The 52210-nt window shown below is 41.2% G+C and overlaps 4 protein-coding genes and 1 pseudogene across 4 annotated transcripts; all 5 read left to right on the top strand.

The window, feature by feature from the left end:
- The first annotated feature begins 304 nt into the window (after positions 1–304).
- On the top strand, positions 305–1240 carry LOC129517199 (olfactory receptor 8S1-like). The gene has a single exon (XM_055336851.1). It carries the CDS (start codon positions 305–307, stop codon positions 1238–1240), a length of 936 nt encoding a protein of 311 aa, XP_055192826.1.
- Positions 1241–9576: 8336 nt separating this feature from the next.
- LOC129517198 (olfactory receptor 8S1-like) lies at positions 9577–10500 on the top strand. The gene has a single exon (XM_055336850.1). The coding sequence runs from the start codon at positions 9577–9579 to the stop codon at positions 10498–10500; it is 924 nt and encodes a 307-aa protein (XP_055192825.1).
- Positions 10501–17467: 6967 nt separating this feature from the next.
- On the top strand, positions 17468–43058 carry LOC129517384 (26S proteasome regulatory subunit 4-like; annotated as a pseudogene).
- LOC129517387 (olfactory receptor 8S1-like) lies at positions 27471–28394 on the top strand. Its single transcript, XM_055337173.1, has one exon. The coding sequence runs from the start codon at positions 27471–27473 to the stop codon at positions 28392–28394; it is 924 nt and encodes a 307-aa protein (XP_055193148.1).
- A 6034-nt stretch (positions 43059–49092) lies between the features above and the next one.
- Positions 49093–50097, top strand: LOC129517241 (olfactory receptor 8S1-like). Its single transcript, XM_055336913.1, has one exon. It carries the CDS (start codon positions 49093–49095, stop codon positions 50095–50097), a length of 1005 nt encoding a protein of 334 aa, XP_055192888.1.
- The last annotated feature ends 2113 nt before the right edge of the window (positions 50098–52210 follow it).

The following is a 52210-nucleotide window of genomic DNA, read 5'->3' on the forward strand; positions in this document are numbered from 1 at the left end:
GACAAAGCAGTGCTCAGCTGAAGAACATAGAATAGATTAGTCATGGACTAGGTCTGTCCAAATTCACAAATTTCCTCAGCAGTCTTTAAAGTAGAATTAACAACTATATGGCAATATCATAGAGACTTTGAAACCAAATACTAGACAGGGAAGAGGGGATTCTAGATAGTTGATAAGGGCATATGTGAAACCTATATAATTAAGAGTGGGAACATAAAAGGAGGTCCCTAATTCTGTAATTGGGTGTAATCAAGACAAGTTTTGAGTCCATCCTATATTTATTTCTAGGAAACGTGCTCTCTAAATGGCCTTGAGAAACCACAGCACCAGCACTGAGTTCATCCTCCTCGGGCTGTCTGCTGACCCCAAAGTCCAGGCTCTGCTCTTTGTGCTCTTCCTGGGGATTTATCTCCTGACTGTGATGGGGAACCTGGCAATGCTGCTGGTGATCAGTGCTGATTTCCACCTCCACACACCCATGTATTTCTTTCTGAGTAATCTGTCCTTCCTAGACCTCTGCTTTTCTTCGGTCACTGTGCCCAAGATGCTGGAGAACCTCCTATCTAAAAGGAAAACCATTTCAATAGAAGGATGCCTGACTCAAGCCTTCTTTGTGTTTGACGTTGGAGGAACAGAAATTTTCCTGCTCTCTGCCATGGCCTATGACCGCTATGCAGCCATCTGCCACCCTCTGCTCTACAGCCGTATCATGAGCAACCAGCTGTGTGTGAGGCTGGTATGGGCTTCATGGAGCCTAGGTTTCCTGGATGCAGTTATCAACATCCCCCTGGCTATGAACTTGAACTTCTGTGAAGCCCATACCATCCCCCACTACAGCTGTGAGCTGCCCTCCCTCTTCCCTTTGTCCTGCTCTGATGTCTCTACCAACCTCACTATCCTGCTCTGTTCCACACTCCTGCATGGCTTTGGTACATTCTTCCTGATATTCTTCTCCTATGCACGCATTGTCTCCACCATCCTGAGCATCAGCTCCTCCTTGGGCAGAAGCAAGGCCTTCTCCACCTGCTCCTCCCACCTCACTGCAGTGAGCTTCTTCTATGGCTCAGCTTTCCTCCGTCATCTCATGCCAACGTCAGGCTCACCTCTGGAGCTGATCTTCTCCATACAGTATGGTGTGATCACTCCCCTAGTGAATCCCCTCATTTACAGCCTGAAAAACAAAGAAGTAAAGGCAGCTCTAAGAAGAACCTTGGGAAAGTGTTTGCAATGGCACAGGTAGCAAACTACAAAGAGATGACCAATTAGGAAACAACTACAGGCTTCAGGATATCTGCTGAATTGATACTACAATCTTCCTGATGGTTTACTGTTTTAGATGCTAAAATATACCAGAGAAGAGCTTATGAAAGAGGCACAGAGGGGCACCCAGGTGGCTCAGTCAGTTAAGCATCTACCTTCAGCTCAGGTCATGATCTCAGGGTCCTGAGATTGAGCCCCCCTTCCAGCTTTCTGCTCTGTGATGAGTCTACTTCTCCCTCCCCTCTGCCTGCTGCTTTACCTGCTTGTTCTCTCTCTCTCTCTCTCTCTCCCCCCCTTTCTCTGTCTTTCTGTCAAATAAATAAAATCTTTAAAAAAGAGAGAAAAGAGGCACATAGGTACCTTGAGCGTGGGGTCAGGGTAGGGGAATGTGGTTCAGATTAAATCATGCTCAAAGGCAGATCATGGAATATATAGTCATGTTGATTAAAAGTTTTCATCATAATTCATTCTTCTGTTGTTTCATTGATACTGAGTAAAACAATGTGTGTGTATTGGATTATTTTTTAGGATTAAATGTACAGAAAGGCACTGAACATTGTAAGATTTCACCAAAAAGTGTTGAATGTCAGGGAAAGAAAGTTAGACTTGAGGTCTGTGAAGGCAACTGAAGAGGAAGCTTTGCAGTTAGACAAAAGTGCTAAAATTCTGGACAGCACAATTAGCAGGTCATTGATTTGGGTGATACCAAGAACTCTATTGTTCTGTTACTTGGAAGTTGGAACATGAGGGAAGATGTCGCTCATTCTAGGTAAGACAGGAAAATGTAGCCTTCTGCAACAATTCACCTCCTTCAAGCTTTTATTGTCCATTTAGTCCATTTGGGGAAGGCAAGGGTTTTGAGTCAATTGTTTTGAAGTAATTTCCTTTTCGTATATTCTAGCATGGGTTTATGAAATATGCAATATATATATATATATTTATGTCACCAAATCTGTATCTTCTGAGAAAATTTTCTTTTTTTTTTCTGAGAAAATTTTCTATACCATTTATGACTTTCCTCAAAATAGATTGTTTTAAAATGTGGTAGCTTATACTCATTCAATGTTATTTATTAACATAATTAATGAGACCCCAATAATACATGCTATTGATGAGGGACAGAAGCAGGAAAATGTTTACCCTTAGCCAGGAAAGCTGATTTACAGCCTGCATAGTTTCAATAAGTATCAGGCATGTGCTGGTTACTCCATTCTTTTAGGGTCTCACTACTGCTTATATATCTCACAGATAGTTAATATTGAACTGATGATCAGAAGAATGTCACAAAAGTAGTTGTATGAGTAGGAATTTAAACAAATTTGAAAAAACTTTTGTAACCTGATACTCCCTGCAGGCCCTCTTCCCTTTGGTTACTAAATAGATAACCACCAGCCTCACACACCAGAAGTACAATTCTTTCTGTCCATGGGTCCTGTCGCAGTGCCACTTAAATAAACTCACTAAGTTACACCATACGATGTCTCAAGAATTCCTTGACTCACGTTAGATGACCCCACATCATTTTGATTAATAGGTTAAAATACTGTAGTTTTATTTTACTTCATTTTTTCATAAACATATGTTATCATAAAGCATATCAGGTACTGAATCATGCACTAATTAATAACACAACTGCATTTCCAATTTTTTAAAAAATTTAATTTATTTATTCATGAGAGACACAGAGAGAGAGAGGCAGAGACAGAGGCTCCATGCAAGGAGCCTGACGTGGGACTCGATTCCGGGTCTCCAGGATCACACACTGGGCTGAAGGCGGCGCTAAACCGCTGAGCCACCTGGGCTGCCCCAATTTTTTAAGTTATAATAAAGAAGCAGATAGGTTAAAGAAAAGATGGTAATTATCAAAAATAATTCCATCACCCATATTTGGGTATACTTTCTTCTACTGTCCTTTGCACACGAAGATTTTAATGTAATCCATTTACCAAGTAGTCCCAACTCCATGGCAAATACACATGAAACTGATTTTTTTCTAGTTACTTAATTCAACTGGGATCTATAATCTCCATTTCCTTACATTTAAAGATATATCAGCAGATCCTTAATGTTCTGATCACTTTGTTTAATATATGTACATTCTAATATAAGACATATATCTCATTAAAGTCTCACTCCTCTCCTTCCCCAAATGCAGGTTTGAGCTGGGATCTCACAATTCTGAAGAGGCTTAATCTGGCCCATACACATCCCCTCTACCACTTCCTCAAGGTCAGTTCTCCCAATCTGGAGGACAAAAAAGGCAGAGGGAACAAAAAAAAATTCCTGTAATTTGCCCTATTGTTATTTTCTCACTGTTGATTGTCACTTATTTTCTAGTTATCAATGGCTGACCCCCCAAAAAAAATAAAAAATAAAAACGACCTCAGGACAGCCTTTATACAAACTGGCTTTGGTGGAGGCACATGGGAATTCTTTGTAAGATCCTGCTAATCCTTCTCAGTGCCTCACTTCTTGGCCTTTTAGCTAAGATCAAGTGTGATCCGCCTCTGCAAGTTCCCTGACTCAGAAGACTTGACTCCTGCTCACTCTCCTCTCTCCTGCCTATTCTCCTATACCTGCAGCACCCCACAGCTTCTTGCTGTCAAGGGAAACTCCCTAACAACCATCCTGGATGTGACAATTAGAGTCCAAAATCAGCTTTCTACCAAGATGACCAATTGACTCCCCCTGCCAAGGAAATTCATGTATCCTTGCCATGCTAAACAGTGGATAGGCTGGCTGCTGTGTATCTACACACACACACCTTTCACACCCATCCCACTCCCACCCCCATCTGTCAGCTTTTCCAATTCTTCTCTCTCTGGGTCATAGAGGCATAGCAGAAAGATCAGCAAGTCTACTTCTGAAACATGTATAACGGGACTGAGATCTCAGTCTATTCCGCCTTGCAGGCATTATCTGTTTTTGTGAGCATTTCTCTTAGGACCCCATTCATTTGGATTCTACAAAAGAAAAGCAATCCTTCCTTCCCTCATGAGAAAAGAAGGAAATGGCTTCTCACCAAAACACTAAACTTCTTGGAAAGGCCAATGAAATTAACACCCTCCCCAATTTGTTCCAATCCCAAACTTTGTATATAAGCAGGGAAGGAGAGGGTTTATTATAACTAGTAGTAACAACATAGGTTCTGCTATCTCTTACTAAGCCTTGAAAACGGTGTCTGATGCCATTATTGGTAGATATTACCAAATGTAGGGTATTTATGTTGTGGGAATATAAACTTTTCAGCCACTATGGAAAACATCATGGAGGTTCCTCAAAAAAAGTAAGAAGAGATCTACCATATAATCCAGCAATCCCACTCCTTGGTAGATACCCAAAGGAAATGAAAATAGGATATCAAAGAGATATATGCAATTCTGTGTATACTTTAAGATTATTCATAATAGCTAAGATATGGAAGCAATCTAAGTGCCCATCAAGAAATAAATTGATAAGGAAGATGTGGTATATGTATACAATTGAATGTTATTCAGCCGTAAGAAAGAAGGGCATCCTGCCATTTGTAACAACATAAATGAATCCTGACCACTTTGTGTTAAGTGAGATAAGTCAGACAGAGAAAGACAAATACTGTATGATATCACTTATATATGGGATCTAAAAAAGCCAAAGTCATAAAAACAGAGAATAAATGATGGTTCCTAGAAGATGGGAGCTTGGGAAATAGGACAGATGTTATTTAAAGATACAACCCTGTGGGGTACCTGGCTGGCTCAGTTGATAGAACATGTGACTCTTGATCTCAGGGTCATGAGTTCAAGCCCCAGGTTGAGTATGGAGCCTACTTAAAAAAAAAATTAAAGATACAACCTTGGGGCGCCTGAGTGTTTCAGTCGGTTAAGAGTCTACCTTCAGCTCAGGTCATGGTCCTGGGGTCCTGGGATTGAGCCCCACATCGGGCTTCCTGCTCAGCACAGAGCCTGCTTCTCCCCCTCCCTGTCCCTCTGCCCCTCCCCATTGCTGTGTTCTTTCTTTTTTTTTTCTCTCCTGTCAAATGAATAAATAAAATATTTTTAAATAAATAAAGATACAACCTTGCAACAAGTAGTAAGTAAATCCTAGAGATCTCCACACAGTATAGTGAATATAATCAACAATATGGTACTATAATGTAACATGACAAAGGTGCAAATTATCACTACAATGGCAATAATATTATATAAATGTATCAAAGTAATATGTTGTACACTTTAAATTTATATAATGTTATATGTCAAATATATTTCAATTAAAAAAATAACTCCTAAAGAGCAGATTGGTGGTTGCTGGAAGCCAGAGGGTAGAGGGTAGAGGGTGGGCAAAACGGGTATAGGTGGTCAAAAGGTACAAATTTCCAGTTATAAAATAAATAAGTCTTTGGGATGTAATGTACAGCCTGGTGACTATAAGAATACTATATTGTAAGGGAGCCTGGGTGGCTCAGTGAGTTAAGCATCTTCCTTTGGCTCAGGTCATGATCCCCGTGTCCTGGGATCAGCTTGCATCAGGCTTCCTGCTCAGTAGGGAGTCTGCTTCTCTGTCTTTCTCTCCCTCTGCCCCTCCTCAGTGCTCATTCTCTCTCTGTCTCAAATAAATAGGTAAAATCTTAAAAAAAAAAAACAGAATACTGTATTATATATTCAAAAGTTATCAAGACTAGACTTTAAAAGTTCTCAAGGAAAAACATTTTTTGTAACTATATATAGTGGGATGTTAACTACACTTATTGTGGTGATCATGTTATAATATATACGAATATTGAATCATGTTGTACACCTGAAAAAATGTTACATGTCAATTATATATCAAGTAAAAAGGGCATGTTGTTTAAATTCCAAATGTTTAAGCTAGCCACAAGAAACATGAGTCAACAACAACAAAAAAATACAATACCAGATGGCTTCACTGGTGAATTCTACCAAACATTTAAGGAACTAATGACAATTCTTTTCAAATTCTTCCCAAAAAATAGAAAAGGAGTGAATACTTCCAAGTTCATTTTACAAAGCCAGCATTATCTGATTCTAAAACCAGATAAAGACACTATAATAAAAGAAAATTATATAGATGCAAAAATCCTCAACAAATATTACCCAAAAAATAGTACATATATTCATCTACACACACACATATATATACATATATCACACACACACACTACAGAGAGAGAGAGAGATTTAAAAATGCTTTTCTTATTCTCCAGTTTCTACTAGCCTAATAAAATTCTCTTTTAGGCTTTAAATAATTACTTTAATTCAGAAATGTCAAATAGTCCCCTGTGCCTCTTAGTGTTTACCTTTCTAGTTAACTGCAAACTGTGTTAATTAGTGAGTCCAGAACTTGGTTTCAGACTAGACTTCAGAGAATACAAAGCATTGGCCCAGCTTCCCCTGGGTGCCAAACCCAGCCTATGGCTGTATAAGCACAGATGGCCTCTGATTGGTTCTGTTAGATAGTTCTTTCTTTATGTATTATTCTTAAGACAGTATTTAGAATTTCAGAGGAAATAAATGAAGAGATGGCAGGTTACTAAATCTGATGATGTGAGGAAGTTTTAATGAAGTATATGCCAGTTGGAAATAGGAACTTCTTTAAAGATATTCTTCTTGTCCTTCCATATAGTGGCCTGCATTGCAGAATGACACTACTCTAGGCTAAGGTATTCAATAAATAATCTTGATATCCTGGCATCCTCAATGTTTCTAAAGTTTGAACTATTCTGATGCCTATTATCCACTGACAGCAAGAAGAAATCGCTATCTGTTCTGTCAAGGGTCAGACATAGGTTCTCTTATGGGGAGACTTTACCTATGATGTGTCTATTTGAATGGGAAATCCAGAACACACAAGAGCTGCCTCCTCCAGGAAAAGCCAAGAGCATGGTAATACCCTCCAACATATTGGATATCCCCCATTTTTTCCTAGAAAGTTCTATATGTGTTTTAATTTTGCTCACCATGCTCCACCTTTACTCCATCTGCAGAACTTCCAGATACATCCTACTAGTACTAGATCCTGAGATTCCTGTTCAACCCATTCTTCTTTCCCAGCTTATGATGGAAACTTCTCACCCTTTCATAGGCCACCTCCTTCTCTGGATTGGCCCCTGATGTCTCTGTTAGTGTTCATTTGTCTCAGCTGCTTTGGAAAGATCTTAGAAAGACCTGTCTTCACTCCCTTATAACATTGGTGACATGGACATCTCAAGCATAGACATAAATCCTCTTATTTGTCAGGATCCCCAAAGACTGCAGAAAGCTGACACCTGGAATGAAATATCAGAAATAGATGTTGACTTGTTGAAGCTACTTATTTCCTTGCTTGCACAGACTTCTATTTGTATTTTTTCTATTATTAGAACAATCTTTCTCCATCTAGTCACCACTATGACAGTGTGAATAGTGTGAGAGATACTGGAGAGGACAGCAATGAGAATAGTTTCAAGTGGATTAAATTGACTTTTGGTTTCCTCCCGCTTCCAGCACTGATATCCTTCTCCCCTTTCAAATTCTTCCTCATGAATATAAGGTCAGAACATGGCATGCAGCCCCAGTAAGCCTCAAGTTGCTTGGAAACTGACCTTCCAAACCACCCTTCATTCACTTCTTTCCAAATATATCCAAAAACCAGTGTGGTTTTTGGATGTGTCTAGAACACTTCTGATATCCTCTTATTTACATAATAAGCTACCCCTTGTTTAATTTTAGTCCTTTGTTCTCGTCTACATGTAAATCTGGCATCAGTCTCTCTTATGTCAGTATGAAATAAAGTCAATGTCTTTCATTCTAAATAGTAAATGAAAGCTGATGTTCATTTTCCTGGTTGAAACTGATTTATTTTCATGCTTGTAATGTAATGTAAAATTAAATGGAAGACTTTGTCCTTGGTCATTAAAGAAATGCCTGGACTCAGTTTGAGTTTCTCTTTAGGATGAGGAGGAGGATGATATTCCAAGATCATATGATACAAACAGCTGATGCCTTCATCTACACAAAATGCAGATGTTAGCACACCACTGAAAAATAGTTTTTCAAAAATGCTACAGTCTTCTTAGATGAGACCCTGAACTCTCCAAAGATCCCGTGGTCAAATACCCCCTTACAAGTAAAAGTAGAAAAGTAGAAACCATTTTCAATATAGCCCTACCTACAAATACTTGGTGTTCTCTAATCTTTGAAAAGCACAGAACAAACTTTCATTCCACTTCACTTGAGTAGATTCCAAGTAAAATGTTTGCTTTCAACCATGTTTACATTTTTATCCATGCAGGGTTCTCAAAAGTAAATTCTCCAGCTGTTTATGCTTCACCACCACTGGATCTAGCTGAAGTCACCCCAAGGAACAGAGTCCACTGTTTGCACAGGGACACAGGTAACCTAGACTTGGGTCTAAGATGAGCTTGAGCCCGGGATGATAGAGTTATTAATAGAATCAGGCTTTTAACTGTACTTGACAAGGAAATACTCGGATTTGAGAGGAAGCTAGAAAGCATATGAAAATTTGGGTCAGTGGATTAAAGAAGGAGAACATCTGAAAGGAGAAAAAATGTAATCAAAGACATACAAATAAATAGGCCTTTCTAGTATCAAAAGGGGCCAAAAAAGCTAAAAAAAATAGGTTAAGGACAAATGAGAAAAATCTGAATGTCAAGGCAAGAAAGGTGTTCTTTATTCCTGGAACCAAGCCTAGCCACTGGGATGAGAATTTGGAAAAGTTTATTTCCTGGCTTTCTAGTGGTTCTCAATGGAGCTCAATAGCATATTCCTCAGGGGTAAAATGGGATAAATTTCTGTTCATAAAATACACCAAAAATTGCTGTAAGAACAAATAACATTTTTGGAAACACTCTATATACAAATAAAAACTATTAAAGTTTAATGTGCTGTTTAGGAAGTAAGTAACTTGATATTTTGAATAAGAAGAATGACAAGAAGAGAAAAGGTTTAGTACATTCACTGTGGATATGTCATATAGGTTTTGGACACATGATTGTAAGGATTTTCTGAATTTTGGAGCATGAAGTGAAAAGTCAATAAGACTAATGTGTAAGTGAGCCAACAATGTTATTTATCAAGTAAATCCCTATGAAACAGGAATAGAATTCTCTAAAGAATATGGATATACTGAATGAGGAAGGATAAAAACTCTTCCTGATATACAGCAAGGGCAGCCTTGAGAGGTCTGAGCACAAGGTCAGACTAAGCAGTGGGGAGGGATGTATAAGAAGACATGATTATCCCCTAAAAAAATGGGAACAATCATAAGTGATATCACTCCTTTTTCTATCTTATTCCAAGGAAACCCCCTCCACAAATGGCCTGGAGGAACCACAGCACCATCACAGAGTTCATTCTCATTGGGCTGTCCGACGACCCCTACATCGAAGCTCTGCTCTTTGTGTTCTTCCTGGGGATCTACCTCCTGACTGTGATGGGGAACCTGATGATGCTCCTGGTGATCAGGGCTGATTCCCGCCTCCACACTCCCATGTACTTCTTCCTGAGTAACCTGTCCTTCATGGACCTCTGCTTCTCTTCTGTCACTCTGCCCAAGCTACTGAAGGACCTTCTGTCTGAGAAGAAAACCATCTCAGTGGAGGGCTGCCTCACACAGGTGTTCTTTGTGTTTTTCTCTTCAGGGACTGAAGCTTGTCTGCTCTCAGTGATGGCCTATGACCGCTATGCTGCCATCTGCCACCCACTGCTCTATGGCCAGGTGATGAGCGGCCAGTTCTGTGTGAAGCTCGTGTTGATCTCATGGGGTCTGGCCTGTCTCAATGCATTTGTCATTGTGCTCTTGGCTATTAACCTGGACTTCTGTGAGGCCCAAACCATACACCACTACACCTGTGAGCTGCCTGCCCTTTTCCCTCTGTCTTGTTCAGATATCTCCATCACTACCGATATCCTGCTGTCCTCCAGTTTGTTGCATGGGCTTGGGACCTTCCTCCCAATCTTCTTCTCCTATGCTCGCATCATCTCCACCATCCTGAGCATCAGCTCCACCTCAGGCAGAAGCAAGACCTTCTCCACCTGTTCCTCCCACCTCATTGCAGTGACCTTGTTCTTTGGCTCAGGTTTTCTTTGTTATCTCATGCCTCCCTCAGGTTCCTCCCTGGATTTTCTCATCTCCTTGCAGTACAGTGCAGTCACACCCTTGCTGAATCCCCTCATCTACAGCCTAAAGAATAAAGAGGTGAAGGCGGCTGTGAGAAGGACACTGGGGAAATATCTCTAAGTAGTGAACAAAGACACAGTTACAAAGACTGTGTTCCTTTGCATTTCTTTTTTTGTTCCCACCTTCTCCTACACACCGTGTCACATCATTTGGAGAAAGATTCCAGAGCTTGTCTAAGTAGAGCTTGACTATTATTCTAAGGCATTAGTTCTTGATTAGGGCTCCTTATTTGGAAAGTCTGTGATCCATTGGTTGGAAGGGAATGTGAAGACAATTTTCCACAAAACAAATGGATAAGATAACAAAATAATTAGGTTGAAAAGATACGATGATCATTTCAGGCGATTCAGCATCTGACTAGGAGGAGTTGTGGAAAGAACTAAAAACAAAGGAGGCATTTATTAAATTGAAGGTAACTTTTGCAAATCCAACTTCTGGTAAGTTTTTAAATAAAACATTGGTAAATAGAAAAAATCCCATGTCAACAAAATATTCAAAACTCTATATAGAGTATTACGAACATGAGAACATTATATACTAAAGTTACAAAACATTGCCAGTATAACCATTATCTTATTTAATCTCTCCTTACTCATTAGTAAACAAGAAACAAATTGAAGTTTCTAAAAGCTCAAGTCCAAGCATTAGAAAGACAACAAAAGCTAACATACTAAAAGAGGGATAAAGGAACTAATACCACAAATTAAGAAGTCAAAAAAACAGAATTGAGAAATAAATGAAAGATGTAGTCACTCAAAAACATCTAGAAAAAAATGATATAATTCTGTAGAATATATTCAAAAGAAAGAAAACCAATAATGCAACACTGATATAAAAAATAAAAAATTGGGGCACCCGGGTGGCTCAGTGGTTGAGCATCTGCCTTTGGCTCAGGTCATGATCCTCCCTTCCTGGGATCAAGTCCCTCATCAGGCTCCCCATAGGGAGCCTGCTTCTCCTTCCACCTGTGTCTCTGCCTCTCTCTGTGTCTTTTATGAATAAATAAATAAATAAAATATTTTAATAAATAAATATTTTAAGGAAATACAAAGATTCATCTCTTATGAATTCCCACTCTTGTGTTAAAATTCACCATCACAGAGAGAACCCAAGAAACTTCAGGCTGCCACCCTTCACCCTAAAATAAAAGGGAAACCAGGCAATCTCTCCCTCTCCCTACCCCAAAGACCTCACCATGCGGGCCCAGGGATCTATGTAATTTCTAGATCCTGTAAGTAATAAATCTTTATTTTTCCCAAGTTTCCTGATGACTGTTTCTGAAGGGCATCTCCAGTCATAATAAGAACCACAAGGGCCACCCAGTCATAAAATTGGTTTGGAAAGGGAAGACTGTGGGAAGCTCATGGGGCCTAGACATTTCTAGCCAACAGTTTAAACTATCCATAGGCTGAGACTGGCACAAAACACTTGTCCGAGCACCTTCAGATCTAGGGATCATGGTCTTATATAACAAAAAACAAAGCTAGAAGAAGGACAACTATTACCTTAGCCTGTTCTTGAACTTTACATAAATGAAATTATTCAAAATGCCAAAAACTTAAAATATTCCATCTTAAAGTCTTTTTTTTTTTTTAATTCAATTTAGTTAACATATAGTGTATTATTAGTTCCAAGTATAGAATTTAGCAATTCATCAGTTGCATATAATACCCCATGCTCATTACATCAAGTGCCCTCCTTAATACCATCACTCAATTACCTATCTCCCCACCCACCTCCCCTCTAGCAACCCTCAATTTGTGTCCTAAAGTTAAGAGTCTTTTATGGTTTGCCTCCCTTTCTGTTTTTATCTTCATTTATTTTTTCTTCCCTTCCCCTATGTTCATCTGTTTTGTTTCTTAAATTCCACATATGAGTGAAATTATATGGTATTTGTCTTTCTCTGACTGACTTATTTTGCTTATTGTAATACCCTCTAGTTCCATCCATGTCACTACAAGTGGCAAGATTTCTTTCTTTTTGATGGCTGAGTTATATTCGTGTGTGGGGTGTGTGTGTGTGTGAGTACCAGATGTTCTTTATCCATTCATCTGTTGGTGGACATCTGGGCTCTTTTCCATATTTTGGCTATCATGGACATTGCTGCAATAAACATTGGCGTACATGTACCACTTTGAATCACTATGTTTACATACCTAGTAATGCAATTGCTGAGTTACATTATAGTTCTATTTTTAACTTTTTGAGAACCTCCATACTGTTTTCCAAAGGGCTTACACCAGTTTGCATTCCCACCAACAAGGTAAAAGGGTTCCCCTTTCTCCATGTCCTTGTCAGCATCTGCTGTTTCCTGAGTTGTTAATTTTGGGTGTTTTGACCAGTGTGAGGTGGTATCTCATTTGGTTTTGATTTGTATTTCCCTAATGCTGAGTGATGTTGAGCATTTTTCATGTGTTTGTTGGCCATTTATATGTTTTCTTTAGAAGAAATGTCTGTTTACGTCTTCTTCCCATTTCTTAACTGGATTTTTTTTTTGTTTTTTGAGTGTTGAGCTTGATAAACTCTTTATACATGTTGGATACTAGCCCTTTATGATATGTCACTTGGGAATATCCTTTCCCATTCCATAGGTTGCCTTTTAGTTTTGTTATTATTTCCTTTGCTTTCTTGATGAACTCCCAATAGCTCATTTTTTGGTTTTGTTTCCTTCACCTCTGAGACATGTCTAGCAAGAAATTTCTGTGGCTGAGGTCAAAGAGTTTGCTGCCTGTTTTTCCTCTAGGATTTTGATGGATTCCTGTGTTGCATTTAGGTCTTTCACCCATTTTGAATTTACTTTTTGTGTACGGCTTAAGAGAGTGGCTCAGTTTCATTCTTCTGCATGTGGCTGTCCAGTTTTCTCAACACCATTTGCTGAAGAGACTGTCTATTTTTCATTGGATATTATTTCCTGCTTTGTTGAAGATCATTTGACCATAAAGTTGAGGGTCCATTTCTGGGTTCTCTATTCTTTTCCATTGATCTGTGTATCTATTTTTGTGCCAGCAATCTACTGTCTGGATTACAGCTCTATTTGCATGTTCTTAAGGAATCTATTTGCATGGCGTTGCTGCTTAAAATAATCTACAATATTTGTTGTTCTATTGCATTAGAGGTGTCAGATTTTAAAATCCTGAAAATGCTAAAAGGAAAAAAAATGAAAAATAAAAACAGTGTTAAGAACTGGTCCAGTCCCCAGAGCAATTGAACCTACCCTTCATATGTGAAAGTACATTTATATAAATGAGTTTTTCAGTGATTAGACTTGAGAACTGGTTTGGGCCGATTTAAACCTGGGCAGTATATACCTACTGATTGGCTTCTCACGCCCTGAAATATTCTCTTCCATAAATGTATAAAATCAGTAACAGTAGCAGTGGTGGTGGTTGGAAGCCAGACTGCAAAATGTTGAGTAAATAGGACACATAAAGGAAGGCAGTAAGTTCATACAACACTCTCAAGGTGTTCAGATTTAGAATGAGAAAGAGGAAAGTAAAAAGGAGTGCAGAGGTTGAGGACTTTTTTAAAAGATTTATTTTTTAACTTATTTTTTTTAGAGAGAGAGAACAGAGAGAAAGCAGGGGGAGGGGCAGAGGGAGAGGAACAAGCAGACTCCCCACTGAAAATGGCACCCAGTATGGGGCTTTATCTCATCATTCCAAGATCATGGCCTTATCCCAAATCAAAAGTCAGATGCTTAATCAACTGAGCCACATAGGCACCTGTATATTTTCTCATTAAAAATAAAGAGCTACAAAGACATTTAAAATAAAGAGCTATAAAGACTACAAATATATTAATTCAAAGGGGTCCATGCACCCAAATATTTATAACAGCATTATCTACAATAGCCAAAATAGGGAAATAGCCCAAGTGTCCATTGACTGGTGGGTGGATAAGGAAGATGTGGTATATATGTACAGTGGAATAGTACTGTGCCATAAAAAAGGATGAAATCCTGCCACTTGCAAGGACATGGATGGAGCTGGAGAGAATGTTAAGTGAAATAATCAGAGAACAACAAATACCATATGATTTCACTCGTATGTTGAATTTAAGAAACAGAGCACTTGGCCTGAAGAGCACTGAGTGATGTAAGTGTTAAATCACTGTTACATACCAGAAATTAATATTACATTATATGTTAACTAACTGGAATTTAAATAAAAACTTAAAAAAATAAAATTAGATAAATAGCTAAACCAGATCAAACATTTTCAATTCAATTTTAACTCTGATTTTCATTCTTCTGCATGTGGATGTCCAATTTTCCCAGCACCATTTATTGAAGAGACTGTCTTTCTTCCAGTGGATAGTCTTTCCTGCTTCGTCGAATATTAGTTGACCATAAAGTTGAGGGTCCACTTCTGGATTCTCTATTCTGTTCCATTGATCTATGTGTCTGTTTTTGTGCCAGTACCACACTGTCTTGATAACCACAGCTTTGTAGTACAACCTGAAATCTGGCATTGTGATGCCCCCAGCTATGGTTTTCTTGTTTAAAATTCCCCTGGCTATTCGGGGTCTTTTCTGATTCCACATAAATCTTAAAATAATTTGTTCTAACTCTCTGAAGAAAGTCCATGTTATTTTGATAGGGATTGCATTAAACGTGTAAATTGCCCTGAGTAACATTTACATTTTCACAATATTAATTCTTCCAATCCATGAGCATGGAATATTTTTCCATCTCTTTGTGTCTTCCATCCACATGCAGAAGAATGAAACTAGACCACTCTCTTACACCATACACAAAGATAAACTCAAAATGGATGAAAGATCTAAAAGTGAGACAAGATTCCATCAAAATCCTAGAGGAGAACACAGGCAACACCCTTTTTGAACTCGGCCACAGTAACTTCTTGCAAGATACATCCACGAAAGCAAAAGAAACAAAAGCAAAAATGAACTATTGGGACTTCATCAAGATAAGAAGCTTTTGCACAGCAAAGGATACAGTCAACAAAACTAAAAGACAACCTACAGAATGGGAGAAGATATTTGCAAATGACGTATCAGATAAAGGGCTAGTTTCCAAGATCTAGAAAGAACTTCTTAAACTCAACACCAAAGAAACAAACAATCCAGTCATGAAATGGGCAAAAGACATGAACAGAAATCTCACAGAGGAAGACATAGACATGGCCAATACGCACATGAGAAAATGCTCTGCGTCACTTGCCATCAGGGAAATACAGATCAAAACCACAATGAGGTACCACCTCACACCGGTGAGAATGGGGAAAATTAACAAGGCAGGAAACAACAAATGTTGGAGAGGATGCGGAGAAAAGGGAACCCTCTTGCAGTGTTGGTGGGAATGTGAACTGGTGCAGCCACCTGGAAAACTGTGTGGAGGTTCCTCAAAGAGTTAAAAATAGACCTGCCCTACAACCCAGCAATTGCACTGTTAGGGATTTACCTCAAAGATACAGATGCAATGAAACGCCGGGACACCTGCACCCCGATGTTTCTAGCAGCAATGTCCACAATAGCCAAACTGTGGAAGGAGCCTCGGTGTCCATCGAAAGATGAATGGATAAAGAAGATGTGGTTTGTGTATAAAATGGAATATTACTCAGCCATTAGAAATGACAAATACCCACCATTTGCTTTGATGGGGATGGAACTGGAGGGTATTATGCTGAGTGAAGTAAGTCAATCGGAGAAGGACAAACATTATATGTTCTCATTCATTTGGGGAATATAAATAATAGTGAAAAGGAATAAAGGGGACACATGAGGAAAAATAAGTGGGAAATATCAGAAAGGGAGACAGAACATAAAGACTCCTAACTCTGGGAAACGAACTAGGAGTGGTGGAAGGGGAGGAGGGCGGGGGGGGGGGTGGAGGTGAATGGGTGATGGGCACTGAGGGGGGCACTTGACGGGATGAGCACTGGGTGTTATTCTGTATGTCGGCAAATTGATCACAATGTGATCCCTGGGTGGCCCAGCGGTTTGGCGCCTGCCTTTGGCCCAGGGCGCGATCCGGGAGACCCTGGATCGAATCCCATGTCGGGCTCCCGGTGCATGGAGCCTGCTTCTCCCTCTGCCTGTGTCTCTGCCTCTCTCTCTCTCTCTCTCTCTGTGTGACTATCATAAATAAATAAAAATTTAAAAAATAAAACAAAATAATGGCTTTATTGAGCTGTAGTTCGCATACCAGAAAATCCCGCCTTACAATTCAGTGTTTAAAAAAAAAACAAAACACATTGGTGTTTTATTAAAAAAAAATTTTAACTGTGATTTTATTATTATTTTTTTATTTTATTTTAAATTTTTTTAAATTTATTTATGATAGGCACACAGTGAGAGAGAGAGAGAGGCAGAGACACAGGCAGAGGGAGAAGCAGGCTCCATGCACCAGGAGCCCGACGTGGGATTCGATCCGGGGTCTCCAGGATCGCGCCCTGGGCCAAAGGCAGGCGCTAAACCGCTGCGCCACCCAGGGAACCCGATTTTATTATTATTTTTAAAGATTTATTTATTTATTTGTTTTTTTAATAAATTAATTTTTATTGGTGTTCAATTTACCAACATACAGAATAACACCCAGTGCTCATCCTGTCAAGTGCCTGTCACCCATTCACCCCCACCCCCCCACCCTCCACCCCCTCTACCACCCCTAGTTCATTTCCCAGAGTTAGAAGTCTTTATGTTCTGTCTCCCTTTCTGATATTTCCCACACATTTCTTCTCCCTTCCCTTATATTCCCTTTCACTATTATTCATATTCCCCAAATGTATTTATTTATTTGTGAGAGAGTGCACACAAGCAGGCGGGTCAGAGGGAGAGAGAGAAAGAATCTGAAGCAGATTCCATGCTGACAGTGGAGCCCAACACAGCACTCAGTCTCAAGACCCTGAGATCACAACCTGAGCTGACACCAAGAGTCAGATGCTCAATGACTGTGCCACCCAACTGCCCCTTTACTTTGATTATATTATTGTTTAAATCCTACACAGAAACAGTAACAAATAAAAGTGATTAGTCCCACAGCAGCAGTTCCAGTGGCCAAAGCAGGATGGGTCAAAGACAGAGTGGCAGTCATGTCCCTGGACATGAAGGATGACAAGGACAAGAAAAAGAAATATGAACCTCCTGTACCAACTAGACTGGAGAAAAAGAAGAAAACAGGGATCCCTGGGTGGTGCAGCGGTTTGGCACCTGCCTTTGGCCCAGGGCGCGATCCTGGAGACCCGGGATCAAATCCCACATCGGGCTCCCGGTGCATGGAGCCTGCTTCTCCCTCTGCCTGTGTCTCTGCTCTCTCTCTCTCTCTCTCTCTCTCTCTCTCTCTCTCTCTCTCTACTATCATAAATAAATAAAAGTTAAAGAAAAAGAACAAAGGGACCAGATGTTGTCAGTTAAGCCACCAATAGTGACACCTCACATTTAGTGCCCCTTAAAATTACTGAAGTTAGAATTAAAGACTATCTTCTCATGGAGGAAGAATTCATTAGAAATCAGGAACAAAAAAGCCTTTAGAAGAAAAGCAAAAGGAGGAAATAACAAAGGTGGATGATCTGAGGGGACCCCAATGTCAGTGCAAAACATGGAAAAGATCATTGATGAAAATCACACCATCGTGCCTGTATCAGTGGGTTCAGAACACTACACAGCATTCTTTCCTATGTAGACAAGGATCTGCTGAAACCAGGCTGCTCCACCCTGCTCAACCACAAGGTGCATGCTCTCACACAGGTGCTCATGAGTGACACAGATCCCTTGGCCACAGTGATGAAGGTAGAAAAGGATTCCCAGGAAACCTATGCTGATACTGGGGAGTTGGACAACTAAATCCAGGACACTAAGGTATCTGTGGAGCTTCCTCTCACTCATCCTGAGTATTATGAAGAGATGGGTATAAAGCTCCCAAAGAGGGTCATTCTCTATGGTCCACCTGGCACAGGGAAAACCTTATTAACCAAAGCAGTAGCAAACCAAACCTCAGCCACTTTCCTGAGAACTTATTCAGAAGTACCTAGAGGATCAGCCCAAACTCATTCGGGAATTGTTTCCATATGTGGAAGAACATGCACCATCCATTATTTTATTGATGAAATTGATACTGTTGGACAAACAATGTGACTCAAGTGTTGTGTCCTGCTTGTGTGGATCTGAAAGATGTGCTACTTAGTCTTTTTGTGGGGCAAGGGGAGCTCAGTTTCTCTATCAGTGAGGCCTTGTCTGACAAGCACTGGATCCAAAGTTTCTCTTTGGTTTGTGGCCATGACAACTTTCATGTCACCCCTTGGATCAAAGTAGATCTTCTCTGGATTAACTGGGGACTTGAGAAGATATAGCCCCACTCACCAATGCCCTCCTTTTCCTTACTTCCCAACAAGGATGAGCCAAATCACTACCAATCCACCAGCTTTCCACTGCTCACCCAGTCATGTCAAGTCCTAAACTGCCTCTTACCTTATTTTCACTCATATTTTATAGATGGATCAAAGCTTTCCAACACCATCAAGGATCAAAGTTTTCCAACACCACAAAAATCACAATAAGATGGCCTTTATTACAGAGAGTACCATTGCTTCCTAGAATTGAGATATTATTTCCTGATGCACTATCAGATATTATGCTTTATAGGAGCTAAGAGAGATAAACGTTTACAGGCAGATGGTCTAAGGGGTGCTGTCCTCAGGATGTCCTCCTAGCCACCCAGACACACTAATTGGAATAGTCATTCATACCTCGGCCCACTCCAACCTTATGCCTCTCTACCACCCCTGCAACAAGACGGCCAGGACACTACTCAGAGGCCCTCACACAGGTGTCTCCTTCTCCAGGAAGCCTTCCCTGATCCCCTCCAAAGTTGGCTATAAACAGGTACTGGAAGATGTGGTTAGACAGTTTTTAAAAAGGGGGTGGGAGATCACAAAAATGGAGGCCTCAAGGGAGAGCATTCCTGCCACTCACCAGCCCAGGCATACTTATCACCTATAGATGAAGCCTGTGTGCACCATCACTTACATCTCCAGCCCTTTTGGGGAGTAAAGTCTGGAGAGTGTCTGTGAAGATCACTGCGATGCAGCAAATGGTCCAGAACAACAATAAACACCAGGTGGACCAGGCAGCTTCATCATCACAACACTCTAACCAGAAGCCCCAATTTACACTGTAGGGGATAGAAGGGCAGAGATGGGAGGTTGCCTGCCCAAAGTCACACAACCAGTCACATGACTAAGGTCAACAAATCTATCTCCAAGCCCAGGGCTTAACAATAATGCGCTACTGAGGTCAGATCAAGTGGGAGAGAAGATTATTTTGCCCCCAGGCCCAGCCATGTCTGCTTCACCTGTCCAGCCTGGAGCTGGGAGCAGAGAATTCAGAAGGGATATACAGGTCCCCCCCATCCCCAGACACCCAACAAAATCACTTACACATACACATATGGGGACACATACCCAGTGGTCAGGGAACCCTGCCCTCCTAGTAATTGGCCCTCATTGTAATGGCTTTAGGATTGCAGGATTGTAGGCATCACTAGGCAGGAGTATGGCTCCTGGAGTCAGGGAGATGCGTGTCCAACTGCTCTGTCCTATCTAGGTCCACCCACATGGCCCATCTATCCTGTCCCCCACACATGGCCCCACTATATTAGAAAGGTGTGCAGAAGCCATGTATGGGATCTGGGAGCTGTACATGGTAAGGACATACTGTCGAAAACCAACCTCTGTGCTCCAGAGCAGAAATATGTAATGCAAAGGCAGACTCTGGTTATAAAGAAGGAAGATAGTTTATTACTTTGTCAGGCTAAGAAGGCTATAGCAAGCTAATGCCTTCAAGTCTGAAAGCCTGACTGAAGTAAAAGGCTGAGGGGTTTCTAGGAAAATGCAGGATCTGAGCAGTTTCCACATTAATCTGGTTAGGTGGAACCAGCCATGTTCATCATGTCTTCAAAGTAGCCTCATTACTAGCCCTGCCACCAGCCAGCCAGATCATTAGTAACTTTGCATGGACATCAACAGGATGTCAACATCAATACCAGGGATTTCATAGGAAAACAAGAAAAGGGAATGGGACACTTCAAGAATGAGGAAGTGAAAAATGTGTTCAAAGTCAAACTATGCCAAGGCAATAGTGTGTCCAATTAATTTGCTCCCATCTTTATGCTTCCATAGCGATTCAGTCATGCCACCCGAGAATCAGGGGAGTCCTGTGGACATAAACCAGGTGGGTGAGTAGGGCCCCTCACCACCCATCAAACCTCTCATGGCCCTGCCCTGGCCCAGGACACTGTGGTAAGCAAGGGATCCTTAGAGATAGTCTGTCAGGTGGAGTACGGCTCCATTTGGACCATGGACTCCGTGGCAGCCTTCACTACACCAGTGAGCTCTCCAACCAGGAGGTAAGGTTGGGTGGGATTCCCCTTCACCATGCCCTCCCCAGGCCTCCACCTGGCCTCCCAGGTCACCTCTTCAGGGTCCCTGGGAAATGTGCACCATCTAGCTGTCCTGGCCCCTGTTCATGCCTCACTGACCTGGGAGGGAGGAAAATGTCACTCATCCCCAGGGCTGTGTTCTGCCCTCATATGTTGTGACCACAACATACATAGTACAGCGGGAAGAGATATGATGGCAAGCACCAGAAGAAAAACAGGATAAGGAAGGAGTGATGGGAGTTCCTGCTTTGATAAAGGAGGTAAACAAAGGCCCTTCTGAGGAGGCAACATTTGAGCAGGGACCTGAATGGAGGGACAGAGAGCCACGTGGATATTGGAGTGGTAGGGGTGCAGCTCAGGTCATGGTCTCTGGGTTCTGGGATGGAACCCACCTCACACAATACACTGAGCATCCAGTCTGGTTGAGATTCTCTCTCCCTCTCCTGCTCAAATAAATAAACAAAAATTTTAACTATATATATAATAAAAAATTTTCACTCTGTTCATTTCAAAAACCCTCTCTTCAACTTACTAAAAACAATTAATTATATACCTCAAATATTACTCTTTAATAAACTCTCCTTACAATTCCTCCTATGCTTAACATGGAAAGTCTACAAACCTAACTTGGTAATATTCCCCTGAATGAGTTATCTCGTGTCCTCTCATTGGTATAATGATGATCCTGTTGGAGAAATAAGGAAAATGCAAATGTCCTCTCGAAATGACTTGGACATTGGTCAGGAGTATGTGCCAGCTGTGTTCCATCCACTATTTCTCAGGGCATTCTCAGACCTGTGATGCCATCAGGAAAATGTCCATTTCCCAGAAGTTTTCCCTTAAATCTCTATGTTATTCTCTACTTTTTCAGCATCCCCATCTCCACCCCAGCCAAATAATAGTCTCTTCTAGACCTTAAAAAATGGCCTTAATTCATAAACTTGAAAAACTGCCCAGGAGAGAACCCCTGTGCCTCCTACTACATTTACCTTTCTAGTTAAGTGCAAGCTGTGGTTACTGAGTCCAGAGCTCAGCTTCAGGCTGGGACTTCAGGGATTACAGGGCAGCAGCCCAGCTTCCCCTGGGGGCCCACAACACCCCATGGCTGCTGAAGTACAGGCAGCCTTTTGATTGGTTCTGTTCAATTCTTCCTTCCTAAGTGACCCTCTTAGAAGAGCATTCAGAAGCACAGAGAGCATAAAGGAAGACGTAGCACACCACTGCCCCTGAGTTCAGGAGAGAAGGTATTCATGAAATGTGTGTCTGTTGTTCAGAATATGAGCTGTTTGGAAACGATGTCTCTGTCCTTCCATAGAGTGGCCCAAATTGCAGAATGACACCTATTTAGATGTTCTGGAAAATAATCCTGATGCTCTGATAGATCCAGTGCTTCCAGAGCTTCCCCTATTCTAACTTCCTTCACTCACTGACAGCCAAGGGAACAGGCTATGTGCTCTGTAAAGAGATGCTTGTGACAGGGCTTCTCTTATTGGGATTACCTACCAAGTGTCTGGTCCTGAAGGCGAAGACGGAACACGTGCAGTTGCCTCCTCCAAGAAAAGCCAGGAGAATGGTAATATTTTCTCTGTGTTTCTGGTGGTCCTCCTATTTTTCTGCCTGGAATGTTCTCTGTATGTTTTAATTCTGGTGGGGTTTTTTCCTCCTCCATCTCCACCTCAGGATCCTTTCCATTTGTCCTAAAACCTCAGGCTCCTGCTCCACACATTCCTTGTCCCTAAGCTACAGGTGGGAACACCTCACTCCTTGGCAGACCATCTCCCCGGGTGAGAATCTATATCTCTCTCTCTGTCCAAATGGTGCTTTTGTACCAGCTGCCTTGGACACATTCTCTCCGTCCCTGCCTCACCTGAAGACAGTGACACCTTAAAGTCTAGGCAGCAATCCTCTCATGCTTCAGGATCCCAAAGCATTGAAAAAGGCTGACAGCTGGATGAAAAGAGGGCATCAGAGATAGGGCTCACACTGTCACAGCCACCTGTTTTCCTGCTTGCCCAGTACAACAGTAGAAGCACAGTAGACTTCCATTACTTGAGATACAAGTCACCTGAGAACTAGTCACCATGAGACACTGTGAATAGTGTGAAAGAGGAGAGGAGAGGACAGCTCTGAGAATCACTTCAGGTGGATCAAGTTTGTCTCAAGTCCCACCTGCTCCCACTGCTGATATACTTCTCCCCGAAACAGATTTTACCCCATGCACCTAGCACCTAGGGTCTGCTTGCCACAGACCAGCTCACAGGATCCCTAGAGCCACCTTGTCTAGTCTGACCTTCTGCACACAACCTTCAGGCATTTCTTCATTCCAAAGACAGCTTTATGGCAGCCAGTGTGCAGGTAAGTTTACACACACTAATGACTCTCTCATTTAACAGATACCTGCTGTCAAATAGCTTCCTCTTTGGGCAAGATTGGGTGATCATAGCTCCAGCAGAGTTGTTCTCAACTTTGGGCTTGATCCTTAAGTCCAAAAAATAAATGTGTGATTTGCTATATTAACAGCTGAATTGGAGAAGATGCTGATCTTAGTTAGCCTCCTGAGAGCCACAAATCATAAACATACACAATATCCTGCCACATCTCTTTGTAAGAGAAATTGATCAAGATGGCAAATTGAATTTAACTAAAATATTTTTAAAAAGAAAGAAAATAAAGCTGACCATTGACGTAGCAGTCAAGAGAAAGAAGAAAAGAAAGAAAGAAAGAAAGAAAGAAAGAAAGAAAGAAAGAAAGAAAGAAAGAAGAAAGAAAGAGAAATACATCAAATGTACAGGTTCTGATAGATGAGAAATGTCCATGTTGGTAAAATGCTGACACAAATGTTCATCTAAGATACTACTGAAATCCTCTCCTTTAACAGTTCCCACTTCTCGGGCACCAGTCTCCCAACTTTTCCTCAATCTTCTCCTGCTCACAATCCATGTTCTGCATCTGGCATCAGTCTGGTATAGCTCAGGATTAAATGAAGCCTATCTTCCCTTCAGATGAGTGACTGCAAGTGCTTTATTTTCATGCTTAATTGATCTAGGATGTAAATGGAAAGAATCATCCCTGGTCACTAAAGAAATCTCAGGCATCAATTTGAAGTATCGTTTAAGAATGGTGATGGGACAATAGCCAAACTGTGGAAGGAGCCTCAGTGTCCATTGAAAGATGAATGGATAAAGAAGATGTGGTCTATGTATACAATGGAATATTCCTCAGCCATTAGAAACAACAAATACCCACCATTTGCTTCAACGTGGATGGAACTGGAGGGTATTATGCTGAGTGAAGTAAGTCAATCAGAAAAGGACAAACATTATATGGCTTCATTCATTTGGGGAATATAAAAAATAGTGAAAGGGAATAAAGGGGAAAGGAGAGAAAATGAGTGGGAAAATCAGTGAGGGTGACAAAACATGAGAGACTCCTAACTCTGGGAAATGAACAGGAGGTAGTGGAAGGGGAGGTGGACGGGGGGTTGGGGTGACTGGGTGATGGGCACTGAGGGGGGCACTTGATGGGATGAGCACTGGGTAATATGCTATATGTTGGCAAATTGAACTCCAATAAAAAAATAATTTAAAAATATAAAAAAGAAAAAAATGGTGATGGGGAGGAAGATTCCATTCTGTGAGACAACCTGAATTTCACATGAGAGAAGTAACTGGTGTCTTTGTGCATAATATGACCTAAGACAACACAGAAAAGGATTCTGCACAACTACTACAGTGTTCTTCAGATGAGAACTTGAACCCCCTGTGGGCACTGTAGCCCGGTACCCCTTGTGAGTGTCAGTGGAAGAAAGGAAGTGATTTTTAGGTAGACATAGCCATAAATATTTTGAAATGCATGAGTCTTTGAAAAGAATGGCTTCCATTTATCATATCATGTTGTGTGGATTGCATAGATTCACCCAGAGTTTGCTCTCAGCAGTATCTGCAATTCTATCCATGCAGGATCCTCAAAAGTAACTTCTCCAGCCAGTTATGCTTCACCATCACTGGACCAAAGCTAATGTCCTGCAGGCACATAACAGTGAACATCTCACTATCTGTCCTGCCACACAGGTAACCGAGACTCAGGGCTAAGATGGACTGAGGTGGGACTAGTGGATTTATTAATTGGATCAAAATGTAAGCTTTCCTTAATGTAAGTTAGCACCTGGTCATACATTGCTGGCAAAGCCCAAAGGGTCAGAAGCAGGGTTTTCTGGGTTGGTGTGATTAAATAGTTCTATGAACACAGAAGCCTACTGTGGGATCAGACTGTGGACTGACAGACAAAAAAGAATACTGATGAGTTAGCTTTAAATGTCCAACTGAGAGAGGCATATTCTCATAGGACAGTGACTCCCTATATAGTCCAAAAGTTAGGGGTCAAAATGAATCTTAGTATCCTCATTCACCTAAATGGCTCACCATCTGCTCCTCCTGGCTACACAGCTGAAATATGGAGAAAGAGGATCCAAGAAACGTTGTTTAAAGGAAAATTATAGGGCAGCCCATAGGGTGGCTCAGCAGTTTAGCACCGCCTTCAGCCCAGAGCGCGATCCTGGAAATGGGATCAAGTCCCATGTCAGGCTCCCTGCAGGGAGCCTGCTTCTCCCTCTGCCTGTGTCTCTGCCTCTCTCTCTGTGTGTGTCTCTCATGAATAAATAAATAAAATTTTAAAAAAAGAAAATTATAAGCCCTTTGCCTCTGAACCTAGGGGGGGCAAAAAAGAATAACATGTCCACAATAAGAACACAAGCAGATTCTTGCAATGGTGGCCACAGTGCCCTTGAGTCTACCAGTATGAGAGCAGAAGAGACAGGATGGCAGCAGCATGAGATGGTGAGCTCTGTGCAGATGATAACAACCTCTAAATTCAGCAGCTGTGGCCTCCGATCTTCGTGAGTGGGGGGCCTGGCAACAGGGGCAGACAGCCATGTCCATCGTGCTCCCTTCAGGCGCCAGTGCTGTGGGGCCTATGGAGGAAGGGATGAGATGGTGCTAAGCACTGTCAAGAGGTCTCTGAGGAACACCGGAGATGCCTCAATTGGACAGAGATTGGAGAGGTCATCAGAAGCTAATGGGTGGGACAGAGCCTGAGATACGCTGGTTTGTGACTGTGCTTGTCCAGTTGTGGCCCTGCTGTCATGAAGCTCACAATCGGGAGGGGAAAACCCAGATAGATGTCCCCCATGAGCCAGACACAGAATTAGACCATGACATAAAGCACCTGAGAGCCAGTGGCCCCATGATTTGAACAGAGAGCTGGGAGTTCAAGGAGGGAGAAGTGAGGTCAGGCTATAAGGAATTGAGCAGGGCGATAGGTCACATTGGAAGGCCCATGAGAGTCTGCATCTCTGGAATTAAGAGGAGAACATATAGAGGAGAAGGTGAGCAAAGACACAGAAACAAACAGACCTTTCTGGTATCAAAAGCAGCCAAAATGGCCAAAAGTTTAAGGGCAGATGAGGAAGAATTTAAAGGTCCAGGTAAGAAAAGTGTTCCTCATGACGTGGACTAAGCCTAGACATTGGATTGTAATTAGAAAAAATAATGGCATTTATTTCCTCTTTCTTCTACTTGTTGTTATATGACATTGCAAATATCCCTTAATATGAGACTTCTCACAGGTAAAATGGGGATAAACTTCCTTAACCTGAGGCTAATAATTCCCTCTCCAATCTTATGGAACTACCTTGAAACAATTGAGATAGTCATTAAGAAAGCGTTTTAATGAAGCCTTAGTATGTATGTACTTGTTTACAAAGTAAAGAGCAGGGACTTGACTTCCATGGCTCCCAGGCACTTTTGCCTTCATAGGCCCCTTTTCCATAAAATTTTATTAAAATTTATATTACTGAAGCAATTATGAAGCACAATAACAAGCAAGCATTTCTCTGGCTCTGTCCCACCCATTATAAATATAATCCAGCCTATATTGTATTCATTTTTCCTTCAGATCTTAAAGAAAATTTATTTTCTTTCATTAGCCTTCTAAGATCCGTGTCTACTTTCCCTACTGGTTATCAACTCTGGTAAGGAGACATTGGATGATTTTGAACAAAAAATTATGATTTAGAAATTGAAGAGAAAGTTTAGAATATCCCTGGAGATACATGCAAGAAATTTTAGGTTTCTAAACGCTAGGAAGAATGCAATAGAATCATAATGCACGGGGATCCCTGGATGGCTCAGCGGTTTAGCAGGGCCATCAACCCAGGACAGGATCCTGGAACCCTGGATCGAGTCCCACATCGGGCTCTCTATGTGGAGCCTGATTCTCCTTCTTCCTGTACCTCTGCCTCTCTCTGTGTTTCTCTCATGAATAAATAAATAAAATATTTTTTAAAAGAGGGAGATCATAATGCACGGATGTGGAGGTGAACCAGCGAGACTCATTTTTCCAGGTAAACCCCTATGGAAGAAGAAGAAGATTCTCTGAACTATGCAAACACTGTGAACCAGATCAGTTATAACGAAACAAGATAAAAATTCTTCCCGATAGACAGTGAGGGCAGCCTGGAGATGTCCGCACAGAGTGTAGGGAAGCAGGGAAGGATGTATGTTAAGAGGAGTGATGACGTGAAGGAGAGGGATCTCATCACTATTTCTCTATTACTCCAGGGAAACCCCCTCCACAAATGGCCTGGAGGAACCACAGCACCATCACGGAGTTCATTCTCATTGGGCTGTCCGACGACCCCTACATCGAAGCTCTGCTCTTTGTGTTCTTCCTGGGGATCTACCTCCTGACTGTGATGGGGAACCTGATGATGCTGCTGGTGATCAGGGCTGATTCCCGCCTCCACACTCCCATGTACTTCTTCCTGAGTAACCTGTCCTTCCTAGACCTCTGCTTCTCTTCTGTCACTGTGCCCAAGCTACTGAAGGACCTTCTGTCTGAGAAGAGAACCATCTCAGTGGAGGGCTGCCTCACACAGGTGTTCTTTGTGTTTATCACACCAGGGACTGAAGCCTTTCTGCTCTCAGCGATGGCCTATGACCGCTATGCTGCCATCTGCCACCCACTGCTCTATGGCCAGGTGATGAGCACCCAGTTCTGTGTGAAGCTCGTGTTGATCTCATGGGGTCTGGCCTGTCTCCATGCATTTGTCATTGTGCTCTTGGCTATTAACCTGGACTTCTGTGAGGCCCAAACCATACACCATTACATCTGTGAGCTGCCCTCCCTCTTCCCCCTCTCTTGCTCAGATATTTCCATCAGTGTTGACATCTTGATCTGCTCCATCTTACTGCATGGGCTTGGGACCTTTCTCCCAATCTTCTTCTCCTATGCCCGTATCGTCTCCACCATCCTCAGCATCAACTCCACCTCAGGCAGAAGCAAGACCTTCTCCACCTGCTCGTCCCACCTCATTGCAGTGACCCTGTTCTTTGGCTCAGGTGTGATTTGCTACCTTATGCCCACAACTGATTCCTCCCTGGTTTTGCTCCTGTCCTTGCAGTACAGTGCAGTCACACCCTTGCTGAATCCCCTCATCTACAGCCTAAAGAATAAAGAGGTGAAGGCGGCTGTGAGAAGGACACTGGGGAAATATTTCTAAATAGTGGCAGAAACACAGTTATAAAGCCTGTGTTCCTTTGCATTTCTTTTTTTGTTCCCACCTTCTCCCACACGCAGTGACACACTATTTGGTGAAAGATTCTTGAGCTTGCCCAAATAGAGCTTCGCTATTATTCCAAGGCAATAGTTCTTAACTAGGGTTCTTATTTGGAAAGTCTGTGCTCCACTGTTCCCAAGGGAATATGAGACAATTTTCCACAAAACATTTCGATAAGACACCAAAATAATTAGGTTGAAAACATTCGATGATCGTTTCAGGTGATTCAGCATCTGACTGAGGTGTTGCACAAAGAACTAAAAACGAGGGAGACATTATTAAACAGAAGTTAACATTTGCAAATCCCAACTCCTTTTAAGTTTTTAAATAAAACATTGGTAAATAGAAAAAATCCTATGTCAACAAAACAATTCAAACTTTATGTTGATGTGCTAAATACCATAGGATCCCTAGGAATAAACCTAACCAAAGAAGTAAAGGATCTGTACGCTGAAAACTACAGAACACTTATGAAAGAAATTGAAGAGGACACAAAGAAATGGAAAAACATTCCATACTTTTGGATTGGAAGAACAAATATTGTCAAAATGTCCGTACTACTGAAAACAATCTACACATTTAATGCAATCCCTATCCAAACACTCCTAGCATTTCTCACAGAGCTAGAACAAGCAATCCTAAAATTTGTATGGAACCAGATAAGACCGCACATGCCAAAGCAATCTTGAAAAAGAAAAGAAAAGCTGGCAGCATCACAATTCTAGACATCAAGCTGTATTTCAAAGCTGTAGTCATAAGACAGTTGGTACTGGTACAAAAACAGACACATAGGGCAATGGAGCAGAACAAAACCCATTAATGGACCTACAACTATATGGTCAACTAATCTTCAACAAAGCAGGAAGAATATCCAATGGGGAAAAAGACAGTGTCTTCAACCAATGGTGTTGGGAAAACTGGACAGTAACATGCAGAAGAATGAAACTGCACCACTTTCCTACATCATACACAAATTCAAAAGTGATGAAAGACTTAAGCATGAGACAGGAAACCATCAAAATCCTAGAAGAAAACACAGGCAGCAACCTCTCTGACCTCGGCCACAGCAACTGCTTGCTAGACATGTCTCCAGAGGCAAGGGAAACAAAAGAAAAAATGAACTATTGAGACTTCATCAAGATAAAAAGCTTCAGCACAGCAAGGGAAACAATCAACAAACTAAAAGGCAACCTTCACAATGGGAGAAAATATTTGCAATGACCTATATCTGATAAATTAGTATCCAAAATCTATAATGAACTTATCAAACTCAATACCAAAAAACAAATAATCCAGTTAAGAAATGAGCAGAGGGCATGAATAGACATTTTTCCAAAGTAGACATGCAGATAGCTAAAGGACACATGAAAAGTTGTTCAACATCACTCATCATCAGGGCAACACAAGTCAAAATCTTAGTGAGATACCTCCTCATACCTGTCAGAATGGCTAAAATTAACACAGGAAACAACAGGTGTTGGCAAGGAGGGGAGAAAGGAGAACCTTCTTGCACTGTTGGTGGGAATATAAACTGGTACAGCCATCTGGAAAACAGTATGGTAGTTCCTCTGAAAGTTAAGAATATGGGCACTGGGTGGCACAGTCAGGTGCTCAGGTCATGATCTCAGGGTCTTGAGATCAATGAAGATCCACTTCAGGGATCACTGGATGGCTCAGCAGTTTGGCACCTGCCTTCAGCCCAGGGCGTGATCCTGGAGTCCTGGGATCAAGTCCCACATCGGGCTTCCTGCTAGAGCCTGCTTCTCCCTCTACCTGTGTCTCTGCCTCTCTCTCTCTCTCTCTCTCTCTCTCTCTCTCTGCATCTCTCTCTCTCTCTCTCTCTCTCTCATTAATAAATAAATAAAATCTTAAAAAAAAAAAAAGGATCCACTTCAGATTCCCCACTCACCTGTAGTCTGCTTGGGATGCTCTCTCTCTCTCTCTCCCTCTCTCTCTCTCTCTCTCTCCCTCTCTCTCAAATAAATAAATATTTTCCAAAACAAAAGTTAAAAATAAAACTACCCTACATTCTAGCAATTGCACTACTAGGTATTTACCCAAACAATACAAAAATAACAATTTAATAGCAATTTAAAGGGACACACACATCCTGATGTTTATAGCAGCAGCATCAATAATAGCCAAATTATAGAAAGAGAACCAGAGGAAATTGACTGATGAATGGATAAAGAAGATGTGGTATATATATATTCAGCCATCCAAAAGAATTTCAGCCATCTAAAAGAATTTCAAGGAGTATAAATTACATTAGGAAAGGCAGACTATAAGCAATGACTATGAAAGACCCCTCTTTAATCATTTATTACTTGATATTTAATGTAATAATATTTTATATAAAATTGTATATGCCTCCAATTGACAAATGACAATGTGATATGTAAATGTAGTAAGTAGTGTCAAAACAAAAAAAAATAATAAGAATTTAATGAACAAGAGAATATTATGTACTATAGTTTTAAAAAAAAGTATGAGGGCAACCATTATCTTTATCTATCTTCTATGCATTCACTAATAATCAAGAATAATTAATGCTTCTGAAAACTCAAATCCAATCATTACCGAGATAACAAAACCAAACATAAGAAAAGGAGGATAAAGGAACTCAAAAGCACAAATTAAGTCAGATACAGAAAAATATAATTGAGAAGTACGTTCAGATATTCAAAAAGATCTATAAATTTGACATAACTCCATAAATATATCTAAGAAAAAAGAAAAAGAAATCAATAATACAACTCTGATAAAAGAATAAAAATTGGGCAGCCTGGGTGGCTCAACAGTTTAACGCCGCCTTCAGCCCAGGGCATGATCCTAGAGACCCAGGATCCAGTCCCACATCAGGCTCCCTGCAGGGAGCCTGCTTCTCCCTCTGCCGATGTCTCTGCCTCTCTCTGTGTGTCTCTCATGAATGAATGAATAAATAAAATCTTTTTAAAAAAGAATAAAAATTTTAAGGAAATACTAAGATTCATCTCAATATATTTGTTTAATTTAGAGGAATATGTAACCCAAGGAAAAAATTGAACTATTACTCAGCCATTAGAAATGATGAATACCCACCATTTGCTTTGACGTGGATGGAACTGGAGGGTATTATGCTGAGTGAAGTGAGTCAATCAGAGACGGACAATCATCATATGGTTTCACTCATACAGAAAGTATACCGAGAAGCTCCAGAGTGACACTCCTATAAATCCCAAGAAAACAGAGATAAAGCAACAAAAACAGAGAAAAGGAAGTATCCCTGGCCCCCTGGCTCCAAAATGTTATCTTTCCTTGACAGCTACAAAGTAATCACAAAGACTCACCAGACTAAAAGACAGCCTTATGTCATTCACTCAAGACAGCGCATGAAATCTCAAGGCCATAAGTTCCCTGATTAGGTTCTCAGTAAAAGGCCAGCCAAAAAAACCCTCAATGGCAACTCTGTCGGGAACCCCCTCACTCCTTTAATAATGATTTAAAGGGACACACACATCCTGATGTTTATAGCAGCAGCATCAATAATAGCCAAAGTATAGAAAGAGCACCAGAGGAAATTGATGAATGGATAAAGAAGATGTGGTATATATATACTATATTAGCATTTTCTGTATCCTTGCATAATAAGCTTTTATCATCTTTACTCACTCCCCTTTGTCCACGAGATTCATTTTCCCACTCCCTGAGACAAGAACTAAGCTCTCTTGCAGCAGAAGTTCCTCAAAAATTTAAAAATAGAGCTACCCACAACCCAGCAATTACACTACTAGGTATTTACCCAAAAGATACAAAGATAATGATCCAAGGGGGCAACTGCACCCCAATGTTTATAGCACCAATGTTCACATGGTCAAATATGGAAAGAGCCCAGATGTCCATTGGCAAATGAATGGATAAAGAAGATGTGGTACATATATACAGAGGACTATTAGTCATCAAAAAAAAAAATGAAATCTTACCATGGGCAATGAGATGGATGGACCTGGAGGGTAAGTCAATCAGAGGAAGACAATTATCATATGATTTCACTCATATGTGGAAATAAAGAACAAAACAGAGCTGGAAATTAAGAAACAAAACAGAGGATCATAAGGAAAGGGGGGAAAAAATAAAGAAGACAAAGTCATAAAGGGAGACAAACCATAAATGACTTTTAACTATAGGAAACAAATGACGGTTGCTAAGGGTAGGTAAGCAGGGGGATGGGGTAACTCAGTGATAGACATTAAGGAGGGCATGATATGTAATGAGCACTGGGTGTTACATTCAAATGACGAATCAGTGAAATCTACCTCTGAAACTAATACTACACTATGTGTTAATTAATTGAATTTAAATTAAATTAATTTTTCTTTTTTTAATATTTTATCTATTTATTCATGAGAGACACAGACAGAGGCAGAGACACAGACAGAGAGAGAAACAGACTCCATGCAAGAAGCCCGATGTGGAACTCGATTCTGGGACCAGGATCATGCCCTAAGCAGAAGGCAGACACTCAAACCCTGAGCCACCTAGGTGCCCCTAAAATAATTTTTCTTAAAAAAGAAGTAGCTCAAAAGGGCAACAAGCACGGACAGTTTTTCAGGTGATTTCAAACTTCTATGTTATATGTATTGTTTGGAGTACAGAATCATAGGGAAAACTATCAATGCATTCTCAGAGCTATGGTAAAACCATAGCTTTTTCTGTTTCAAAACCTGAAAAAATCATTTATCTCTAATGAACATATAGACAACAATTCTAAATGAGATATTAATCCACTGAACCTGAAAGTATACTGGAAGAATAACACCTAAATAGTAATCCATGACCAAGCAAACTTTATTATTGGTTTGAATTCTCAAATCAATAGGTTAAATGAGAATACTATGACCACTCTATAGAATCTTAATAGGCATAAATATAAAATTCAACATTGTGACCTCAAATATTTAACAAAATTCTGATGATTCTCTCTTTAAATACAAAATATGTAACATTAAATAATATTCAACCACATGCTTCATGATAACAGATAATACCAGACTGAAGTAATTACAGTGTAATAAAACAACACTGCTACTCATATTACTTGAGAAGATGTTGCAATTTCCCTCCAAAGCAGTGAGACAAGATTAGAAGATGACATTTACAATTGCAAGAGTGGGATCTACAAATATAAGAGTTCATCATGATTATCTACCCAGAAATCTAAGAAATCTCGATCAGAAATGAGAATTTATCAGCATTCCAGGAGAATTCAGAAAGGGAAAAAAATTGTTCAATATTCTTACAATCAGTAGTTTTTCTATTAGTCGATAGCAATAGTGAACCAAAAAGATATATCATACAAAACTCCATTTGCTATATAGCAAGATCAATATAAAAACATCAGGAGTAAACTTCATAAGCACGCAGAGCTCAAACGAGCAGAGCAAAGCAACAAAACTGAACAAAAATGACACAGGACGTGCTTGACTCAGCAGAGTATGTATTCACTAGGCATCTTCAAGTGACCAAAATGTGATTAACAATAACAGAGACTGAAGATGATTTATCATTGAACTAGCAATAGGTCTGGAGATACATAGCTCCAGTTAGTTGAGTAACTCAATCAAATCATCAGTGAAGTGGCTTCTCCCCATCCATCTGCTGTGCCATCTTCATGCATTAGATTTCATCCTCCTCCTTGCTGTAGGGTAAGCCTTGGGAGCTGTGTTCTCTCTTGTAATGCAAGGACCTGACTTACGCTTTGGTTGCTTAGGCATCTTGAATAAACCCACTACCAGGGCAGGAATCCACCGGATACAGAGATATTGGTTGTTTTCCACAGCTGACTATTTCAACTCCATATTGTTTTGGTTTTGTTTTTACTTTTTTCTATTCCGGAACTTTATTTTTTTTAATAAATTTATTTTTTATTGGTGTTCAATTTGTCAGCATACAGAATAACACCCAGTGCTCATCCTGTCAAATGCCCACCACCCAGTCACCCCCACCCCCCGCCCACCTCCCGTTCCACCACCCCTAGTTCATTTCCCAGAGTTAAGAGTCTTTCAGTTCTGTCTCCCTTTCTGATTATTTCCCACTCATTTTTTCTCCTTTCCCCTCTATTCCCTTCCACCACTTTTTATATTCCCCAAATGAATGAGACCATATAATGTTTGTCCTTCTCTGATTGACTTATATCACTCAGCATAATACCCTCCAGTTCCATCCACGTCGAAGCAAATGGTGAATATTTGTCATTTCTAACGGCTGAGGAATATTCCATTGTATACACAAACCACATCTTCTTTATCCATTCATCTTTCAATGGACACCGAGGCTCCTTCCACAGTTTGGCTATTGTGGACATTGCTGCTATAAACACTGGGGTGCAGGTGTCCCAGCATTTCATTGCATCTGTATCTTTGGGGTAAATCCCCAGCAGTGCAATTGCTGGGTCATAGGGAAGATCTATTTTTACTCTTTGAGGAAACTCCACACAGTTTTCCAGAGTGGCTGCACCAGTTCACATTCCCACCAACAGTGTAAGAGGGTTCCCGTTTCTCCACATCTTTTCCAACATTTGTGGTCTCCTGCCTTGTTAATTTTAGCCATTCTTACTGGTGTGAGGTGGTATCTCATTACATTTGATTTGTATTTCCCTGATGGCAAGTGATGCAGAGCATTTTCTCATGTGTGTGTTGGCCATGTCTATGTCTTCCTCTGTGAGATTTCTTTTCATGTCTTTTGCCCATTGCATGGTTGGATTGTTTGTTTCCTTGCTGTTGAGTTTAAGAAGTTCTTTCTAGATCTTGGAAACTAGCCCTTTCTCTGATAATGTCATTTGCAAATATCTTCTACCATTCTGTAGGTTGTCTTTTAGTTTTGTTGACTGTATCCTTTGCTGTGCAAAAGCTTCTTATCTTGATGAAGTCCCGATAGTTCATTTTTGCTTTTGTTTCTCTTGCCTTCATGGATGTATCTTGCAAGAAGTTACTGTGGCCGAGTTCATAAAGGGTGTTGCCTGTGTTCTCCTCTAGGACTTTGATGGAATCTTGTCTCACATTTAGATCTTTCATCCATTTTGAGTTTATCTTTGTGTATGGTGAAAGAGAGCGGTCTAGTTTCATTCTTCTGCATGTGGATGTCCAATTTTCCCAGCACCATTTATTGAAGAGACTGTCTTTCTTCCAGTGGATAGTCTTTCCTCCTTTATTGAATATTAGTTGACCATAAATTTGAGGGTCCATTTCTGGATTCTCTATTCTGTTCCATTGATCTATGTGTCTGTTTTTGTGCCAGTACCACACTGTCTTGATGACCACAGCTTTGTAGTACAACCTGAAATCTGGCATTGTGATGCCCCCAGATATGGTTTTCTTTTTTAAAATTCCCCTGGCTATTCGGGGTCTTTTCTGAGTCCACACAAATCTCAAAATAATTTGTTCCAACTCTCTGAAGAATGTCCATGGTATTTTGACAGGGATTGCATTAAATGGGTCAATTGCCCTGGGTAACATTGACATTTTCACAATATTAATTCTTCCAATCCGTGAGCATGGAATATTTTCCCATCTCTTTGTATCTTCCTCAATTTCTTTCAGAAGTGTTCTATAGTTTTGGGGGTATAGATCCTTTACCTCTTTGGTTAGGTTTATTCCTAGGTATCTTATGCTTTTGGGTGCAATTGTAAATGAGATTGACTCCTTAATTTCTCTTTCTGCAGTCTTATTGTTAGTGTATAGAAATGCCACTGACTTCTGGGCATTGATTTTGTATCCTGCCACCCTGCCGAACTGCTGTATGAGTTCTAGCAATCTTGGGGTGGAGTCTTTTGGGTTTTCTATGTAAAGTATCATGTCATTGGCGAAGAGGGAGAGTTTGACTTCTTTGCCAATTTGAATGCCTTTTATTTCTTTTTATTGTCTGATTGCTGAGGCTAGGACTTCTAGTACTATGTTAAATAGCAGTGGTGAGAGTGGACATCCCTGTCTTGTTCCTGATCTTAGGGCAAAAACCTCCCAAGACACAAAAGTCCAGGGCCAGATGGCTTCCCTGGGGAATTCTATCAAACGTTTAAAGAAGAAACCATACCTATCCTACTAAATCTGTTCGGAGAGATAGAAAGAGATGGAGTACTTCCAAATTCGTTCTATGAGGCCAGCATCACCTTAATTCCAAAACCAGACAAAGACCCCACCAAAAAGGAGAATTACGGACCAATATCCCTGATGAACATGGATGCAAAAATTCTCAACAAGGGATCCCTGGGTGGCACAGCGGTTTGGCGCCTGCCTTTGGCCCGGGGCGCGATCCTGGAGACCCGGGATCGAATCCCATGTCGGGCTCCCGGTGCATGGAGCCTGCTTCTCTCTCTGCCTGTGTCTCCGCCTCTCTCTCTCTCTCTCTCTCTCTGTGACTATCATGAATAAAAAAAAAAAAAAAATTAAAAAAAAAAATTCTCAACAAGATACTAGCCAATAGGATACAACAGTACATTAAGAAGGTTATTCACCATGACCAAGTAGGATTTATCCCCAGGATACAAGGCTGGTTCAACACTCGTAAAACAATCAGTGTGATTCATTATATCAGCAAGAGAAAAACCAAGAACCATATGATGCTCTCATTAGATGCAGAGAAAGCATTTGAGAAAATACAGCATCCATTCCTGATCAAAACTCTTCAGAGTGTAGGGATAGAGGGAACATTCCTCGTCATCTTAAAAGCCATCTACGAAAAGCCCACAGCAAATATCATTCTCAATGGGGAAGCACTGGGAGTCTTCCCGAACTTTAAATTCCCACTCTTGTGTTAAAATTCACCAACAGAAAGGGAGCCCAGGAAACCCCAGGTCCCCAACCTTGACCCAAATAAAAGGAAAACAAGGCATTCTTTTCTTCTCTCCCTTTCCCCAAAGACTTCACCAGGTGGGCCTAGTGATCAATGAAATTTCCAGGTCTTGTAAGTAATAAATATTTGTTTTTTCAGGGATGCCTGTGTGTATCAGTGGTTGAGCGTCTGCCTTCAGGTCAGGGTGTTGTCCCAGGGTCCAGGATCAAGTCCCACATAGGGCTCTTTGTGGGGAGCCAACTCCTCCCTCTGCCTATATCTCTGCCTCTCTCTCTCCCTTTCTCTTTCTCTCTCTCTCTTCCTGTCTATCATGAATAAATTTTAAAAACTTTTTTAAAAATATTTTTATTTTTTTCAGTTCATGATGATTGTCACTGAAGGGCATCTCCAAATATAAAAGAAACCATAAGCGTACAACCAGGAGAAAAATTGGTTTGGAAAGGAATACTGGGTAGTTTATGGGGCCAAGGCATGTCCAACCCACAGCTGAACTATCCATAGGCTAACACTGGCACAGAACACTTCTCCAGGTGGCTTCCTCCTAGGAATCATAGTCTTATAAAACACAAACCAAAGCTAATAGAAGAAATACCAGTACTTTAGCCTGTTCTTGAGCTTTACATAAATGAAACCATTCGAAAATACTAAAACTCTGAAAACTCAGTCTCCCAAGTCTTGATGAGGAGATGGTAAACTTCAATCTCCTTTACCTTGTGTTTGCTTTTTACTCTCATCATCTCAGGCAAAAGAACAAGTAAGGAGTGCTGGGAAAATTGGACATTCACATGCAGAAGAATGAAACTAGACCATTCTCTTAGACCATACACAAAGATAAACTCAAAATGAATGAAAGATCTAAATGTGAGACAAGATTCCATCAAAATCCTAGAGGAGAACACAGGCAATACCCTTTTTGAACTTGGCCACAGCAACTTCTTGCAAGATACATCCGTGAAGGCAAGAAAACAAAAGCAAAAATGAATTATTGGGACTTCATCAGATAAGAAGCTTCCGCACAGCTACAGAATGGAAGAAGATATTTACAAATGACCTGTCATTTTTGTCTCTCACCTTACAAAGCAATGTTCTCTAGATGAATTCACCTTCAGCTTTGCTACTTACAATTGTCTATTTGCATGTCCTTAAGGAGTCTCTTTGCATGACAATTGTCTATTTCCCTGATCTTGCTGTTTTTAAGAATCTACAGTGTTTGCTGATCTAACACGTAAAGCCGTGTTGGGTCTTAAACCCTGAAAATGCTAAAAGGGAAAAATGTTAGTAGAGATTTCAGGCCAGTGCACATTTATATACATAGGCTTTTCAGTGATTAGCGTCCAAAACTGGTTTGGACCAATTTAAACCTGGGCATTCTACACCCAATGACTGGTTTCTCATGCTCTGAAATAATCTCTTCCCTAAACATGTAAAATTGGTACGAGTGGCAGTGGTTGTCAGTGGAAGCCAGACTTCAATGTGTTGAGTAAATAGAACACAAAAAGAAGGCAGTTACTTCACACCACACTCTTAAGGTGTTTTGATTTAGAGAATCAAAGAGAAAAGTCACAAGAAGGGATGTGGACCTTGAAGGTTTTTTAACAAGGAGAAAAAGACATGACTGTACTTAAAGGTGGTGAGAGCCAAGGAAGCACTTTGTATTAGGCTGATGAAGTCCAATCCCCTCTCTTAGACTAATCACCCAGGACCAAGGTAGACTTGAGCATTATGAAGGTCTACACGCAGGTTACAGGGCTATCAGAGAACAGAGGTTGGGCTACCACACTCCAGGTGTAGCAAAGCCCAGAGGTTGAGAGGTCAGCTCTAAAACACACCCTCTGCTTGCCCCCATTGTTTTGATGTACCCACTGTCCTCAGCCTCCTCCAACTGCTACTGCACTTTGGTGTTGGGTTCACAGAGTTTTGTAAATCCCACTCCCAATGTCTTAACCACCAACTTCAGCATTAATGTTGGTAAGTCATCCAATAACCTGATCGCAAATTCCTGTAACATCTAACCTAAGCCCCCATTGCTCAACTTGATTTCAGCCCTGTACTCACAAGGTGACCCTCGAGACCCAAACATTCATCTTATCTGGATGATTCCACCACTATTGTCTCTAACCTCTGATGGTAATCTTCTATCCTCCTAGCTCTTCACTTTTTCACCTGCGCTATGGCTTTCTAGAAATTCTAAATTCTTCAGTCCATCCCTTCCTTCTGTCCATCACCACCAATTTCCCGAAAGTTTCACTTGATTTATTTCTGTGCATTGATTTTAGCAGCTCACATGTCTGCACCTTCAGAGACTTGTCATTTGTTCTTTCATTGCACTCACAAGCCCTCCCTACTCTCTCCATTTCTGTACCCAGGACATTAACTTCCAAGGAATTTAGTTTATTCTTCAAACATAGCTTGACCCCTCACAACTAAAGTCTCCTTTCTCCTTAAACTAACAAGAAGATTGTGGTCCATGAACTTCCTTTACACTTGACAGAGAATCACTTAATCCTTTCTTCCATGCCCAAAACTCTTTCTAATTATGCACATGACTTGACTTTAATGCTTTTCTTAGTTCCCATGAAATACTCTATAAGGATAACTTCTGGACCTGGACTTACATGTGTGTGTTTGGGTTGTGTGATCTTTGACCACCTTTCCCTGGACCCTCAGTCATTATTGTTTACCATTTCACTCTACATTCTTAACTTCTTCTGCTCTCTAGGCATAAACAATACTTACAGGTAAAAACATATTCCCATAGATATAAACATTTTGGAATACTACACAGCATTCTTTGCCATGTAGACAAGGATCTGCTGGAACCAGGATGCTCTACCCTGCTCAACCACAAGGTGCATGCTCTCACATGGGAGCTCATAGTGAAGAAGGTAGAAAAGGACTTGGTCACCGTGATGAAGGTAGAAAAAGACTCCCAGGAAACCTATGCTGATATTAGGGAGTTGGACAACCAAATCCAGGACATTAGGGCATCTGTGGAGCTTCATCTTACTCATCCTGAGTATTATGAAGAGGTAGATATAAAGTCCCCAAAGAGGATCATTCTCTATGGTCCACCTGGCACAGGCAAAACCTTATTAACTAGAGCAGTAGCAAACCAAAACTTCAGACACTTTCCTGAGAGTGGCTGGCTCTGGACTTATAAAGAAGTACCCAGAGGAGCAGCCCAATCTCATTCGGGAATTTTTTCCATATATGGAAGAACATGCATCATCCATCATCTTTATTGATGAAATTGGCACTGTTGGAACAAAAATATGTGACTCAGGAGCTGGAAGTGAGAGAGAAATTCAATGAACAGTGTTGGAACTCTTGAACCAGTTGGATAGATTTGATCTGAGAGGTGACATGAAAATGTCACGGTCAGTCCTAGCCTCAGCAATCAGACAATAAAAAGAAATAAAAGGCATTCAAATTGGCAAAGAAGTCAAACTCTCCCTCTTCGCCAATGACATGATACTTTACATAGAAAACCCAAAAGTATCCACCCCAAGATTGCTAGAACTCATACAGCAGTTCGGCAGGGTGCCAGGATACAAAATCAATGCCCAGAAGTCAGTGGCATTTCTATATACTAACAATAAGACTGCAGAAAGAGAAATTAAGGAGTCAATCTCATTTACAATTGCACCCAAAAGCATAAGATACCTAGGAATAAACCTAACCAAAGAGGTAAAGGATCTATACCCTCAAAACTATAGAACACTTCTGAAAGAAATTGAGGAAGACACAAAGAGATGGGAAAATATTCCATGCTCACGGATTGGAAGAATTAATATTGTGAAAATGTCTATGCTACCCAGGGTAATTTACACGTTTAATGAAATCCCTATCAAATACCATGGACTCTCTTCAGAGAGTTGGAACAAATTATTTTAAGATTTGTGTGGACTCAGAAAAGACCCCGAATAGCCAGGGGAATGTTAAAAAAGAAAACCATATCTGGGGGCATCACAATGCCAGATTTCAGGTTGTACTACAAAGCTGTGGTCATCAAGACACATAAATCACAAACACAGACACATAGATCAATGGAACAGAATAGAGAATCCAGAAGTGGACCCTCAAATTTATGGTCAACTAATATTCAATAAAGGAGGAAAGACTATCCACTGGAAGAAAGACAGTCTCTTCAATAAACGGTGCTGGGAAAATTGGACATCCACATGCAGAAGAATGAAACTAGACCGCTCTCTTTCACCATACACAAAGATAAACTCAAAATGGATGAAAGATCTAAATGTGAGACAAGATTCCATCAAAGTCCTAGAGGAGAACACAAGCAACACCCTTTTTGAACTCGGCCACAGTAACTTCTTGCAAGATACATCCACGAAGGCAAGAGAAACAAAAGCAAAAATAAACTATTGGGACTTCATCAAGATGAGAAGCTTTTGCACAGCAAAAGATACAGTCAACAAAACTAAAAGGAAACCTACAAATGGTAGAAGATATTTGCAAATGACATTATCAGAGAAAGGGCTAGTTTCCAAGATCTATAAAGAACTTATTAAACTCAACAGCAAAGAAACAAACAATCCAATCATGAAATGGGCAAAAGACATGAAGAGAAATCTCACAGAGGAAGACATAGACATGGCCAACACGCACATGAGAAAATGCTCTGCATCACTTGCCATCAGAGAAATACAAATCAAAACCACAATGAGATACCACCTCACACCAGTGAGAATGGGGAAAATTAACAAGACAGGAAACAACAACTGTTGGAGAGGCGGTGGGGAAACGGGAACCCTCCTGCACTGATGGTGGGAATGTGAACTGATGCAGCCACTCTTGAAAACTGTGTGGAGGTTCCTCAAAGAGTTAAAAATAGACCTGCCCTACGACCCAGCAATTGCACTGCTAGGGATTTACCCCAAAGATACAGATGCAATGAAACACTGGGACACCTGCACCCCGATGTTTCTAGCAGCAATGTCCATAATAGCCTAACTGTGGAAGGAGCCTCGGTGTCCATCGAAAGATGAATGGATAAAGAAGATGTGGTTTATGTATACAATGGAATATTACTCAGCCATTAGAAATGACAAATACCCACCATTTGCTTCAACGTGGATGGAACTGAAGGATATTATGCTGAGTGAAGTAAGTCAATAGGAGAAGGACAAACATTATATGTTCTCATTCATTTGGGGAATATGAATAATGGTGGAAGGGAATAAAGGGAAAGGAGAAAAAATGAGTGGGAAATATCAGAAAGGGAGACAGAACATGAGAGACTCCTAACTCTGGGAAACGAACTAGGGGTGGTGAAGGGGAGGTGGACGGAGGGTGGGGGTGACTGGGTGACAGGCACTGAGCTGGGCACTTGATGGGATGAGCACTGGGTGTTATTCTATATGTTGGCAAATTGAACACCAATAAAAAATAAATTTATTTTACAAAAAAAAAAGAGAAAGAAAATGTCACGGTCACAAACCAAACAGAAACTTTGGATCCAGTGCTTGTCAGACCAGGTCTCATGGACAGGATAATTGAACTACCCTTGCCCCAAAAAGGACTAGAAGTACATCTGTCAGATTCCACAAGAAGGGTGATGTTGGCTGATGATGTAACCCTGGATGACTTGATCATGGCTAAAGATGACCTCTGTGGGGCTGACATCAGGCAATCCATACAGAAGCTGGTCTGATGGCCTTGAAAGAACTTAGAATGCAAGTAATAAATGAAGACCTCAAAAAAATCTAAAGAAATGTTCTTTATGGAAAACAAAAAGTTACACCTGAGGGGCTTCATCTCTAACAAACTAGAAGTGCCTGAAGGAAATGGTTGGAAGTTTCGCCCCCACCCTTTGAGGGATGAGAATAAAAAGTTGCCCAGACAAACCTGGGTTCCAGTTGATCTTTCTTAGGCAAAGAAGGAAGTATAAGATGCCCACTGGGCTGCCTTCATTCGTTGGGCAGGTCTCTCCAATAAAGCATAATCCTTCATAATTATATATATATATATATATATATATATATATATATATATATATATATATATATATATAAAAGAGGACCTCCTCCATGTTCCCTGGGGGCTCAAAAGATGTCCTCCACCACGTAAGACCCTTTTCCTATCCCTTCTAGGCTGAACCAAAGTGCTCTAGGGCTCCAGCAGCTATTCCACTGCTCACCTATTCATGTCAAGTCCCGAACTGCCTCTTACCTTACTTACACTCATATTTTACAGATGCAGTGCCAGCCAAGGATCAAAGCTTTCCAAATACCGAAAATCACACTAAAATGGCCTTTATTGGCAGGAAACAACAAATGTTGGAGAGGATGCGGAGAAAAGGGAACCCTCTTACACTGTTGGTGGGAATGTGAACTGATGCAGCCACTCTGGAAAACTGTGTGGAGGTTCCTCAAAGAATTAAAAATAGACCTGCCCTACGACCCAGCAATTGCACTGTTAGGGATTTACCCCAAAGATTCAGATGCAATGAAACACCGGGACACCTGCACCCCAATATTTCTAGCAGCAATGTCCACAATAGCCAAACTGTGGAAGGAGCATCGGTGCCCATCGAAAGATGAATGGATAAAGAAGATGTGGTTTATGTATACAATGGAATATTCCTCAGCCATTAGAAACGACAAATACCCACCATTTGCTTCAACGTGGATGGAACTGTAGGGTATGCTGAGTGAAGTAAGTCAATCGGAGAAGGACAAACAGTGTATGTTCTCATTCATTTGGGGAATATGAATAATAGTGAAAGGGAATATAAGGGAAGGGAGAAGAAATGGGTAGGAAATATCAGAAAGGGAGACAGAACATAAAGACTTCTAACTCTGGGAAATGAACTAGGGGTGGTGGAGGTGGAGGAGGGCGGGGGGTGGGGGTGAATGGGTGATGGGCACTGAGGGGGACACTTGACGGGATGAGCACTGGGTGTTATTCTGTATGCTGGTAAATTGAACACCAATAAAAATTAATTTGTTAAAAAAAAATACACAAATAAAATGGCCTTTATTACAAGGAGTACCTCTAGCTTCCTAGATGTGAGATTTTCATTAGCTGAGGGGCTGTCACATATTAAGCAGTCAGAATTTCAGGTCTGAATTTAACCTTACTCAAGGAATGACATTTACAGGGCCCAAGAGAAACAAAGGGCTACAGGCAGAAAGGCACAGGTGTTCTGCTCTCCTGCTGTCCTCTCCTAGACTTTAAATAATTGCCTTAGATCAGAAAATTGAAATATCACCCTGGAGAGAACTCCTGTACCTCAGACTACATTTACCTTTCTAGTTAAGTGCAAGCTGTGGTTACTGAGTCCAGAGCTCAGCTTCAGGCTGGGACTTCAGGGATTACAGGGCAGCAGCCCAGCTTCCCCTGGGGGCCCACAACACACCATGGCTGCTGAAGTACAGGCAGCCTTTTGATTGGTTCTGGTCGATTCTTCCTTCTTTAAGTGACACTCTTAGAAGAGCATTCAGAAGCACAGAGAGCATAAAGGAAGACGTAGCACACCACTGCCCCTGAGTTCAGGAGAGAAGGTATTCATGAAATGTGTGTCTGTTGTTCAGAATATGAGCTGTTTGGAAATGTTGTCTCTGTCCTTCCATAGAGTGGCCTCCATTGCAGAATGACACCCCTCTCTTTAGGTGTTCTGGAAAATAATCCTGATGCTCTGATAGATCCAGTGCTTCCAGAGCTTCCCTTATTCTAACTTCCTTCACTCACTGACAGCTAAGGGAACAGGCTATGTGCTCTGTAAAGAGATGCTTGTGACAGGGCTTCTCTTATTGGGATTACCTACCAAGTGTCTGGTCCTGAAGGCGAAGACGGAACACGTGCAGTTGCCTCCTCCAAGAAAAGCCAGGAGATGGTAATATCTTCTCTGTGTTTCTGGTGGTCCTCCTATTTTTCTGCCTGGGATGCTCTGTGTGTTTCAATTCTGGTGGGGGTTTTTTCCTCCTCCATCTCCACCTCAGGATCCCTTCCATTGGTCCTAAAGCCTCTGGCTCCTGCTCCACGCATTCCTTGTCCCTAAGCTACAGGCGGGAACACCTCACTCCTTGGCAGACCATCTCCCTGGGTGGGACTCTATATATCTCTCTGTCCAAACGGTGCTTTTGTACCAGCTGCCTTGGACACGTTCTCTCCATCCTACCTCACCTGAAGACAGTGACACCTTAAAGTCTAGGCATCAATCCTCTCATGCTTCAGGAAACCAAAGCACTGAAAAAGGCTGTCACCTGGATGAAAAGAGGGCATCAGAGATAGGGCTCACACTGTTGGAGCCACCTGTTTTCCTGCCTGCTCAGTACAAGAGTAGAAGCACAGTAGACTTCCTTCCCTTGATATTCAAGTCACCTGAAAACTAGTCAACTGAGACACTGTGAATAGTGTGAGTGAGGAGAGCAGAAAACAGCTCTGAGAATCACTTCAAGTGGATCAAGTTTGTCTCAAGTCCCACCTGCTCCCAGTGCTGATATGCTTCTCCCCGAAACAGATTTCATCCCATGCACCTAGCACCGAGGGTCTGCATGCCACAGACCAGCTCACAGGATCCCTAGAGCCACCGTGTCTAGTCTGACCTTCTGCACACAACCTTCAGGCATTTCTTCACTCCAAAGACAATGAGCAGCCTGTGTGCACGTAAGTTTTCCACACGCCAAACACTCCCTCTTAATGGAAACTGGCTGTCAAAGGCTTCCTCTATGGGCAAGATTGGGTGACCATAGCTCCAGCAGAGTTGTTCTCAACTTTGGGCTTCATCCCTAAGTCTGAGAAAGAAATCAGTGATTTGCTATATTAGCAGCTCCATTGGAGAAGATGCTGATCTTAGTTAACTTCCTGAAAGCCACAAAATAATATACATACCCAATATCTTGCCATATAGCTTTGCAAGAGAAATTGATCAAATATTCAGGTGTCCAATGAATGTGAAGTGTCCCAGGTGGCAAAATAATGATGCAGGTGTTCATCGAAGACACTGCTGAAATCCCCTCCTTTAACAGCTCCCAACCCTCCATCACCAGTCTCCCTACTTTCCCTCAATCCTCTCCTGCTCACGATCTATGTTCTGCATCTGGCATCAGTCTGGTATAGCTCAGGATTAAATGAAGCCAATATCATCCCTTCACAAGGGTGACTGCAAGTGTTTTATTTTAAAGCTTAATAGATCCAGGATGTAAATGCTAAGAATAGTCCCTGGTCACTAAAGAAATCCCAGACATTGAAATGAAGTATTGTTCAAAATTGATAATGGGGAGGAAGATTCCATTCTGTGTGCAACCTGAAAATCACATGAGAGAAGTAACTGGTGTCTTTGTTTATACATAATACGACCTATGTCAGGACAGAAAAGAATTCTGCACAACAACTACAGTGTTCTTCAGATGAGAACTTGAACCCCCTGTGAGCACTGTAGCCCGGTACCCTTTGTGAGTGTCAGTGGAAGAATGGAAGTGATTTTTAGGTAGACATATCCATAAATATTTTGAAATACATGAGTCTTTGAAAAGAATGGCTTCCATTTATCATATCATTTTGTGTTGATTGCATAGATTCACCCAGAGTTTGCTCTCAGCAGTATCTGCAATTTTATCCATGCAGGATCCTCAAAAGTAACTTCTCCAGTCAGTTATGGTTCACCATCACTGGACCAAAGCTAATATCCTGCAGGCATATAAGAGTGAACATCTCACTACCTGTCCTGCAACACAGGTAACCTAGACTCAGGGCTAAGATGGACTGAGGTGGGACTAGTGGATTTGTTAATTGGATCAGAAGTTAGGCTTTCCTTAATGTAACTTAACACCTAGTCATACATTGCTATCAAAGCCCAAAGGGTCAGAAGCAGGGTTCTCTGGGTCAGTGGGATAAATAGTTCTATGAGGACGGAAGCCTACTGTGGGATCAGACTGTGGACTGACAGACAAAAAAGAATATTGATAAGTTAGCTTTAAATGTCCAAGTGAGGAAGGAATCTTCTCATAGGACAGTGACTCCCTACATAGTCCAAGAAGTTAGGGGTCAAAATGAATCTTAGTGTCCTCATTTTACTAAATGGCTCACCATCTGCTCCTCCTGGTTACACAGCTGAAATCTGGAGAAAGGGATTCAAAAAACTTTGTTTAAAAGAAAATTTGCCTCTGACCCTAGAGGGGGGCCATAGAGGAATAACATGTCCACAATAAGAACATAAGCATACTCTTGCAATGCTGGCCACAGAGCCCTTGGATTCTATCAGTATGAGAGCAGGGGAGAGAGGATAGCAGCAGCATGACCTGATGAGCTCTGTGCATATGATAACAACCTTGAATTTGAGCAGCTTGGACTCCAATCTTTGTGAGTGGGGTGTCAGGCAACAGTGGCAGACAGCCATGTCTACAGTGTGCCTCCAGGCGCCAGTGCTGTGGGGCCCAAGGAGGAAGGGATGAGATTGTGCTGAGCATGGTCAAGAGGTCTCTGAGGAACACAAGAGATGCCTCAATTGGACAGAGATTAGAGAGGTAATCAGAAGCTAATGGGTGGGAGAGAACCAGAGATATGCTGGTTTGTGACTGTGCTTGTCCAGTTGTGGCTCTGTTCTCATGGAGCTCACATCGGGGGTGGGGGGGAACCCAGATAGGAGTCCCCCATGAGCCAGACACAGAATCAGACCATCACATAAGGCACCTGAGCGCTGATGGCCCTGAGATTTGAACAGAGAGCTGGGATTTCAAGTAGGGAGAAGTGAGGTCAGGCTATAAGGAATTGAGCAGGGCGATAGGTCACATTGGAAGGCCCATGAGAGTCTGCATCTCTGGAATTAAGAGGAGAATATATAGAGGAGAAGGTGAGCAAAGACACAGAAGCAAGCAGACTTTTCTGGTATCAAAAGCAGCCATAATGGCCAAAGTTAAAGGGCAGATGAGGAAGAATTTAAAGGTCCAGGTAAGAAAAGGGTTCCTCATGATGTGAACTAAGCCTAGACATTGCATTGTAATTAGAAAAATAATGGTGTTTATTTCCTTCTTCCTCTACTTACTGTAACATGACGTTGCAAATATCCCTTAATATGAGACTTCTCACAGGTAAAATGGGGATAAACTTCCTTATCCGGAGGCTAATAATTCCTTCTCCAATATTATGGAACTACTTTGAAACAATTGAGATAGTCATTGAGAATTGTATTTAATAGAGTTTTATTTTACTTAAATGCTTGTTATGAAGTAGAGAGCAGTGACACATTATGAATTCCATGGCCCCAGGTACTTTTGCCTTCATAGACCCCTTTCCATAAAAATTATTATAATTTATACTATTGAAGCAGTTTTAAAAATGGATACAACCCAGGCTGTACTATATTCATTTTTTCTTCTGATGTTAAAAGAAATTTATTTTTTTTATCAGTCATGTAAGATAGACGCCTACTTTTCCTAATGGATGGCAGCTCTGGTAAGGGGACATTGGATGATTGAACAAAATTTATCATTCAGAATTTGAAGGGAAAAAGTTTAGAAGATCCCTGCAAATACATGCTAGAATTTTTAGGTTTCTAAATGCTAGAAGATTGCAATAGAATCTTAATGCAGGGATGTGGAAGTGAACCAGCGAAACTCATTTTTCCAGGTAAATCCCTATGGAAGAAGAAGAAGATTCTCTGAACTGTGCAAACATAAATCAGTTATAACCGAACAAGATAAAAATTCTTCCCGATAGACAGTGAGGGCAGCCTGGAGATGTCCGCACAGAGTGTAGGGAAGCAGGGAAGCATGTATGGTAAGAGGGGTGATGACGTGAAGGAGAGGGATCTCATCACTATTTCTCTATTACTCCAGGGAAACCCCCTCCACAAATGGCCTGGAGGAACCACAGCACCATCACGGAGTTCATTCTCATTGGGCTGTCCGACGACCCCTACATCGAAGCTCTGCTCTTTGTGTTCTTCCTGGGGATCTACCTCCTGACTGTGATGGGGAACCTGATGATGCTGCTGGTGATCAGGGCTGATTCCCGCCTCCACACTCCCATGTACTTCTTCCTGAGTAACCTGTCCTTCATGGACCTCTGCTTCTCTTCTGTCACTGTGCCCAAGCTACTGAAGGACCTTCTGTCTGAGAAGAGAACCATCTCAGTGAAGGGCTGCCTCACACAGGTGTTCTTTGTGTTTATCACACCAGGGACTGAAGCCTTTCTGCTCTCAGCGATGGCCTATGACCGCTATGCTGCCATCTGCCACCCACTGCTCTATGGCCAGGTGATGAGCACCCAGTTCTGTGTGAAGCTGGTGTTGATCTCATGGGGTCTGGCCTGTCTCAATGCATTTGTCATTGTGCTCTTGGCTATTAACCTGGACTTCTGTGAGGCCCAAACCATACAGCACTACACCTGCGAACTGCCCTCCCTCTTCCCTCTCTCTTGCTCAGATATTTCCATCAGTGTTGACATCTTGATCTGCTCCACCTTACTGCATGGGCTTGGGACCTTTCTCCCAATCTTCTTCTCCTATGCCCGTATCGTCTCCACCATCCTGAGCATCAGCTCCACCTCAGGCAGAAGCAAGACCTTCTCCACCTGCTCCTCCCACCTCATTGCAGTGACCCTATTTTTTGGCTCAGGTTTGATTCGCTACCTTATGCCCACAACCGGTTCCTCCCTGGATTTGCTCCTGTCCTTGCAGTACAGTGCAGTCACACCCTTGCTGAATCCCCTCATCTACAGCCTAAAGAATAAAGAAGTGAAGGCAGCTGTGAGAAGGACACTGGGAAAATATCTCTTAAGTAGTGACAGACACATGGTTACAAAGACTGGTTTCCTTTGCATTTCTTTTTTTGTTCCCACCTTCTCCCACACACAGTGACACACTATTTGGAAGAAAGATTCCTGAGTTTGTTGAAATAGAGCTTGGCTATTACTCCAAGCCTCTAGTTCTTGACTAGGGCTCCTTATTGGAAAGTCTGTGTTCCATTGGTTGGAAGGGAATGTGGAGACAATTTTCCACAATACATTTGGATAAGACATCAAAATAATTAGGTTGAAAAGATTCGATGATCATTTCAGGTGATTCAGCATCTTACTGAGGTATTGCACAAAGAACTAAAAATGAGGGAGACATTATTAAACAGAAGTTAACATTTGCAAATCCCAACTTCTAGTAAGTTTTTAAATAAAGCATTGGTAAATAGAAAAAATCCTATGTCAACAAAACAATCCAAACTTTATGTTGATGTGCTGAATACCATAGGATACCTAGGAATAAACCTAACCAAAGAAGTAAAGGATCTGTACGCTGAAAACTACGGAACCCTTATGAAAGAAATTGAAGAGGACACAAAGAAATGGAAAAACATTCCATGCTCTTGGATTAGAAGAACACATATTGTCAAAATGTCCGTACTACTGAAAACAATCTACACATTTAATGCAATCCCTATCCAAACCCTCCTAGCATTTCTCACAGAGCTAGAACAAGCAATCCTAAAATTTGTATGGAACCAGATAAGACTGCACATAGCCAAAGCAATCTTGAAAAAGAAAAGAAAAGCTGGCAGCATCACAATTCTAGACATCAAGCTATATTTCAAAGCTGTAGTCATAAGACAGTTGGTACTGGTACAAAAACAGACACATAGGCCAATGGAGCAGAACAAAACCCATTAATGGACCTACAACTATATGGTCAACTAATCTTCAATAAAGCAGGAAGAATATCCAATGGGGAAAAAGACAGTGTCTTCAACCAATGGTGTTGGGAAAACTGGACAGTAACATGCAGAAGAATGAAACTGCACCACTTTCCTACATCATACACAAATTCAAAAGTGATGAAAGACTTAAGCATGAGACAGGAAACCATCAAACTCCTAGAAGAAAACACAGGCAGCAACCTCTCTGACCTCGGCCACAGCAACTGCTTGCTAGACATGTCTCCAGAGGCAAGAGAAACAAAAGAAAAAATGAACTATTGAGACTTCATCAAGATAAAAAGCTTCAGCACAGCAAGGGAAACAATCAACAAACTAAAAGGCAACCTTCACAATGGGAGAAAATATTTGCAGTGACCTATATCTGATAAATTAGTATCCAAAATCTATAATGAACTTATCAAACTCAATACCAAAAAACAAATAATCCAGTTAAGAAATGAGCAGAGGACATGAACAGATCTTTTCCAAAGTAGACATGCAGATAGCTAAAAGACACATGAAAAGTTGTTCAACATCACTCATCATCAGGGCAACACAAGTCAAAAACCACAGTGAGATACGTCCTCACATCTGTCAGTTTGGCTAAAATTAACACAGGAAACAACAGGTGTTGGCAAGGAGGGGAGAAAGGAGAACCTTCTTGCACTGTTGGTGGGGATATAAACTGGTACAGCCATCTGGAAAACAGTATGGAAGTTCCTCTGAAAGTTACGAATAGGGGCAGCTGGGTGGCACAGTCAGTTGAGCATCTGACTCTTCAGTTTGGCTCAGGTCATGATCTCAGGGTCTTGAGATCAATGAAGATCCACTTCAGATTCCCCACTCACCTGTAGTCTGCTTGGGATGCTCTCTCTCTCTCTCTGTCTTTCTCTCCCTCTCTCTCTCAAATAAATAAACATTTTCCAAAACAAAAGTTAAAAATAAAATTACCCTACACTCTAGCAATTGCACTACCAGGTATTTACACAAACAATACACAATATTGATTTAAAGGGACACACACATCCTGATGTCTATAGCAGCAGCATCAATATATGCCAAATTATAGAAAGAGGCCAAAAGGCAATTGACTGATGAATGGATAAAGAAGATACTATTCAGCCATCTAAAAGAATTTCAAGGAGTATAAATTACATTAACAAAGGCCGACTATTGGGGGCGGGGCAAGTTGGCGGAAAAGTAGGGTCCCCAAGTCACCTGTCCCCACCATTTACATAGATAATTTTCAAATCATCCTGAAAACCTACGAATGCGGCCTGAGATTTA

This window comes from Nyctereutes procyonoides, unplaced genomic scaffold (genome assembly GCF_905146905.1).
Source record: "Nyctereutes procyonoides isolate TBG_1078 unplaced genomic scaffold, NYPRO_anot_genome, whole genome shotgun sequence".
NCBI classification, from domain to species: domain Eukaryota; kingdom Metazoa; phylum Chordata; class Mammalia; order Carnivora; family Canidae; genus Nyctereutes; species Nyctereutes procyonoides.

Bases quoted from the DNA above. Each gene is read 5' to 3' on its own strand.
- LOC129517199 (XM_055336851.1), top strand. From the start codon at position 305: ATGGCCTTGAGAAACCACAGCACCAGCACTGAGTTCATCCTCCTCGGG.
- LOC129517198 (XM_055336850.1), top strand. From the start codon at position 9,577: ATGGCCTGGAGGAACCACAGCACCATCACAGAGTTCATTCTCATTGGG.
- LOC129517387 (XM_055337173.1), top strand. From the start codon at position 27,471: ATGGCCTGGAGGAACCACAGCACCATCACGGAGTTCATTCTCATTGGG.
- LOC129517241 (XM_055336913.1), top strand. From the start codon at position 49,093: ATGGCCTGGAGGAACCACAGCACCATCACGGAGTTCATTCTCATTGGG.